Below are 72,089 nucleotides of genomic sequence, written 5' to 3' on the forward strand. Positions count from 1 at the left end.
GTCGACAGTGGCTATTAAGTGTGTGGTGGGTGGGGAATGAATCTCTTCGTCGTCCGCTTCCCACTCAAGCCGGACATAGTTCAGCCAAGGGTCTCCTGACAAGGAGAGAGACCTCAATGAATTTAGCACGTCGCCCAAGGGCGAGTGCTGAAATATATCCGCGGAGGTAAACTCCATGATCGGTGCCCAATTAGATTCGATAGGCACGGACGTAGGCGGTTCGGAGCCTGTGGCCGGGGACGAATCCAAGGGTCCGGCAACACAGGCCTCGTAGGAGGTGAAGTCAGTATTCGGCTCTATTGCCGCTGAGTGTGCGGCCTCCGTGGCGGGGTCCATCCACCCGTCCTCGGACGGCACGATCTGCTCCGGATTGAGGGCCAGAGTAGCCACAGGTGTGATCTCCCAAACACCGTCCGACGGCAGAGCTAAGTCACGCTCGTCGTGACTGTGCGGCGCACCTATCATGGGCTCGAATCCGTCGAAGATCAAGTCTCCGCGGATGTCGGCAGTATAGTTCAAGCTTCCAAACCTGACCTGATGGCCAGGGGCGTAGCTCTTGATCTGCTCCAGATGGCCAAGCGAGTTGGCCCGCAGTACGAAGCCGCCGAATACGAAGATCTGTCCCGGGAGAAAAACCTCACCCTGAATCGCATCGTTGCCGATGATCGAAGGAGCCATCAAATCTTACGGTGACGACACAATGGAACTCTCAATGAAAGCACCAATGTCGGTGTCAAAACTGGTGGAACTCGGGTAGGGGGTCCCGAATAGTGCGTCTAAGGCGGATGGTAACAGGAGGCAGGGGACACAACGTTTACCCAAGTTCGGGCCCTCTTGATGGAGGTAATACCCTACTTCCTGCTTGATTGATCTTGATGATATGAGTATTACAAGAGTTGATCTACCACGAGATCGTAGAGGCTAAACCCTAGAAGCTAGCCTATGATTATGATTGTTGTTGTCCTACAGACTAAACCCTCCGGTTTATATAGACACCGGAGGGGGGCTAGGGTTACACAGAGTCGGTTACAAGGGAGGAGATCTACATATCCGAATTGCCAAGCTTGCCTTCCACGCAAAGGAGAGTCCCACCCGGACACTGGACGAAGTCTTCAATCTTGTATCTTCATAATCCAACAGTCCGACCGAAGGATATAGTCCGGATGTCCGAGGACCCCCTAATCCAGGACTCTCTCACCCTCCATCCTCCACTTTAAAGCCTATGGTTGTTGCGTCGAGCCTAGCGATTAGTGTCAGTCGTCGCATGATGCCTCCCGTTGCTCCTCTACCTCCCACCAGACCCTCCAACCGCTCCATCTACTCCCTCCTCTCCATCCTGATGGGTCGGCGCTAGATCGTCTTCACACCTACGCTGTATTCCTAACTCTACGGCACCCTCCCGCCGTATGTGACATCGTCGACGATGCCAAGGTCGGCCAACCCTCACAACCCCACCTACCCATGGTGGTCGTGGTCTTGTATTGTTGGGTCGTCGACGTTGGTGTGCGGTGCCGTAGTTCTAGCATTTCCACCAACATCTTTGGTCACGGCAGTGGCCACACTGGTGAGCTCCTTTCCCTCTTATCGATGAGAAATATAGTATAGTTTTGTTCCAAACATAATCTTGTATGTCATGTGTGTTAGGAGTTTGCTATAGTATTATGGTATGAGAGTAGTATAAATAGTTTGTTAGGGAAGTTTGAAGTAGTATGTTAGGATATACTCCCTCGGTCCTCAAATAAGTGGATGTTTAGCATTTCAAATTTGTCCACAAAAGAGTGTATTTATTTCTTCTCAATGCATTTTAAAGTAGAAAAAAATGTTTCTTTCTCATCACACAGAAATCAAGACCAATAGCATTCAATACATGGTCCACTTATTTGAGGACAGAGGGAGTATGTTGTAGCGACATATACAGATCTATAGAAAGTTGTGATCTATTATGATTAGAAAGTAAGACAATGCTAGTGTGCAAAGTAAATAGTAATGCATGGATATGTTTCATTCCCACATTTCATGTGTATGCATGTTATTTCTCATTTGCCATTAACTTAGCAAAGCCTATATATGTATGATATTATATACAGAAAATTAATATATTGTTTATTTTATATGGACAACGGACAGACACAAATAGTTGCAGTTGTGACCTTTTAGTGTACTGCATAATACACATTTTCTGTAAGAGTGTTTTGTGCAATGCACCTAAAATGATACATTGGTGATGTTACTCTATTTTAGATGCACTACACAAAATAAGGTAGTTGTATGTATCATTTCGACCGCTAATCTGAAAAATCGAGGGGCATTTCCAGTGTGTTGAAGGACTCATTCAAATGTCAGATTAGCACTTGCGGTATTGCTGATTCTTCGACAAGACTCATCTACTCGTAGATCAATACATTAACACTTACTTGAATTTATAGCCCTAAACATTTGGACATGTATGTGTGAAATGAAATGCAATTTCGTTGTATGTGCCTATGTATTGTGCATGTGTATAACTTTCTACCTTAGTGCATCTTGGGGCTTCACCGCTAGCAGATTGCTAATCGTGGAGACCCAATTTGCTTAAACCAAATTTCATTATCAAGGATCTTGGGGCTTTTAGAATGTCAAAATAATGGAGGAGTGAGAGTGGACTAGTCTAGTTCGCAGTTAGGAAGAAGGATCCTTTACAAGATACCTCCAAAATCTGACCTTTATGTCGCATAATGTACAGCCTGGAGGGTCCGAGCTGACCTAGAGGTTCAGGAGCAAGCTTTGGGAGAGGTTTCGGGCAAGTCTAGAGTGATTCTGGACAGGTCCGGAGGCCCATCCAGCAGTCTACCTGGAGGTGTCGGGCTGCACTACGTCCAAATTCTAGGCGACATCAAATGTGTACTGACCTCAGCCGAAGGCTCCGGGCTAGGTTGGGGGGCAACTAGAGGCAGCACACATAGAGTTTTAGAGGGGCTCTCTCATGCTTTTGCATAGGTTTTGGGGTGATATGTTCTGCATAAGTATTGTTGATTCCCAAGATCGTCCAAAGCATCCCATGTATGTTTTTCTTCCATTGCACTAAACCGTTGTGTATACACCTAAGCACATGGTTAGACTACTAACCATCTTGTCATTAACACAAAAACTCTCAAGGGGGGCATATATGTCCTTACAGATAGAAAGTCACTGGAGTGAGAGGAAGAGGCTCCATACAGTGTGCAGGTCAAAAAAATGTATTGTGTTATGAAGCGAAGCCAGGTCTAGAGCACAGTGGTTGCCAAGGAAGATGGTCATGAATGCACTACCGACAGTTGTGACATGAGATAACAATCATGCCAGCACGTCCTAAAGTTGAAGTAGATGTTATGTGTACTGTTTGGGGGCCAAGAAAGCACATGCGGCAAAATGGGAAGAAGCATAGGAAAATTGTCAAAGAAACAAAGGTAAAGAAAGATGTTGAATATTGTTGAATGAAACCATCATGAGGTAATGAGAAATTAGAAGATGTTGAACACTATACCAATGTGATGACAATCATGCTAGGAAGTCATCGGAGTTGGACAAAGATAGCAGATCATGTTGGTCATCAAGAGAGGAAGGTGCATGAAGATCACAATATTTCGCATGACAATATCTAAAGCCACATCCATGCCTCACTTGACAAGTATATTCGTGTGATGCAAGCTTCTTTATCCCGTGTATGACCATTTTGTTGTTCCATAGCGACATGCGGGTATCTTGCTAATCACAATAACCAATATGCATGGTCGCAATGAAAAGTATAAAACCATGCGACGATGGAAAACTTATAATGAGCTTATGCAACAAAAATCATAGGTGATACCAACAAGATCGGACTATCAACATAGCAAAAAGAAAGTTCATTGTGGCAAATCAAAGATGTACTCCCACAACATCAACAAATGCAAGAAAAATCTTGCATGGCGGTAACAATTAAATTACATGTGCAACAACTATGAACCACCATGTGTTCAAACATCACTGGCACAAAATAAACCCTAAAAATTGATGGGTAAAAAAATGCTCATACATAATATCATTGTCCACTCGGCTCAACACAGAATTCCAAGGGAGTCATGTGTCAACCACTTTCCTAACGGCCTAAACATCTTGGCTGAGCCATCGCAATCAAGAGCTTGAACCATATCGGTTGTCGAGGGGAGACTTGGCGGCAGGAAAGGAAGGCAAATATTTTCAGCATGCGTTTTGGTGTGAACGCACTATGAACATGTCGATTAGTCATATCTCCTACATTCCTGACCACGGCTCGTGCAGAGATTTTGTTTCTTTGACTCTATAAGAACTTAGTTGTAGTTTTCTTGTTTTTTAAGATGTATTGTACCATTAGAAGTTTGACAGTATCAATCCAGGGCCTCATTCGAAAATCCCCCAAAAAAAAACCTCTTGTATGTGCATCGTCCAGCAAAGACTACCATTCTCCTGCGACGAAAAGTTTTGGAGTGAATTTTGTATTTCATTTCAAAAACCGCCTAAAGCACCATTCTACAAACCTATACGTTGATAATGTGCTACTACCTCCATTTCTAAATATAGATCTTTTTAGATATTTTTCTAAGGACTACATACGGATGTATATAGACATATTTTAGATTATAGATTCCCTCATTTTGCTCCGTACAAGTCCATATTGAAATCTCTAAATGGGCGTATACTTAGGAACAAGTCCATATTGAAATCTCTAAATGGGCGTATACTTAGGAACGGAGGCAGTACTTTGGAAATCCAAAGAGATGCGGCTTTGCTTGAAAATGTTGTTCTCAAATGGTTTATCCTCGGGTGTAAATTTTAAACTATTGCTACTGGGATGTTTTTACAACAGTTTATCCCAGTTGAAAACCACATACAGTCAGACACCCGCAAAAAAGAACATTCTAGATTGTGGCCATATACAATGTCAGACAGTTTCAGTAAGGTGCTTGAAATGACAGTTGGATTACAAAAGGGATATTTGAATGGAAATCAATAGTGAAGAATTTCTCAACAACACAGTAGACTGTAAGGCTAACTAGATTGTTACAGAACAGCTCCACGCACCATTGAAGTCCCTTCCGTTTCTGCATTTGCAGAAGAATGGTGACATACATTTGTACAACCAGGGCCTGTTCCATCTCTTCTTTTGCAAAGAGATTTCATGCTAAGCCCGTCCCTGAATGGAGACAATGAAGATCCCCTTCACGGCCCACCAAAGGCAAAAAGAAAGAAAACTAAAATCTATAACCTGGAATAAAATTGCAACATAACGTGTCAGACAAGCAGTGTCCCCAAGCAACTAAACAGTGGTTTCTTCAGACGAAGTGGATTGAAAGATGTACCATTAAAATTGTCAGGAATTATCCCTCTTCTGGAAACCATTGTACTGTTAATCTGCCATGATAACACAGCTTGAGCATGAAACCAGGAACGTGCAGAAAACAGATGCAGTGGGGGCTGCTATCATTTCATTCTTATCATAAAAAAAGTGTGAGGAGTACCGCAGATGAGGCTCAGCATGGTCGAGACACAAAGCTTCTGCGGCCCTTCATCTATGGAATCTATCATTATTGTGTCTTCCATGCCTCCTCCAACCTGATTTTGCAATGAAGATTAACACATTCGTCTTGCAATGTTGCTACAACCAAAATAATACTCCCTCCGTCCCACAATATAAGACGTTTTTGCAAGCTATGTGCAAAAACGTCTTATATTATGGGACAGAGGGAGTAGAACACATGGCAAAAACAGTTGTCTTCTCTCATGTTTTGATGAGGCACAAAAATATTCACTTTTGACAAGACGCAATCTGAAGAACATGGGAAGTGCGCAAAGCACTGCTGGAGCAAACAAGAAGGTATCAAGTGGAAAACCATACTATGCTGAAAATTTAGAGAAGTATGATGTTAGAAACATATTTGTTGTAGGGGGTATGCAAAAAACAAATTCAGCAATGAATAATAGTGCCTACCGTTTTCTACTACTATGTTTTTTATACCACCTAAATGATTGAGGTTGAACATGAAATTTTACGTGTTTATAGACTGACCTCCACCTCTATGCATAGTGTATTTTTCTTTTAAACTTTTGGGCATGATATTTACATGGTTTTCACCAGTTTTGACCACAAGTTGGTTTCCACCAGGTATTTTCTCAAAGCAAACAGATACAACTCCTAAGAGCAAAGCGCAACATGAAAGCATACCTCCTTCATGGGACATTGGAGGCTCCATTGAATGTCTGGAGCCAGGAGGATACTTGGATCTCCTAGGCGGCATCGACCAGTCGGTGCATGGACCAGGTGGACCGTCCGATGGTCGCCCATGGTGGGAGGATGAAGCTTCAAAATGGTCAGGGTACGGGGGATCTGAACAATTGTAAAGATATTTCAGTCAATAAAAGGATATTTAATGGAACCAACTTGCTCAGTACCGAAGCCTAACACTGATTGTAACTGTCAATGGATCTGATATTCAAAAGAGAAGATAAATATGCAGGCATGCAGTTAGATGCAAAACTTCAAAATGCTGATAGCTAAACAAGAAATATACCTGGTCCAAAATGTGGAGGAAACCTTCCTCTATCCATAGATTCATGGTGCATTTGTCCTCTGTCATTGAAGTGATGCCCTCTATCATCATAGCGATATGCTCCATCGTCAAAGTGAGGACCTCCGGCATTGAAATGATGCCCTCCATCATCAAAGCGTTGCCCTCTATCGTCGAAGTGATGCCATCTATCATCAAAGTGATGTCTCCTATCGTATGGAGGGTGTCCTCTGTCATGTCCATTGTACTGATATCCCTCAGGATAGGGAGGATTACAATTCCAAGGTTGTGCTCTTTGTTGGTGTTCAGGTGGCATATATGGGAACTGATTCGGACCTGGTGGATGCGGTGGTGGTGGATGCGGTGGTGGTGGTGGCTGCAAATGGTATGCATTATTCGGAGGTGGTGGTGCTGGTGGACGGTGATAGTTATTTCCATGGGGCGGTACTGGGGGCCCAGAAAAATTTCCATGGGGTCCAGGAGGATGGAAAGGTGCGACAGGTGGTGGAGGCGGCGGTGGAGGCAGCGGTGGCGGCGGATGCATCTGGTTTGGATGCCCTGCACACCCAGAAGTATAGGGCGGTGGAGGCTGGAATGGAACCGCACAAGGATCCATGTTGCCTCGATTATTTGCAATAGAATGAGGGTGCTGATCTTGAACATTCTGCAAAGAATCATTAAGGACTCATTAGATTCACAATAATAAAAAATGCATAGTGGTCATATTATAAAAACAACAGAACTACATACTCTTAAAGTATCTGGCTCGACTCGATCAGGTGCCACATGCAATGCTCCTTGAACCTGTGAACCTTGAATGACAGGACACTGAGGGCGTGGTAGAGGTGGTGGAGATGATGGCAACGGGGGAGGAGTTGGAGGTTTGTCTTCAGGTAGTGGAGGAACAGAATTAACATTTTGACTAGTCGGTGTACACCTCGCAGCTGTTAGATCTGGTTGGCATGCAGAGCTAGCTTCCGCTTCAGATGATGGGGCTACATCTTCCATCTCAAGATCACCATTCACTTCTTCAAAGACAAGTCGATGCTTCGCCCCATCCAATTGAGAACCCTCCCCTTGCTCAGCACCAGTAGATTCATGTTCAGGAGTGACAGCTTCAAAGCTCCTATCCTCAGAGGAGCTTCCTTCCTCATCCAGCAGTTTCACGCAGATCAAATTTGGAAGATGGAAACCAGTATTGCTGCGAAGAATAATCTAATCAAGTAACCATACGAGGATAACACTAAACATATTCTTTAGTATAAAAAGATAATATAGCAGAGCTCAGCTTGCACATCGGCACTTGTCACACATACAGTGTTCCAAATTATGACCGATGTAAATATTTTTGCATGTTTTGAGTCTTCTAAACACCTTATAGTTCCATACTGCAGCCATACACCAATCAATGCCCCCGTTTTTTACTAAATATGCTTGAGGATTTTTATATTTGCCTCAGCTGTACACCCACCGACCCACGGGACCTTAGAAATGCAAAACGAGAGCTATACCTTCCATATTCATCTACAAGCATTCCTTCATTATCCCGTAAAGGGTCATTCAGAGCTCTCTCTGTCCCTGAATGACGACGAGAGGTCCCAAATGATGCTTCATTAAGAGCTTCAAGCTCCTTAATATGATGACGAATGATGTATTCTGAAAGCGTTTTCCTCTCAAGCCAGAGTTTCAAAACCTAATCAAAGACACACAGCCATGTGAAAAAAAGTAAAACAACACTACATTATGGTCTCCCATAATTAGGGCACTGAACAAAAAACTTGCCTTAAGACATTGTCTTCGATTCTCCCATGCAGAATTTCCAGGAGGTGCAGAAGCATATAGTATTCGTGGCAGGACTGCTTGGATAAGAGAAGGATAGGCATCTCCAACTCCACCTAGAAGATGTATGAAAGTAGCTTGAAAAGGTGTATCCAAAAAATGCTGAGAACACAGAAAACTATGCGAGTACCTTTCTGATTGCGACAGCACTGGATTATTGAATCAACAAGGAAGAACAGGTCCACCCTTTTGTATAAATTTGATTCTTTTTCCAGGCGTTCGATGATGACATCCATTACCTAGATTCTCAAACCAAAACAAAGGTTCAACCGCATTGATTGGCCCAATGGCCATAAAACAGTATAATCTTTCACATGTAAAACTGAAACTGGCCATGGACAGGGGTGTGTGGAAATTAGCTATCCACGTGCCAAAACCATGAGTTGGTGTCGAGATCTTTTGGGTTTCAACTCTAGCCTACCCCAGCTTGTTTGGGACTAAAAGGCTTTGTTGTTGTTGTTCTTGTTGTATAAAACTGAAGGCTACAAGTGTCGTTCTGTACTCCCAATTTTAGGAGAAGTGTATTCATTACTAATTTCTAACTTATGTCGTGTGCATATCATTTTGTGTCACATTAGAGGTATGTACTAAGGAAATGGCTCCCCATACCAACGGTTTGTTTCTCAAAATAGAAGCAAAACCTACTTCATCTTTGTTCCTCTAAATAGAAGCAAAATCTGCATTCATCGGTGTAGAAAGCTAACAACCAAAAGATACATCTATATTCCTCATTGTAGAAAGCTAACAACAAAAAGATACATCCACATTTCTCATTGCAGAAAGCTAACAACAAGAAGATACCGCAATCAGGCTAAGTAATTAATCAAAAGATGGACAAACCATAGACCAAAGAAAAGCTACCAAATCTACAACTACAAGCATTCAAGCAAGTACATGTTTTTTATCGCAGCTAAGTAAGCAACACACTGTCCAACATAACTATGCTTGTAAATTAGAAGTGCAGACTGAAAGAGAATGAATGATCTAACCTCCCCAGCAATGCCATGCTTAGCACAATCCAGAGCGAGACGTGTTGCACGGGCTATACATTCTTTTGTTCTTGTTAATGTACCTAGGAAATTTTCAAAGGCCCTCCGTGCTGACCTGGCTTCATCATGACCTGCTGGTTTGTTCAAGCTCTTCTGTTGTATGTTATCAGAAAGAATCTTACCACTAGTCTGCTGAGTATGAATCCTATCTGATGCAGGCCTTATTATAGTATTTGAAGGTGAACACCGGCCACCTGATCCTTCCTTAACTGAAGGTATATTCACGGAAGGTTCAGAAATAACATTGGAATCTAAAAAACTGTCTATGAAAGAAGTTGGTTGAGAGAATTTCTGAGCATGTGCAGCAGCAATAAGTCCTTTCATAGGCATCGGGTCAGGAGATAAACCAATATCCTTCATGTTAATTTTGTGGTCCGGTTCTCTCAGTGCCGTTGCTGAAGAACCATGCCTACAAGATGAACCAATGAAACTGATGTGAAGCCTATTCAAGTGATCGACATAAGACTTCAATAGATACAAGTAAGAAATAACAAAAAAATGATCTATTTGATCCTTCATACAATAGTCCCATATATCACTGTTTCAGAAGCCACCTGGACTAAATAAAGACTTTTCACATCAGCAAGAATAGCTTCTTTAGCATGTTCCCCACAAATTTTAAACTGCTTGCAGAAGAATGATTTACACACACATATTATAAGAAGTCACCTAGACTTAAGAAAGATGTTTTATATCAGCAAAGAGTAGCTTGATTAGCATATTCCATGCAAATTTTAAACTGCTTGCAGAAGAATGAATTACACACATAAATTGTACTCCCTCTGTCCCATAATATAAGAACGTTTTTGACACTACACTAGTGTCAAAAACATTCTTATATTATGGGACGGAGGGAGTATTACTTATACAGATGAATATGTTCATTTGAGATAAGATAGGAAGACTGAACCAACAATCCATAATATCACCCATAGATGCCAAATATTAGAAGAGGCCAGCGTTCCCACATTTGGATAGTAAACTTTGGCATCCATGTGCTTCAAACTAAACGCCCCCCACACAGACTTGTGTGTATTATTCTAACCCAATGAAGCAGCTCCCACTTATACTTCTATACTACTGGATACTGTTGAACATATACTCCCTCCAGTCACAAACAAGTGACATTTTGGAAACTGAAAGTTCTCAAACATATATTTAACCCTTAATTTCTATTGCTATATGCTTATAGGATCAAGTAAAATTATGATGTTCGATTGCACATATCGAACACCATTGTTTAATTTCACTGGATCAGTGTGGTACTGAATTAGTGTGGTGACTGAACTGGCACAATAAATCAAGTTTAAGGTATATAATCAGCATCCATCTTTATCTACACAAGACCTTCAATCATGTTTGCATAATTCGCTTGCAAAAAGGTGCAGAAAAAAGAATACATGCAATATGTACTATTGCATTATAACATATTTACATGTGCACAATAAACTGAGTGATTCTTTGAAGTGAATAATAGCAGACTACATGGAAGGGGCTATGCTGGAACACATAATTTTGGGGGCAGGAACAATGTTAAAATGGAAAACACAAGATACCCAAGATTGCTGGAATTAGTTAATTAAGGTAAAGACGTACAATATACTACCTAGGCAGAAAATAGTGTGTATGTATCTAAGAAAAAGAAAATAGAAGGCTTACGCTTCAAATGCTCGGGCGCCTGCAACATTCTGGCTGCATGTAACTTTAGTAACCAACGAAGAGGCACTTGTCCTGTCACCCACACTGACTGTTGGTTCAGCCAAAACTGTCTTATTTTGTGGCTCGGAATTGGAATCGTGATTAGCACCTGGCACAACAGTCTTTGCATGGCTAAGTGGATAAGCAGATCCATCAATATTTTTACTAAAATCTCGACTAGAATTACCAATTGGATCCGGGAGCTCATTTGTACTTACTTTCCCCATAGGCAACTGATCAAACTTAGATACAAAGGCAGCCTCTTTCGACTCCAAGGAGCAGGCTGGAGAATTTCCACAGATATCATCATCGTCCCTGGTGCTAACTTTGTCTTTTGGAAGATCATGATTGCCACCGTTTGTCAATTCCAGTGAAACAGAAGACGGGGAGTCCTTGTTTAATATGAATGGTTGTGACATACACTTTAGGCCAGTTGGGGTATCTAAAGAAAGTACTGGTGAACATATTTCCGGGCCTTTAGTTGTTGCAGATCTTGGACTTCTGACAAGTGCATCTGCAGAGTTATTAAAAGGAGAGCTTCCTATCGACGCTGTGCAAGGCTTCAGGATACACTCTGGCTTATTCACTTCAGGCAGATTACCAGTAGTTTCAGCAGCATTAGCAGACATAGCCTCTAAGGCACGATGGAGACGTTTAGATGGAGGTAAAGCAGCTTCTCCATCTAACGTCAAAACCTTTGATTGATACTCTTTGTCCTTGCAAGCAGTCTGAACCTCTCCTGATGCAGACGGGTCTACTTTGAGTGAAGGATCTATGCCAGGAAGCACCTCCTCAGCTAAATGGTCATTTCCCGATGCCAGCAGTGGGTCTACTTTGGGTGAAGGATCTATACCAGGAAGCACCTCCTCAGCTAAATAATCATTTCCTGATGCCAGCAATGGGTCTACTTTGGGTGAAGGATCTATGCCAGGAAGCACCTCCTCAGCTGAATGATCATTTCCCGATGCCAGCGATGGGTCTACTGTGGGTGAAGGATCTATGCGATAGGGGACATCATCAGCTGGATGATCCTTTCCCACTGTTGAAGACAGGTCATGTTTATAACATTCATCTACAGGTATAGCCAACTCTATTTTGTTATCAGAAATATCAAGCTCATCAACCATGGAGTCCTCCAGCTGGGGTCTTCCCATTCGAACCCGTGCCCTTTTCACTAATGGCAAGTGGTCATCTCCGTCTGACTTATTGACTTCATTCCCTGAATTTGGAGAATCTGGCAGGTTTCCACATGAATTAGGCTGCAATTCTTCATCCATATTTGGTACCACACTGCTGATAGAATTATTAACATCATTGGTGTCCAGGCTTCGCTTTCTTTTAAAAGTAACTGTTGTACTCGTGGAAAGATCTTGTGTCCCATCCAGATTATCTTCTTTACCCATGACAGTTTGACATACTTCAACATTAAGATCACTTTCTATATTTGCAGCAGAACTCAAATTGTTCTCATAATTACCATTCAGAGAAGCTCCAGATTGACTTGAGGTGCCTCGACCGCAATTGAACAGCATAACATCCTTCGTAGCTGAAAGGAGATCCGATTTAGGTTTGTCATCACCTATACATTTAAGCCGAGAAGAGCCTTCCTGCCTATCATCAGTGGTCATATCAACAGGAGGCAGATTGAGACCATTCGGCCCACAAGAATCCCGAGTCCTATGATCAGCACCTAATGAACTTCTTGGCCTCCGTGGGGAAGTAAGATTACGGTGAGTGCAAGAACCTAGTTGCAGAGCATTACTTCTCCTCTTCTTTGAAAATGAAGTAGCAGGCTCATCAGGTGCAGAGTTCACAACACAGTGTTCACTCTCCAATGCAGCAATATTAGACCCAGGGGCACTGGCCATGCTGTGATCCATGGAAGAGGCAGGATTAGCCTCGAGCTTGTTATCATTGGCCAAATCAGAACCTTCTTCGGGACCTCCAGTGTCCAAACTGCTGCTATTGTTGGCAGGGGCCAACCCGCTCTTATTATTGTCCTCGTTCTTCATAGAATCAAAAATTTCCACTATTTCCTTAACTGCTTTGACAAAATCTGCTCCTTTCCCATGTCGTTTAACAAGTAGAGATTTCTTTTTCTCTTCAGTGAACGCCTCAAGATCAGCATAATTGCAGAAAGCACTACAACATTAAAAAATAATGTCAGAGCGAACATTTAAACATCTGGAATCAAGAATACTGGATTGAGAGTAAAACGTGCAAACATGATAGCCATCATGGCGCGACTGATGTGAGTTACAAACATCTCAGGTTGAGATCGCTCATTACCAACAATTCCTACCATTACATAATTAGATTTTAAGATGGCAGTGGAGGTGTCTTTGGCCTAGTGGTGGGAGCAAAGGTGTTTGTTGCAATCAACTTAACTTCAATCCCTAGCACCAACAAGGTGTGCCGCATTTAACAGGAGTACACATGTGTGTGCTTCAAGAGTGTGTTCCCACTTTGAGTGGGGGTGTGAAATCTAATATATTAAGCGTCGCGTGAAGGGCGGCCAACCAGCTATGCCACATGGCACAAGCTGGTTGGCCGCGGTGAAAAAGCTATTGGGATATTATTTTTAGATGGAGGTGAGGGATTTTTATAAATGTTTTTTTTTCCTTTTTAGATGGAGGTGATGACCCCACACATTTTTTTAAATGAAGAGCTACGCAAAGTGGTGCTCGCTGGTAGGCTGCGTTGATGATTTTTCTTTTCTTTTCTTTTTTACTTCTTTTTCAAGACGGATGTGAGGATTTGTTTTTAATAATGTTTTTCTAGCTGGAGGTGAGGACTCCGTCTATTTTTTAAATGAAAACGTGCGCACAACTTTCTCTCAAGCAGCGCCACAGGGTGGCGCCCCAACCACTAGTCTAATATATTCATAGCATGTGTAGAAGATGTGCATGCATGTGTGTGCATAGGAGTGGTGTGATAGAATGATGATTCCTCCCCTTACAGTGCTTCCGTGCTATGCCACCTACGTACATAAACGCAAGCAGAAGGCTACAGAAGATGACAAAATTGACAAATGACAATTTTGTGGCATGGTACATGCATCTTATAACAATTTTTTGAATTGTTTTCATGACTTCTTGATGGTGGTTCATCCGTGTGTGGGTTGTCTGTGTGCACCTTGTACTCTACAGAAAGATTTTTAGGGCTCTTTTGATTCAAAGAAATTCTCCATAGAGCTTTTTGAGGATTTGAATGCTTAGAAATTTTTCTACGTAGCCTGTTTGATTTGTAGGATTAGAATCCTTAGGGAAAATTCCACTCTAGTTGGGAGGAAAATTTCCATCCACTCCAACCTCTTTGTACAATTAAACACTCTTTGATTCGCAGGAATTTCAAAACATAGAAATAGGAAACTGGAGTGGCATGGCCTTGTCCCTGGGTTATGGTGGAGCAAGTGTGCACATGACTTGTTTCTGTGCCAAAAACAAAAAAAATAAATAGTGCTAAAAACAAAAAAATAAATAGTGCCAAAAACAAAACAAAATAAAGAGTGCCAACAACCCTGATTCTAATGCCAGATTTATTTCCAAGAAAAGATTTTACACCATTACATTTCCATGACAATGATTAAAACACAGTGCATAAATGGGAACTATTATGCCGGCCCTGATTATATCTACATACGAAGTTGCCATTTCAATCCTTTTGCGTTGCCCCAAAAGCAACATAATTTTGATTATGAGCGTGTATTACCTTCCAACCTATGAGACAGACCATGCCAGCACCAACACATCCCAAAATAGGAAAATTCGACAGAACTTAACCAGTGTCACATCCGCTAGCCTCAAGTTCTTTACTGCACTGTACTTATATCATCGTATAACTATTTATCATTTGGGACACCCTTTATGTTAACAAATTATCATTAGTCTCTCTTGGAACTTGGAAGTTCCTGTGTTCTTAGCATTTCGACTAAAACTGTGCATCTATTAAAAATCATAGGGATCAAGTACTTCAGAGATATCGTCCCCTTGATTTTACTGAATTGCAATTTACTGATTCTAACTTGCCCGTTAACTCATTAAGTTTTTCAGGCTCCTCATGTAAGCTACTGTAAGATTGTGTGGCAACCAAAGAGATGCTTTATCAAGATAACACAAACAGGTACATGATTAGAACTTACAACAACTAAACTTGAGTGCTGCAAGGAAAATACTTGTACCCATCCCAGGAACTCCTAAAAGTCTATGCTAAAAAAAACATAAAGTGTATGATAGTACACTGTCCTTATCATAAATAAGTTCCCCAGATTTACACTGGTATGCCCACAGCATATTGCTGAATCAAAAAATAATGTTTATAGTTCTCCATAATAGCTAGAACAAGCTTTTGATTACGTAAACAAACACAGTCCAAAAGCAGACACCTTGAATGACCAAAAAGCCCAAAACCCATCATGCGGTCATCGTGACAGGAACCATCTACTGGGCACTTACACAAATAACAGATTCATGTAGAAACAACGCATGGCTTACATGTAAATAGACAAAAGCTAACATAGACATACTCATTGTGTTCATCGTCACAAAAGAAAATAGATGAATTATCAAAATAAAAATATATACCATGTCTTCTCATATCTCATGCAGTAAGTAGTAACTAGTAACAAGAGGACAAAGAGCTAAACTATTGTAAAAATAATCGAAAACTAACATGAGAAGCTATTTGATAGTTTGGCACGAGCAAATGGTGCATATAGTAAAATATGCATCAACCAATAATTGTCAATTCGTAAGGACAATCTTAAATACAAAGTAGAACTTACATCTCTTTAGTTCCATAAAAGTAGACCAGCAACTTCTTTTTAGTTGAAGGAAGCCCCCATTTCTGCGGCTCGCTAATCTGTAACAGTATGGATATCCGTAAATCAAGTGCTCATTATGATTCCTGTGATCTTTCAGTTTCAATTCAAGCAAATATCAGTGCCCCAAAACACAGCTTTTCAGACTAAACAAGCCAGACCAAGGAATGGAACATCACAGCTCCACATAGGCTGCCTATGGCATTAAGGCCCGAATCACCAAGGAGCTAAATTAGTATATGCGCAACTTCAACATAGATAACGAGAGCCGTGCTAGGTTGTGGCACATTCATACGTGAAGAGGGTCCAAGGATCTCCCAGTTGTCTTTATACTATATTCTCATGGTCAGGACTCAGGACAGAGAACATGAACAATCGCTGCCAAACCTTCATGGACCTATATAACAATCACATCCAGCTGCTGAGGAGGCCAATTTAAGGAGATCAACCATTCAGGAAGCATATCGGAGCTAATGACATAAATTACCCAATAGCGAAGAACCATTTGAAACATCATATAGTTAATCTGGCACATGTAAAAACTAACAGCATCAGTTAGCTGCACCTATTCTAGTTGCAGAAACATCATAACAACTCGATCTAAACAACAGGTTCTCGTTTACTCATACAAATTAATCCGGAAAAAAGATGGCATTCTCCTTTACCAACCAGGTTACCGCCATCTTCCACCCAGCTACCAAAACAGTTGGATAATCACATTAATAGACTATAGTGATTCCATCATAAAGGCAGTACACTTACACGTGATCTCGCAAAATGGAGCGCTAAGATTAATCCCAAGAGAACTATTTATCAACCTCACCATCATGTCCCGAAACAAAAACAAAAACTAACCAAGCTCGGCTGCCTGACTCCAAACAGATCGAGACTCCATGAAGCCCCCAACTGCCAGATGGGTGAAATCTGAACTGCAACAACCATTCGCTAAACCTCACTAGAATCAAGACTTGGGAAACGCATGAACTCACAGTACCAGATCGTAGTTTGGTGCATCGATTTAGCAGGAACCTCAGGCAAAGAACAAAAGGATCTGCATACGGCTAACCACCAACTGCCTCCATGGTCTCAGAACCCTAGACATGCCAGGCCTCGCTAGGATCGGCACTATTATAGCCACGAAAACAGAAAGGGTCACGAAATCAGCGTTAGCAGCTACCTGTAGACCTCGTTTGTTACTGCGAGTCATGGCGGTACAGTGCAAAGAAACTACTATCTGACCGAACCCTAAGCAAGCTCCCCAACCCACAGCATGATTCGTCGAACCCTAGGTCATCCAGACCACTTGGGGAGCCCCAGATCAGAGAGAAGGAGCGAGGGGGCGCACAACTCACCATGGCCGGCCACGCCGGGTAGCCCTTGAGCTTGGCGAGCACGAGGTCGCCGACCTTCCACTGGGCCGCGGCGGCGGCGGCCGCGGCCGCGGAGGAGGCGCGCTTCTTCCGGGTCGGCGCCATCGCCGACGCCGCTCCCGCCCGCCCAGAACCGGCGGCCAGAGGGCGCGTCCGCTGCGGCTAGCGGGCCAGGGGGCGGAGCTGCCGCCGGGCGCTGGGGCGCGCGGAGGGCCCTCGTATGGGCTCGGTGGCGGGGGGGGGGGGGGGGGGGGGGAGGGGGGGGGGGGGGCCGGGGGGCATGGAGCGCGGCCGGAGGGGGGGGGATGGGGGAGGCGGCTTGGGCTCGGAGATTTTTCTCTTTTTTAATTTGTTTTTCCCTTTTCTGTGTTTCTTTCCCCGTTTCGCTGCTGCCTGCTCTGGTTTCGTGTCTCTGCGGGGTTTGTTTGGTCTGGTTCGGTTTGGTGGTAGGAAGGAGGGCTCGAACACGTGAAAGGGCTTGGTCGGCGATGGGCCTGGGCTCACTGGGCTTTCGTGGGCTTATGAGGTTCTGCACGAATGGTGTGTCGGCAAAGTCATGTCAAAGTCAGATCACTCGCTTGTTCTAAAGTAAAAAAACTTGATCACTCGCCGTAATGACAAAACCTATAGCCGTAAATAAGTAAAGTTTGGAAATAACCCATTTCAATTCCACAGACGCGTACGCAATGTTACAACATGCTACACATACCGCATACACATAATAAATTGCACTCATGAAGTGTGAAATTGACCGGGGCAGCTCGAAAATTCTTCGATGCAAAAATAAAAACCAAAAGAACTCGAAGAAATCTTACTTACGTATGTGTTGGACATGAGGGTCTGAATCCGAGTAGGTGAGCTGGGGCTGGTAGTTCCCATACAAGTGTTTCTCTTTCTTATCTTATGGAAAATAAACTTTATTATTTTACCACACTCAGTAGCATTATGTCATTTACCAATCACTACCAATTTAACTCACCACAACACCTTCTAAGACCGCCATCGGTCATCTCGCACTCGCGGCAATCATAATTCAAGCAGATAGAATCAAACGGATCGACAAACAAACCAATGCGGCAACTCATTCATGCTCAAGGAAAGCCTCTGGCTGGGCCTCAAAAATGAAAAGCGAAAAACTCTCAGCAGTCAGTGCGCGGCTAAATTGTGCTAACAAACATGATGCTATCATTGCACAGTTCGGCATATGGTTCCCTAAATCAGTAAAATCACACATTCTCGCATCACCACCTCCCCTAGAAGCACTTACAGATGGATATAAACTAGGGAATAGAAAGAGCTCGCGGCCGAACCAACGATGCTCCCTTGTCCTCCAGACAACGTCACTTGGGTAACGCAGCACCGGGAATTCACAACATTTGGCAGGTCGTCTTTGTAGAAGGCTCAAACTTTGTCGGATGCGTCAAGAGACGTGCTCTCTGTACTCTTGACCGCGGCCAGCTTCTCAGCCAATCTTTGCTCCAGTGCCCTTTGACCCCTTTCCCTGCAGTGAGATCAACACAACCAAGTGAGATCGAGTACACTACTAGCACATATGCACATATGCATTTCTTGTGACTTGTTCTCGAGTACACTACTACTCCCTCCGTTCCAAAATATAAGTCTTTTTAGATATTCCAATATGGAATACATACGAAGCAAAATGAGTGAATCTACACTCTAGAATATGTCTATATACATCCGTATGTAGTCCATATTGAAATCTCTAGAAAGACTTCTATTTACAAACAGAGGGAGTGGCATATATGCATTTCTTGCAGCAACCGAAGCACCAAATAGGGCTATTAGTTACTGAACCGAAAGACCCAAAACTAAGAATATCGCAATCAGTTCAAACGGGATGGCGTAACAACATAGATTCCACAAGCTCACAAACTGCATGCACAAAGTATAAATAATCCTAAAGGAGTGACTGTCTCAAAACATAAATCCAATATTCACTTGAGCATTGCCTATGTGTGATAATTAACAAAGATACAGAGGGGAAGTACTGAAGGGTTGCAAAGACTAGTTTGTGTGAGCAAGGGTTACTTGAGAACAAGTCACAAAAACTAACCTCCTCCTGTTTGCCTCAGTAGAATCTGAACCCGGCAATGATGACGTTTCCAATGTCTGACCCCGGTCTGCCCTATCAGATCTTCCACAAAGAAGCCTATGGAATATTGTGGCTATTGGATCCAGAACTGGTCTGCATATTTTTAATAAATTAATCAAAATATGAAGGCTATCAAATCCAGAATTTGGCTATGTTTTTATAAATTAGTCAGGAAATTCAACCGTAAACTATCTTAGTATTATATAAAGGGGAAGCCGTAATACCTCAGAATTGCAGGGAAGAAACTTGAGAAAGAGAACTCCTCGCTTGGATCCCCTTTCAGGCCTGTCTCTAGCCTCTTTTGGAAGTAACGCAGGTAAATCCAACTCATATAAATGCCAAACAGTATAACTGGGAGGTAAGATACCAAGTCCTTCATGAAGAAGCTTACAACAACGGAGATCAGTGCAATAAGTGATGGGATCCACTGAGTAGGGACAAAAATAAACATGTCAAGTCAGACGATAACATCAAACAGAGTTATTTTATTAACAGTACCAGTTACAGACCTTTCCCTTAATCTTCAGCACGAAAAGATTAAGCTCCATCTCTGGCATAAGTTGCTTGATGCCCACCAGCAATCCTGACAGAACCCCATAGAAACCAGAAAGAGGAGTGTAGCTGAGAAATGAAACATTAAGAAAAACTCGTCAGTTTACCCAATACAGAACATCGAATCAGACGTGCTCGGACACTTCTATAGAAGTAGAATACTTACAGGTAGCTCTCTTGTTGTGTTACGTAGTACACAGCAATAGCAGTTACGAAGACACACATTGAAGTTGAGAAGTTGACAATAAAAACGAACTTTGATAACTCCTTTGTGCCCCATAAAGGCTCTAATAATTTCCCAAATAAAAGAAGACCAATGATGCTGATAATCACCTGTAAGCACATTAACCATGTGAATTTGAGGGGGCTCGATTAAATATGAATGGTTTAAGTCTTATTAAAATAGTGCACTTGGCAGCTGGGGAGCAAGGAAAGGCGAATCTACAGATATGATAGTATATTTTATTTAATATATAGACACCAATATGAAATCTGATCACATGGTCCAGAGCAAACAAAGATAAAGGAGAGCGCTACTCGCTGTCACTCCCAAACAAGCTCAACATGATCCTGAAGTTAAGGCGCATCTGCAGAAAGTATCTCAGGCAAGTACTATAGATAGCTCACTGTACATCCGTGCCATACACTGCATATGTGTTATCATCACTTCTCACAGATATTTCCACTCAATTGATTTTACGACTGTTGCTCAGCATAAATGAAGATTAAACTATGATTTAATTCATGAGAAAAACTTCCCAATCTATAACCAGAGACATTGCAACCATACCCTGATTCACTCCCTATCCAAATTTCACCAAATTAATTACTAGTTTGAGTAAGCGCATTCCTTTTCATAGCTAACCATCTAAAAGCTTTGCCACCTCGTCTACATATTTTGGAGAAGGCAATCTCTCACACGGTGGTAAATAGATCTTTACTTCACATACAGTTACTTTAGTTGCCGTAGTTCTTACTTATTTTCATTTCAGGGAGATTTAATTTCAGTAATCTTCCATAAAATTAATTAGAGGACACATACCAAGTGCTAAGATGATTACAAAGCATACAAAAGAACAAATAAAAACTCTGTGCCTTGACAAAGATGAGAGGAAGAACTTACCCCTGGAATGGTTTGCTCGACATAGCCAGCAGTTATCAAGTTCCAGGCGAAAGGGATTGTCCTGAAGAAAAAATAAATTAATCAAACAATTCCAAAGAAAATAGAAGCATGATCAAGTATGCCAAACATCTAACATGTTCAAGTTATACAGGGTAACACCTCAAAGGCATGCTTAACATTCATTGCCTTCTTAAGGAAAAACTACGGGTAACTTCATTTCAGAACAAGCAAGATAGGTAGCTTTAATTTTGTGTGCACCAGATGTAATAATGAATACAATGATGCAATCTAGAGGTTAGAAAATATACGACTTAATTACTGACTAGAATGCATGGCACCGCACTCACAAACTATCACCACTGTGCCAAAATTGCATTTAAAACTGGCACTCTAGATGGGCGTGCTGACTAGCTGTACTAAAGTGCAACAAAGATCAGTTTGCGTTGGCTACCTTGCAGGGATAAGCGCGAGATAGTTGACGGCCGATGGGAACAGCTGGACCAAGAGGTGCACGAGAAGCAATATGACGGCGAGGCCCTTGCAGAGCTTCGTGTACCCTCTGAAGAAGCTTCCACCCTGCATTGTGATAAACGCGGCATCTGTCAGGACGGCTCAAGATGTACAGTGACAAGTGTTTCACGTGTAATTCAGCTACCAGGCCTTTCCTCAATACAAAACCAAACAAAAATCAGCTACCAGGCCACATCCGAGGCATACAAATCTGTTAAAACTCCGGGCAAGAGCAAACAAATCCACATGAGACCACCAAAGGTGGCTTGGAAACAGCATGATGCAGGTATTTCTTTCTCTGGCATTGGTGCGGACAGGGAGCTGGTGAACGGATTCAGCTATCCAACTCTAGAACCGTTGCCGAGATCCGCGCACCCCAACTCAGCCACGCGTTTACAAACGAAGCGCGTCACAGGCTCGACAAACGCATCGCCCCCGGAATTCCACGGCCAGCATCTCGGCGACGTGCTCCGGGGGAACACGAAAGGGGCGTCGACGGGTGCTAGGGACGCGCCCCGTGCCACACGGCAGGCACGAGAGGCGCCCGGGCCGAAGGATCTAGAGGCGTTCGCCGCACCAGATCTGGAGAGAGGGGGGGGAGGAGGTACGTACCCCGGAGGGGAGCGACGGCGCCGGAGGGGAGACGCTGCTCATCATCGTGGCGGCCGCCGCCCGACGAGATCCGCCGATCCGGAGCGCGCTGCGGCCGCAGTGCGCACGCAGTGAGGGGAGGGGGGGGGGGAGTGGAGCGGGGGGCACGCAAAGGTTTGATGGGTTTGGGGATCGATCGTTAGGTCCGTGGGGTCGACTGGCTTTCGGGGTACTCTCCCTGCTGCCTCCTCTGGCTTGGCTTGGCTTGGCTCGAACACACTAGTTCGACACGAGATAAATGAGGTTTTTTATGTCAAGACAAGAGAATATCACATGAAAATCAAATTTGAAAAAACTTCATGAAAACCATGTTTGAAAAGTTTTGAAAAAATCTCAAAAGAAAAATCAAGATGTTAAGGCAGTGATGTTTGGTGAGTTTGGAGGTTGATATAGTGCATTCGGTGGTGGCAGTCCTGCATTCAAATACTTCCACCCCTCTTGTTATGATCTGACTCAGCACGGTACTTACAAAGTTGCGATGTATAATATCACCATGCCTCGTGATTTTCTTCTGTGATCAACCTCTCCAGATGCTTGCCTTTCAGTAGTCGATGGTCCTCCTACATGCTTCTGGTACAAAGGTGGTTCATTTGAGGGCTCACACATGACCTCCCGTTCAGACTAGTGCTTCCAAGGATAGGTAATGTTTACATGTAACGTTTACTTTGAGAAGCATGGATCAATCACCTGCATAGGATGATTTCTGTCATTCCTATAACATCACACTACATGTAGCGTTTACTTTGAGCAGCATGGATCAATCACCTGCATAGAATGATTTCTGCTATTCCTATAACATCACACTACATGTAGCTTTACGTTGAGCAGCATGGATCAATCACCTGCATAGGATGATTTCTGCCATTCCTATAACATCACACTACATGTAGGTGTGGAATGCCTGATTTCTGAATTCTTTTGCATGTATATGTTTGTTTGTGTGTGCCTACTACTACGTCACCTACTAGAAATAGTCCATAGTTTTGATTCCTTCTTGACCTCCTTTCTGATCTTCGGGTAGATGTTAACTGGCCATCCATCTAACTTAGTTTATTTGTTATAGTACTTCTTTTTGTTGTAGTAACTTATCATGATACGCCTATGTGTCAACCATCGTTAGAATTGGCAACTCTGCAACCTTCAATATGTATTTCCTGATGTCATAGGAGTCTGGTTAAACCTCAAATTGGAATATAATCAATCTACTAAGCAAAAAATAACACAACAAGAATACCTTACCTGTTGAGCACCTCACAAATGTTGTTTAGAAGTTCATGTCAACGGTCTCATACTGCACAACTTCCCTCTCTACAGCTTCGCAGTCGCGCCGCTCCCCTTCGACGATGGTCTTCGGGTTGCTCGCGACTATCGGGACTCCCACGGACTCTGTCAAGCCGTCGTCCATGGCTATGGAGGTCGGGGTAGTGGACGTCGACATCTATGATAATGACGTGGATGCGAAGCAAGGGTGACGACTCGAAGGCGGTTAAGGAAGAACCGGCGTAGGAGCAGGGTAGTTGATTTGGTGAAGTTGGTCCATTTGGAGGGATTTGAGATTTTTTTTGGGGGGGGGGGGGGGGGGGGGGGGGGGGGGGGGGGGTGCCTGATTAGGTGGCATTTGTTAGTTCAGGCTGTCCACCCGGACGTTTAGACTAGCCACAGTGAAGAGTAACTTAGGTGTGGTGTCATGCAAAGCTTCATTTATTAGATTATAGACTTATATTGCAGTGAGAGATGTGATGTTACAGTAACTAGCTAAGTTACTAGAACTATCTCTCTCTTCATTAATTCATTGCCACATAGACAAATTTGCTAAGTTGGACTCGAAGTTACTGCTGAAGTTACTCCCACTGTGGCTAGTCTTAAGAGCAACCAGCGGTCTAGTTGTACATGCTTTTTTTACATCACTCTTATTTCATAAATAATCCCCTTTATTAAACCACAATCAACGTTGCATCTTGAAATGAGCTCACCAGTAAGCTCGTCTAAGAAAATATTTCAATGATTTCCATTTTTGCTTTCTCATGAGCAATCACATTAGATTCTCTAAAGCAATGAACAAAAGAGGTAGACAGGAATTCACAAGCTAAATGTTAACAGTCATCCACAATAGCCTCTGCAGGTCCATTGTTCAACAAGTTGAGTAGCTCCAAGCTGTCCAAATTCACAATAAGCTTGTTGCAGCCCGCCCCAAGTAGTAAACCATGCCTGAGAACTATTGCTTCATCTGTAGATGCTCTCAATGGCAAATACTGCAAATTAAGTGAGGATCTACAAAAATTGAACTTTGTGAGAAAACAGTTCAATTCCTAAGTTGAATGCTTAAAACCATTAGCATTCTCACGTAGCAGCAAAACCACACCAAACCACTCGCAAATTTCAGGACTCGTAGGACAAAAGCAAACACAAGAACTTTAAACATACGGATTCAATTCAAATAGATCTCATTGGGTTACATCATTTCAATTCAATACAACTAGTCATGCAGACGACTAGGAATCAACAAGGCTGACCTAGCACAAACCAATTTCTGTGAACACATCCTGCGGTTTTATTTCTGCTTGATCAAACCTTGTACCGGTCAGGTCAGTCAACCCTCGCCGCGCCACCTGTGTGTGTGTGCACTTATGACCACAGGCTGCAAAGTAACAGAGCTTCGCAGCAAATGCAATTGTAGGCCAGTCAGTTGAATATATATCAGCAACAACGAGCTCCAGACTAGCATCACGGCTGAGGATGAAGATGAAGATCAGAATCACAAGACAAACACCGATACACACTACAGCATGCCACATGCATGCTGTTATAGGAACACTTTACAGCACAACAGCCATGGAACTCCTAGGCTGACCTGGGGAGCAGTTAAAGTCTTGGTTTCACACGTCTTCCATTGGCATCGCCACCATCCAGCACTTCGTTGGAATATAAGCAGGGGGGCACGGCGTGGTCTCCTACCTTCGCAACATACTCCAGAAGCTCGGTCAGGAGAGAAGGGCAGCTTTGCTGCAAATAATCGAATCCTTCGGTTTGCATGACAGCTGCACAAGAAAGAACGGTGTGACAGATTAGGATTTCAGATCACATGCTATGGTTCCAAAACCAAGGGTATCAGTTTGCATAGAAAAAGAAAAATACTCATCGCTTTTTCATATATTCAAGATGCTTGTGGCTTGGTTGGTAGTAAATACATACTGCAAGGTCAAGGGTACAACTAATAGGTCAGACACTAGCAAAAGGTTCACGCAGCATACCATTGACCAATAAGCAGCGGCAAAGAGTTCATAGCCTGACAGACTCTCGAAAAATTTAAGTACTACTCCCTCCGTTCCTAAATATAATAAGTCTTTCTAGAGATTCCAATATGGACGTTTAGATCACTAAAGTAGTGATCTAATGTAAGATCGTTTAGAGTAAACGATCTTATATTGGTTCACGGAGGGAGTATATTGGAACTTGTTTTGCATCAGCGGAACTCATGTTCACAACTTCACATGGAAGACCATAAAAGCCATAGCCTTGTGGTATACCACTAAATTAATCAAAGAGCAAATCTAGGCTACTCGTGTCAAAAGCCTCAACAAATTCATGTTGCAGCTTATGTGATCCTGAGTACACTGATGGATGTTTACTGACACTCCCATTTCAGTGTTCATGCAGTATGTATGCCGGAGTGGTCATGGGATCTGATAGGCAACTCAGTTGTAGTACTTAGAATTGTAGTACTCCCTCCATCCCATAATATAAGAGCGTTTTTTACACTAGTGTAGTGTCAAAAACGCTCTTATATCATGGGACGGAGGGAGTACTTCTTGGCATTGTAGTTCAACATATATGCTAACAAATTCTATAGCAACAAGTCGGATATTGCCAAATTCTATAGCAAAACATATTCTCAGGCTTAAATTCAGAAGAATGCTGGCTACCTTTCAAATTTTCCGGCGAGGCCACGAATTTCAAGCAAACAGTTTTTAGCTGGTGGCAATGGTGCTGTTCAGCCAGCGCCAAAGTATTTGCAACTGTGTTTATCGCAACGTCTTCACATAGCTTGAGTTCAGAAAGCAGCTTTAGTCTCTCCAATGCATACCGATCAGCAGCTGCAAGCAAATGCTGAGCCATCAAAGTGGAAACCCAAGTCGTATTTAGACCAGTAAGCTCTTCTATATTGGGCAACTCATCCCAATACATAAAATGGAGCAAGGCCTGCAAAGTAGAATATGATGCTTACCAAGTCAGCTCAAGTGATAGAAGGTTTCAAAAGGCAAAGAAAATGGATGAACCATATTTCTGCACAGCTAAGAGAATGCAAGTGTTTATAGTAAAAAGATAGAAGACCAAGTTAAACTTGATGAACTAGAGCCTCGAACTACGCTGATTACAGCTTAGAGTGCAGCTAGTAGCTCAAGACTATTATAGTTCCTAGCAGCATATTCCATCAAACTGATTGCCCTAAAAATTATGGAGCAAAAACAGCATATCTGCACTGCGTTATCCTTTACCGGATTTGTCAGGTACTATAAATAGTTCACAGAACAAAGGAAAAACCTTTAACTTGCTTGAAATCCAAAAATGAAATCGTGACAGTTATACTGAAACTCCCATTTCCAGATGTTACGGTATAATATTATGCACCAAGGCACTAAAGTTATGTTTCGACCAGGTTGTTTTTACAAAAAGTAACTAACTTACTTCCAATTCAATAATAATGAGATAAAAAAAAGGTTGCAAGGTGTAAGTGTCAATACTTTATGGCAGTAAAAGACGACATGGTAGTAGTTAATTATGCAGGAACAGACAGCATGGAAGATAAATAAAATGAAAAGAAGAAGCCATGTAAAACCTTGAACACTGGAGCCTCCATGTCTTCAATCTTTATGCACTTCATGTTTTTATCCTTCATGGGACCAAAGAGCTGTGCCCTAAAAACTGGTGATCGGGCTGCAAGAACCACCTTGTGAGCAGGAAACATCTCTTCATCAACTTCAAATGTTATGTCAGTTCTCTTTCCACTGGTCAACAAATGCCCAATATGCTGAGACATGTCAGATTGTGGCACTGGTATGCTGTATATCTCTGGCCCTTCAGTATGTGACTGAACAACACCAACGGTGCAGTTTACCAGAAGGCAATCATCTTTGAGATAATCTGATGTTTCCAGGCCAGAGCGTTTGAAGAAACGTTTGTAACCCCTGCAAGATGTGCAGAAATAAGTTAGGAAGTTACTTGTGAAGTTGCTTTAGTTACTGCACGGCAAGCAAAATCAGGGTTCAATGCATACAGTAATATCAAACAGCTAAACCAAGAAGCTATTCAAACAGGATGGACAGATACACGTGGTCAAACAAGCGAAGTGAGAACACGGATAAATCATACATGTTTACATGAACCGCTTGCTCTACACTGTATTCTATCAATTTACATAACATCCAGAAACACGACTACAAGCAAGAATGACAAATAAAAGATAGGAAGTGGAACCAAACACAATAAAATACTCATCATTAGATGACATGCATCTCTAATCCTATAGAGAAAGAGTTGTCATTTGATGCATAGGATAGGAATTTTTCCATCGAGTCTAGGCTAATGTTTTTTTCCCTCTGAAATGTGAAGAATTGATTCCTATCCTACATAGGAATAGGAATTCATTCCTACAAACCAAAGGGCTCCAAAGGAATTTTTCCTACAAAGTTCCTATCCTTTAAGATTCCTATACAATATTCCTATGAACCAAAGGAGGCCATATCCTATGATTTTCCTATTCCTATATCATTGCTACCCTATGAACCAAAGGAGGCCTATGATGTCATCCAACAAGGAACTACAACCACACCTAGATGGTCACACTACTAACTTATACGAGACACAACTGTCTAAGATTTGCGAAGGAACTACAATCTCATCCAACAAGAAAGTGCAATCTGATCCTAGGTATTTATTTAATCAGCAATTAGTTGGCAGGGCTGGGATCAACTCAAATACTTCCTCCATCCCAAAATAAGTGACTCAAGTTTGTACTAAAGTTAGTACAAAGTTGAGTCACTTATTTTGGGACGGAGGGAGTATATGCTTTCGCAAACACGAATGAGCTGGTAAATAATTTCCGTTACATCCACTGTAAGTCTATAAGCATACATTATCATATCAAAGTATCTTTGCTTCTGGAGAATACCATAGCGCCATAAATGTGCCAGACATATTAGGGCAACATAGCCTACAATACTCTTACCACAAAAAAATACAGAAACAACATATATATTAATGTCCCAGCACCATATAAATAGTAGTCCTATGCAATCCCAGATGACAAAAGGGCAATTCTCAACCTCACCAGATACTTATGTGAATCAACATATGGATCTCCAAGGAAACTTGAACATGATTGCTTCAATCAACTTTTGTGCTGCAACACTACCGGAGGAAGAGTGGTAGGCATATCAAGCTTAATGTGCCCATGTCTTATTCTGTGGTTATCAAATCGACAGATATAACCCAATCGGTAACAATGACCAACCATGCCTACAACAGAACTCCATACCATCATGGACTAACTTACTGGCCTAAAAACTAGCAAGGTAAATTTTCTAGTGCAGAACTGCAGATTTTTGAAAATAAACATCAAAACTACTTAACTTTACATTCCCAAAACAAAAACAATAGCATTCAGCCCCAATGAATTGACACCCAGTTAAGACATAATACGAAACAGAAGACAGCATAACAATTCTTATTATAAAGCATGAACAGACATGCAGCAGAGCAGCTAAGTAGCCAACTCCAGCAAACTAAGCTATATAAACTGAATCCCTAGGACATATACAGAACGAACCAAGCTACACATGTATACATATGGGGGGTGATTACCATGACAAGTAATTTGGAACGGAGGGAGTAGATGAGATCTAACAAAGTCACATCTAACTTTATACCATTTGATTTTACGCGGAGATTCATGGGATTTTTTTTGTTTGATTAATTATATGGTGTAGGAGCTAGATGTGACCTAGTTAATTCTCATCTAGATGAGAATTAGCAAATCCGGCTTTGAAGGATGCGGTGTAGCCTGTGCGGAGTAGAGTATATGTAGATCTGCCTGTGGGGAGAAGGCAGCCCCTCTGCCATCTTGTCTCTTCCTCCTGGCCCCCTCGTTAAGAAATTCCCCGGGTCACGACATAACACCGCCGAGGGGGGGGGGGGTGCGCACGCGCTGCCCCAGTGAGCAGGGGAGTTCTCCGGCCCGGAGCAGCGCTGCCCACTTGTGGTTTGATTCGACGACCATGAGGGCGACGCTGGGGCACCGGTGTGTGCATGCATGCCACGACAGCGCCTCCTAATACCATGCAATATACTACGGCTCACTTCTAACGCATTTGCATTAGAAACGCCCTAAACGCAAACCGACTACTAAACCTAAAGCAGCTCACATCTGCATATAAATCTCCTAAATTGCCGCAGACCTAATTGCCAGCACGAAACCTAAGAAATTGCACATTCCTACTCGAGAATACTGTCCAATGTTATCCATTCCAACTGGAATAAACGACTTAGTTCTCTAAACAGCAATGAAAAGCACAGTGTATGCATCTAATGACCTATGGAGTCCGATAATAAAAGTTTTATAGCGCAAGCAAAGGGAACTGACCACATGCTGCCCCGGTACTTGAGCGTGTAGGGCCCGCCCTCGAGCGACCTCCCGAAGTGAGTGTGCACCTTGTCCTGGCCCTTGCCGCTCTGGTCGACGAGCGTGAGCTCGAAGAGCGCGCGCACGTCGGTGCCCTCGCTGGCGAGCGCGATGAAGAGCGAGACGTAGGCGGCGCCGTCCTCGGCGCTCTTGCCGTCGGGGTAGAAGTAGATGGCCCACTCGAAGCCGCCGACGGTGAAGGACTCGGAGGCGATGTACTTGCCGACGCCGATCCCCTTGGCGAGCGAGTATCCGGCGATCTTGAAGTGGTGCGACCCGTTGACGGTCTTGGTGACGGACGTGGAGGCCGTCTCGACGGGGGGCGCCGGCGGGGACGGCGGGGAGGGGGAGGACGCGGCGGCCGGCGCGGAGATCGGCGGGAAGTAGGGCCGGCCCGCGGTGGAGGGCCCGCCGCGGCTGGTGCGGCCGACGCCCATCTGAGGTAGGGTGCGGCGCCCGCGGTGGGGGGAGGAGGGGATCCGGCGCGGATCGGGCGGATCGGGGCGTGGGGGCGCCGGATTTGCGGTGCGGCGGCCGCGGGGGGCGGGGCCGGCGGTGGTGGATTGGGGGGGGGGGGGGGGGGGAGCGCGGGAGGGGAGGGATGACGGAGGAGATGGGGGAGGTGGTGGTGGTGTTTGGTTTTGGGTTGTGGTCTGGTCTTCTTGGTTGGGGTTGGGTGGGCGATGATAAATCGGGTGGGGGGCAGCCGGTCAGACGGGTCAGGCGGCAGGGGTGCCTTGTGGGGCTTGCCGACTGGGCGGGCTTGGTGGCTGGTGGCCCCGGCCCGAGCCGGCTGGCGAGGGGTGTGGACCCGTGCGTGGTGCGCGGAGGACTTTTCAGGCTGCGTCGGGGCGTTCATTCACTCGGGAAAAAAAGGGCTGGGTCGTGGCGTCAGTTATTGCTGCCGCATGGGGGGTGGATAGGGGTAACCGTTGGTAAAAGTTGAGTGTTCTGAACTGGGGTTGCATGCGCCTGGCATTGAAAAGCAAATCTAGTTCGAATTGGATGCGTGTGCCGTGTGGAAAAAAAGCCATGGACTCGTCACAGTACCTTCGGTCATCTGTGCAGGGTCGCCGTGTCGTCGATTCGCCCGTGCTTGCAAATAGTAGTAGCGTGCATGTTGTTGCTGGAGCAAACAATGGTTTTTTTTTTTTTGGTTTTTTGAGGTGAATGAAGGGGTAGACCCATGGTGACACAAAACCCAATAAAGACGGTAATAAGAGCAACTCTAATGGGGCGACCCATTTCGTCCGTCCGCGTCCGTTTGGGTCGGCGCGGACAAAAGTGGCGACTCAACGCGCCGACCCAAACTCAAATCGTGTCCGCCCGACTCCGTGCCGACCCATTTCCGGCCTAAAATTGCGTCTGGAATGTGTCGGCGCGGACGCGCCGCGTCTCCTCGCCGTCCGCCGCGTCCCCACCTGACGGCCGTCTAACTACAACGGTCAACATAATTTATGACGACCGCCCACCTTGGGCCCACGCGTCAGCGACAGTGGTCGTCCTTTTTTAAGCCGGGCGTGCGGCGGGCCCGTCCTCATGCACTATCACTCGCCCCCCGTCCCCATCTGGCCACCCCTGCCCCCACGCCGGCGACAACCCTAGCCACCACCAGCATGGGTTTCTTCTCCGGCATCGGCAGCAGCCGCAAGGGCAAAACGCCCGCCCGCCATTCTCCCTCCCTTCCCGCCCTCCCCGCGCCGGCGCGCGCTCCCCGGCAGAGGCAGCGCATCAACGTGCCGTTGCACCAGGCCGAGTGGCACTGACACCACCGCATGCCTCTGCCGTACCCGGACGTGACGCTGCCGCATGACTGGCATTTGGATCCGGAGAAGATCCCAGTGCCGGCGGCGCCGCGGATGGCGAGGGCCCATGCGGAGGAGGTGCGGCGCCGGCGGGCGTTGCTGACGTCGGAGCAGCGCGTCGACCCGCACTTCACCATCGACTCGCCCAACTGGGCTCGATGGTTCGCCTTCGAGTACGAGGAGGCGTCCGCGGCGTCGACCACAGCCTGCCGCCGCCCCGCGCTCGTCGTCCACGACGAGGACCAGGAGGCCGAGGCGGCCATCAAGGAGAGCGAGGAAGAGGAGCGGTGGAGGGAGACGGATGAGGCGGCTTTCGAGGCTGCCATGGCGGAGGCCATGACCCTCTCCGCGGCGGGCGACTGCGTCGTGCCGCTGGTGGCCCCGCCGTCCCTGCCCAAAACCGAGCCGGAGGAGCCGGCCTACCGCGAGCGCTACTCCTAGACCGAAGCAGTGCGCGAGTAGGTCAGCGCTCCGCCGATCTGGCTCGGGGCGACGAAGAAGCAGGAGGCGGCCTACTTCTAGTATCTTATGACGGGTTCAAAAACCCTTGTATTCGCAAAACCGTACGCGAGAACACCTATAGGGTTTTTTTACCTCCATCCGCACAAGGGCCTGGACCTGTATACATCTTCTGTCACCCACCTGCCTCTTGTTAGATCAAGCCTCGTTCTCATACATCTTTTACTGTCAGATTTTACCCCACGACAGTTATGGCCTACCATGGGATTGGCCGTATTTCGATCCATGGCGCAGGTCATTTCTTCACTATTTTTCGGCGTTTAGATGATCCCGAGGAACGTCGTCCTCTTTAGTGCGGTTAGTTTCGTCGACGACGACTCGGCGTGGCGTCCTGACGCTTTGCTGACCCGCGGCGCGTTGCCTGGTAGCAGCAGTACACACTTCCGCGTCAACAACTCCGACGTGCTCGTCCTCCATGAGCTGGTTCCATACCGCGTTGTGGGCCGCTCGCCGTCTTTCGTCGTCGGAAGCGCTACGACAAACTGTGTCCCCATTATCGTTCTGCGCATCGTGCGACAACATAGCAGGTAGCTATGATCCAGCCTACCGAGTCCATTCATGGTTTATTTGCATCCATCACAAATGGCAAGGAGAGTCGTGGGAACCCTGATTCCGTAGTGGAGGGTTTCATGGCGAATCTACCGGCAAGATCGCCTCGAGTCGATATGTTGGCTGCGAGTGATGATGATGCACAGAAAAACCAGGACGCCAATGGCAGCGATGATGCTGGCCGCAGTGCCGATGAAGCTCGTGGCAGCCAGAGCTCTCACTAGGGAAAGCTGAGCAGGCGCTGCAGACACCGTTTGACTTACCTACTCCAGAAGGTATACGGCTTGATGCTACCCGATTGGCCATTTTGGCTGGAAGGGAGAGCTTGAGTGGAATGGAGCGAAACCTGATGGCGTGGGCAAAGTATATCATGAGCAACAGTCAGCCTTGAAGGCAACTTTTTCCTGAATGCTTATGCACGTGTTTATACGTTTTTGCGTACCTTGATGTAAATTTTGGCGGCCGCTATACGTATTGCAGACTCGATCCAACCATCAGGCTCAACATTAGAAAAAATTCACTATGTGCAAGTGTTGCTAAAGGCAGCTGTTAGAAAAAAAAATTGATTCATGGAACATAGTTTTGATATCCTTTGTTTGGCTTCAAACGCCAGGAATATGATGAACCGACGGTATGACCAAAAATATCGCAGGTATGATATTTCGTTATAATTATATAAAGGTTATGATTAAACCGGCCCTGGTTATAGACAGAGTAAGTCCCCAGTGGTTTTTATTTGAGGTGTTATGACCCGTCCTGAGGTGAACCGCCAGGGCACTTGTGATATGTTTATGTGCAGGAAAAATAATAGCTCTGATCTATATATTTTATGAGGTCATGACCATAAGTGGCAGACCTTCAATTGGCGGATCGGCAATATTGTGCGAAACAAAATATGCACGATGGCATGGCAGATCAAAGTTTAACTAGTCTATTACATGGCTCCCCGAGCCCAATTGATTAAGTGTTTTCAAAGGTAATGCTTGATGATGAACATTGTGAGCCGTCCGGCGGTTCAACTCCCCTGGTCTTGGCGGTTCGAGGCTTCCGGGTCATCCCGCGCCAGTTCTTCTTCTCCATCCGCCGTCTGGAAGTCAGGTGATGACCAATCGATGCCAGACAAGGCTTGGAATTCAGCTTTATCACCGATAAGCTCAGACGGGTCGATTTCAGGGGCAAAAGTATGCTTACGAATTGGAGGGATAAGATCTGTAATTTTGTTGCCGACGTGGGCATCTCCTGGTTCTCTGCAGTATAAGCCGCCTGATATTTGGTCAAATCTGTTTCTTCAACAAGCAGGCTCGCCAAGGGACGCATCTCCTTCACACATGCAGCAAAATCTTTCTTATCGAAAATAGACTCGTCCCCTTTGAAACTAGGACAGCCAGTGGCAAGCTCGGCCGGGTCTAATTCCGACTGACATGCCTTCGCCCGGCTTAAAGCCGTAATGGCACCGGGTCTCGCAGCCGACCATTTGTTTTCTTGGATACGGGCAGGCAGAACAGAAAGTTGGCTTAAAACGTTGCTGAGCAAAGTTGGAGCTTGATTACTTGGGGAGATGGTGGCTATCGTACACTGAACTCCGGTGTATAGTTGTTCCACCAACGTGTAAACCGCCTTCAGCTTTATCCGCATTTCCTTCCCAAGATTGTTGCTTCTGGGACCTACATATGGCATATAAGGATTAACTCACCTGACGGTTTATAACATGGAGGGTGGAAAATCATTACAAGATAACAGGTCTTACCAAAGATAGCAAAAGTCATCTGATTGATATGATGCTTCAACCTCGTAAGTTCGATGTTGACCTCTTCTAATGAGGCCTCAGCCTTTTCAGCTCTCTTGATCAGGGAAGCTTTTTCTTCAACCCAAGCAGATTTTTCAACATTAAACTTAGTCTTGAGTTTCTCATTTTCTTCCAAGCTAAATTTGAATTTGGAGTCAGCCTTCCGGGTCTCAGATTCTTGTGCTTCAAGCCGGGTTTTTAAACCAGTTAGCTGAGATTGAAATTGACCGGATGCTTCCTGAAAATAGTAGATTCAAACAAGTATGCACAGTTATGAAATAGCACTGTTCAAGATATCTTCCGATATTCTGATAAATCGACCGATTTATCGCTTACCCTTGTCTGACCGATAAGATAAATCAGCCGATAAATTAGCCGATATGGCGATAAATTGGCCGATATGCCGATAAACTGACCGATTTACCCCTTATCTTGGGTCGACCGATAAGTTCCTGATAAGCGATATCCCCAACATTGTGAAATAGTATATTTTGATAAGTCCCAAGCCCTTTGCAAGCAATAGCACTTGGCACTTGGGGGCTAATGCGTGCAGAAAGTTTTCTTGTATCACATTTACATATTGCTAAGTCCCAAGCCCATTGCAAGCAATAGCACTTGGCACTTGGGGGCTAATGCATGCACATTTTTTCCTTTATGATATGATGACAGATGACCCCGGTTCATACTTTGTAACAAAGTTCACCCGGTTGCAAGAGGGATTAAAGATTATCTGACAATGATAAATTCCGGTTTAATCATGTGGATTCAACTAGCTTTTGGTGGCTGCTGCTGGGAAATTGATCATTATTACCGAAGACCCGGTTCAATTCTTTAAGCCGGCCCTTGGGGGCTACAGGTGCAAAGTTGATCATTACAAGTCCCGGGTTATCTTTACAAGTGTAAGCCGACCCTTGGGGGCTACACGTTTGGCTTAAGGCTATCTAACAAGTCTACAGTATATTAAATTCTATCATATTCAGTACACTTGGGGGCTAAAGGAATATAACTTATGTGAAAGCAAGAAATAATACATCATGCTTCTGATGCATGTGCTTGACCATGTCAATTTCCAGATCACGATTGCTTGCTGTGTATTTGATTCAAATAACCGGAGGAGGGTTTCACTCATACTCAGATGAGAATAGTTGGCCATGTCAAATTTGACCTTGCGCCTTTCAACCATTTCTTCCTTGGCAGAATGCTTTGCTAGAGCAATAGGATTCCCCGGTTCTTGGAAACCAGTGCCAGTGATCAATACCTCCTCAGTGTCTGGCTTCAAAGATTTGACTGGAATCGGCGGTTCAGTGCTTAAGGGGTCAACAGTTATATGATCAGCAGAGGTACCACGATCCTCTGGTGGCGGGTCATCGGCAGGTTCCTCCGGTTGTTCTACGGAAGCTTCAGAAATGGGTGCTTGCTTTTCAGGTTCATGAGTCTTGGGATCCTCTGTTGGCTTGTTTATCTTACCCTTTTTGCTAGGCTTTGCTTTCCCACTACAAAAGGGTTACAAAGTCAGTATGAGTTTATAGATGTTGAAAAGGTCAGACTAAGTTGGTACCCAGGGGCAGTCTTGAAAGCTGGAAGCGGGGTCTGAGATGAATCGCCAGATGAAGAGTGAGAGGTCCCCTGGTAATTTGAGTCAGGAGTGATAAGCATTTGACAAATAAAATCTGCTTGAGAATAAAGAAGAGTTGGAATTGTTTGGAAGTACCTCATTCCGTCGCTTGCGTGGGGCTGGCGTGTTGGGCAAGCCGGCGGAAAGTTCTCCACCTCCACTAGCCCGGGTTCTGCGCCGGTTCTCATGTTGTCGCTACTTCAAAATAAAGTTGGGATCCAAGTGAGCTAAAGGGTTAGAAAACCTTACTTTCCGGATCACTTGTCGAGTTTTCTGGCTTGGCAATGGCTTTGAGTCAGAGGAAATACTAGTTACCTCGTCATCACTCGCCTGGATGGTTTCCGCATCATCCTGATAGTAATCAGTGTCAATAAGATGGATGAAAAAAGAGCCAAGAGAATCAAGGTCTACCTCCAACTCATCATCATCTTTGTCCAAATTGAGTAGATCAGAAGCAGTGGATTTCTTCTTGTTCTTCTTGACGGCTTTGGTCTTAGTCCTGGCGTTTTGGTGGCTTTTTCATCATATTGTTTATCCCAAAAGGCCGATTTAGCCTGTAACAAATTACAACGAAGGTTAGAAAATTTCCAGATTTTATGAACAACAAAGTAAGGTATATAAACCGGACATACTTACATACGGTGCAGGGTTGAGTGTGCAGAAGGGATTCAGACCCACTTGACTGCAGCTCTCCAAACTCTCATTGAGAAGAGTCTTGGTCATCTCATTGATAGCTTTATCAGATAAACATTTTGAACTGTAATGCAGTGAATCTTTGGTGTCGCCGGTATACGTACACATTAAACCGGACCGACGGCTTAAGGGTATGACCCTCCAGGCTACCCAGCATCGAACCAGGTCAATTCCGGTCAATCCATTGCCCAGTAGAGCTCTGACCTTTGACAAGGTAGGCGCAAGTTTGGCCCGCTCGGCAGTGGTAAGCCGGTCGGGAGAGGATGCTTCGGATTAAGTCGTTGGTCACAAAAGCCGGGCATGGGATTCTCATCAGCCGGAGATGTATCCTTGCAGTAGAACCATGTCTTATTCCAATCCTTAGGATGGCTTGGAAGTTTGGCATAAGGAAAGACGGCGTCTCTGCGTCGTTGAATCGAGATCCCTCCAAGTTCCTGAATGGGCCCATCAGTGAATTCATTTTGGCGATTCAAGTAAAAATACTCTCTAAAAAGTTCAACACTTGGTTCCTCTTAAAGATATACTTCACAGAAGACTTGGAAGTTGCAGATGTTTGACACGGAATTAGGACCGATGTCTTGAGGATGAAGTTGAAAAAAGTGCAGAACATCACAGAAAAACTTTGACCCGGGCGGTGAGAAGCCCCGGCTCATGTGGTCAGTAAAAACGATTACTTCATTGTCTTAGGGATGAGGCCTGACTTCATCCGGTTTGGGAGCACACCAATGAATGACATTCTTTGCCGGTAAGAAGCCAGTCTTGACATAGTTGAAGGAAATATGCCCTAGAGCCAATAATAAAGTTATTATTTATTTCCTTATATCATGATAAATGTTTATTATTCATGCTAGAATTGTATTAACCGGAAACATGATACATGTGTGAATAGACAAACGGAGTGTCACTAGCTACTTGACTAGCTCGTTGATCAAAGATGGTTATGTTTCCTAGCCATAGACATGAGTTGTCATTTGATTAAACGGGATCACATCGTTAGAAGAATGATGTGATTGACTTGATCCATTCCGTTAGCTTAGCACTTGATTGTTTAGTATGTTGCTATTGCTTTCTTCATGACTTATACATGTTCCTATGACTATGAGATTATGCAACTCCCGTTTGTCGGAGGAACACTTTGTGTGCTACCAAACGTCATAATGTAACTGGGTGATTATAAAGGTGCTCTACAGGTGTCTCCGAAGGTACTTGTTGAGTTGGCGTATATCGAGATTAGGATTTGTCACTCTCCTTTGTCGGAGAGGTATCTCTGGGCCCACTCCGTAATACACATCACTATAAGCCTTGCAAGCATTACAACTAATGAGTTAGTTGCGGGATGATGTATTACGGAACGAGTAAAGAGACTTGTCGGTAACGAGATTGAACTAGGTATTGAGATACCGACGATCGAATCTCGGGCAAGTAACATACCGATGACAAAGGGAACAACGTATGTTGTTATGCGGTTTGGCCGATAAAGATCTTCGTCGAATATGTGGGAGCCAATATGAGCATCCAGTTTCCGCTATTGGTTATTGACCGGAGACGTGTCTCGGTCATGTCTACATAGTTCTCGAACCCGTAGGGTCCGCACGCTTAAAGTTCAGTGACAATCGGTATTATGATTTTATGTAATTTGATGTACTGAAGGTAGTTCGGAGTCCCGGATGAGATCGGGGACATGACGAGGAGTCTCGAAATGGTCGAGACGTAAAGATCGATATATTGGAAGGCTATATTCGGACATCGGAAAGGTTCCGAGTGATTCGAGTATTTTTCGGAGTACCGGGGAGTTACGGGAATTCGTCCGGGGAGTCAATGGGCCTTAATGGGCCTTAGTAGGAAGGAGAGGCAGCAGCCAGGAGGTGGCGCGTGCCCCTCCCAAGCCCAGTCCGAATTGGACAAGGGGTTTGGGGCGCGGCCCCCCTCCCCCTTCCTTCCCCCCCCCCCCCCCCCCCCCCCCTTCTCCTAGTTGGACTAGGAAAGGAGGAAACCTACTCCTACTAGGAGTAGGAATCCTACTCCCTTGGCGCCCCCCTCCTAGGGCCGGCCTCCTCCTCCCTCCCTCCTTTATATACGGGGGCAGGGGGCACCCCAAGAGACACACAAGTTGATCATTGATCCCTTAGCCGTGTGCGGTGCCCCCCTCCACCATAATCCACCTCGATTATATCGTAGCGGTGCTTAGGCGAAGCCATGCATCGGTAGCATCATCATCACCATCACCACGCCGTCATGCTGACGAAACTCTCTTGTGAAGCTTTGCTGGATCGGAGCTCGCGGGACGTCATCGAGTTGAACGTGTGCAGAACTCGAGGTGCCGTGCGTTCGGTACTTGGATCGGTCGGATCGTGAAGACGTATGACTACATCAGCGTTGTGCTAACGCTTCCGCATCCGGTCTACGAGGGTACGTGGACACACTCTCCCCTCTCGTTGCTATACATCACCATGATCCTGTGTGTGCGTAGGATTTTTTTTGAAATTACTATGTTCCCCAATAGTGGCATCCGAGCCAGTTTTATGCGTAGATGTTATATGCACGAGTAGAACACAAGTGAGTTGTGGGAGATACAAGTCATACTGCTTACCAGCATGTCATACTTTGGTTCGGCGGTATTGTTGGATGAAGCAGTCCGGACCGACATTATGCGTACGCTTACGCGAGATTGGTTCTACCGATGTGCTTTCCACACAGGTGGCTGGCGGGTGTCAGTTTCTCCAACTTTAGTTGAACCGAGTGTGGCTACGTCCTGTCCTTGTGAAGGTTAAAACAACACTAACTTAACGAACTATCGTTGTGGTTTTGATGCGTAGGTAAGAACGGTTCTTGTTCAGCCCGTAGCAACCACGTAAAACTTGCAAGAACAAAGTAGAGGACGTCTAACTTGTTTTTGCAGGGCATGTTGTGATGTGATGTGGTCAAGACGTGATGAGATATAAATTGTTGTATGAGATGATCATGTTTTGTTAAAGTTATCGGCAACTGGCAGGAGCCTGATGGTTGTCTCTTTATTTGCATAAGATGCAAGTGCCATGTAATTGCTTTACTTTCTCGCTATACGATAGCAATAGTTGCAAAAGCAATAGCTGGTGAGACGACCATGTGACGACACGTTGATAAAAGATCAAGATGGTGGAGATCATAGTGTCATGCCGGTAACAATGAAGAGCATGACAGTACTTTGGAGATGGAGATCAAAAGCACAAGATGATGATGGCCATATCATGTCACATATATTTGATTGCATGTGATGTTTATCTTTTATACATCTTATTTTGCTTAGTTCGACGGTAGCTTTATAAGATGATCTCTCACTAAATTTGAAGGTATAAGTTTTCTCCCTGAGTATGCACCGTTGCGAAAGTTCTTCGTGCTGAGACACCACGTGATGAACGGGTGTGATAAGCTCTACGTTCAAATACAACGGGTGCAAGACAGTTTTTGCACACGCGGAATACTCAGGTTAAACTTGACGATCCTAGCATATGCAGATATGGCATCGGAACACTGGAGACCGAAAGGTCAAGCATGAATCATATAGTAGATATGATCAACATAGTGATATTCACCATTGAAAACTACTCCATCTCACGTGATGATCAGACATGGTTTAGTTGATTTGGATCACGTGATCACTTAGATGATTAGAGGGATGTCTATCTAAGTGGGAGTTCTTAAGTAATATGATTAATTGAACTTTAATTTATCATGAACTTAGTCCTGATAGTATTTTGCAAATAATGTTGTAGATCAATAGCTCGCGTTGTTGCTTCCCTATGTTTTATATGTGTTCCTAGAGAAAACTAAGTTGAAAGATGATAGTAGCAATGATGCCGACAGGGTTCGTGATCTGAGGTTTATCCTCATTGCTGCACAGAAGAATTATGTTCTTGATGCACCTCTAGGTGACAGGCCTATTGCAGGAGCAGATGCAGATGTTATGAACGTTTGGCTAGCTCAATATGATGACTACTTGATAGTTTAGTGCACCATGCTTAACGGCTTAGAATCAGGACTTCAAAGACGTTTTGAACGTCATGGACCATATGAGATGTTCCAGGAGTTGAAGTTAATATTTCAAGCAAATACCCGAGTTGAGAGATATGAAGTCTGCAACACGTTCTATAGCTAAAAGATGGAGGAGAATAGCTCAAGCAGTGAGCATGTGCTCAGATTGTCTGGGTACTATAATCGCTTGAATCAAGTGGGAATTAATCTTCCAGATAAGATAGTGATCGACAGAATTCTCTAGTCACCATCACCAAGGTAGTAGAACTTCGTGATGAACTATAGTATGCAAGGGATGACGAAAACGATTCCCGAGCTTTTCATGATGATGAAATCGGTGAAGGTAGAAATCAAGAAAGAGCATCAAGTGTTGATGATTAACAAGACCACTAGTTTCAAGAAAAGGGCAAAGGGAAAGAAAGGGAACTTCATGTAGAATGGAAAGCAAGTTGTCACTTCCGTAAAGAAGCCCAAATCTAGACTAAATCCTGAAACTGAGTGCTTCTACTGTAAAGGAAATGGTCACTGGAAGCGGAGATGCCCTGAATATTTGGTGGATAAGAAGGATGGCAAAGTGAACAAGGGTATATTTGATATACAGGTTATTGATGTGTACCTTACTAGTGTTTATAGTAGCCCCTGGGTATTTAATACTTGTTCGGTTGCTAAAAATTAGTAACTCAAAACAGGAGTTACAGAATAAACAGAGACTAGTTGAGGGTGAAGTGACGATGTGTGTTGGAAGTGGTTCCAAGATTGATATAATCATCATCGCACACTCCCTATACTTTCGGGATTAGTGTTAAACCTAAATAAATGTTATTTGGCGTTTGCGTTGAGCATGAATATGATTTGATCATGTTTATTGCAATACAGTTATTCATTTAAAATCAGAGAATAATTGTTGTTATGTTTACATGAATAAAACCTTCGATGGTCATACACCCAATGAAAATAGTTTGTTGGATCTCGATCGTAGTGATACACATATTCATAATATTGATGCCAAAATATGCAAATTTGATAATGATAGTGCCACTTATTTGTGGCACTGCCGTTTATGTCATATCGGTATAAAGCGCATGAAGAAAATCCATGCTGATGGGCTTTTGGAATCACTTGATTATGAATCAGTTGATGCTTGCGAACCATGCCTCATGGGCAAGATGACTAAGACTCCGTTCTCCAGAACAATGGAGCGAGCAACAGACTTGTTGGAAATAATACATATTGATGTATGCAGTCCGATGAGTGTTGAGGCCCGCGGCAGGTATCGTTATTTGCTGACCTTCACACATGATTTGAGCAGATATGGGTATATCTACTTAATGAAGCACAAATCTGAAACTTCGAAAATTTCAAAGAATTTCAGAGTGAAGTGGAGAATCATCGTAACAAGAAAATAAAAGTTTCTACGATATGATCGCAGAGGTAAAATATTTGAGTTACGAGTTTGGCCTTCAGTTAAAACAATGTGAAATAGTTTCACTACTCACGCCACCTGGAACACCACCGTTGAATGGTGTGTCCGAACATCGTAACCGTACTTTATTAGATATGGTGCAATCTATGATGTCTCTTACCGATCTACCACTATCGTTTTGGGGTTATGTATTAGAGACAGCTGCATTCACGTTAAATAGGGCACCATCTAAATCCGTTGAGACGACACTATGTGAATTGTGGTTTGACAAGAAACCAAAGTTGTCGTTTCTTAAAGTTTGGGGTTGCGATGCTTATGTGAAAAAGTTTCATCCTGATAAGCTCAAACCCAAATCGGAGAAATGTGTCTTCATAGGATACCCAAAGGAGACTGTTGGGTACACCTTCTAATCACATATCCAAAGGCAAAAATTCGTTGCTAAGAATGAATCTTTCTAGAGAAGGAGTTTCTCTCGAAAGAAGTGAGTGGGAGGATAGTAGAACTTGATGAGGTAATTGTACCTTCTCCCTTATTGGAAAGTAGTTCATCACAAAAACCGGTTTCTGTGACACTTACACCAATTAGTGAGGAAGCTAATGATGATGATCATGAAACTTTAGATCAAGTTACTACCGAACCTCGTAGGTCAACCAGAGTAAGATCTGCACCAGAGTGGTACGGTAATCCTGTTCTGGAGGTCATGTTATATTACTAGACCATGACGAACCTACGAACTATGAGGAAGCGATGATGAGCCCAGATTCCGCGAAATGGCTTGAGGCCATAAAATCTGAGATGGGATCCATGTATGAGAACAAAGTATGGACTTTGATTGACTTGCCCGATGATCAGTGAGTCATTAAGAATAAATGGATCTTCAAGAGGAAGACGAACGCTAATAGTAGTGTTACTATCTACAAAGCTCGAATTGTCGCGGAATGTTTTCGACAAGTTCAAGGTGTTGACTACGATGAGATTTTCTCACTCGTATTGATGCTTAAATGTCTGTCCGAATCATATTAGCAGTTGCCGTATTTTATGAAATCTGGCAAATGGATGTCAAAACTGTATTCCTTCATGGATTTCTTAAAGAAGAGTTGTATATGATGCAACCAGAAGGTTTTGTCGATCCTAATGGTGCTAACAAAGTGAGCAAGCTCCAGCGATCCATCTATGGACTGGTGCAAGCATCTCGGAGTTGGAATATATGCTTTGATAAAGTGATCAAAGCGTATGGTTTTGTACAGACTTGTGGTGAAGCTTGTATTTACAAGAAAGTGAGTGGGAGCACTACAACATTTCTGATAAGTATATGTGAATAACATATTGTTGATCAGAAATAATGTAGAATTTTCTGGAAAGCATAAAGGAATGTTTGAAAAGAGTTTTTTTTTAAGAAAGACCTCGATGAAGCTGCTTACTGTAACACCCACAATGCGGCTATATCTCCCACGTGTCGGGGCACGACTTAGAGGCAAAGCCACATGGTAGGTTTATCACAAGAGGGGTAATCTTCACACAATCCCATGTACTGAATAAGAAAGGGATAAAGAGTTGGCTTACAACCACTGCTTCACACAAATACAAGTTAAACATACATCATCCAGAATACAATCAAGGTCCGACTACGGAACCAAAATAAAAGAAGACAACCCCAAATGCTAGATCCCCGATCGTCCCAACTGGGCACCACTACTGATAAAAAGGAAACGAAACAAAACAATGACCAAGATCTTCATCAAGCTCCCACTTGAGCTGGATTGCGTCACTTGCACTGGTATCGTCGACACCTGCAAATGTTTGGAAGTATCTGTGAGTCACGAGGACTCAGCAATCTCACACCCACGAGATCAGGACTATTTAAGCTTATAGGTAGGAGGGAAATGAGGTGGAGCTGCAACACTAAGCATATATGGTGGCTAACATACGCAAATAAGAGCAAGAAGAGAAGCAACGCACAGACGAGAAGCTAAAAGTGATCAAGAAGTGATCCTGAAACTACTTACGTTCAAGTATAACACCAAAACCGTGTTCACTTCCCGGACTCCGCCGGAAAGAGACCATCACGGCTACACACGCGGTTGATGCATTTTAATTAAGGTAAGTGTCAAGTTCTCTACAACCGGATATTAACAAATTCCCATCTACCACATAACCGCGGGCACGACTCTCGAAAGTTTATACCCTGCAGGGGTGTCCCAACTTAGCCCATCATAAGCTCTCACGGTCAATGAAGGATATTCCTTCTCCCGGAAAGACCCGATCAGTCTCGGAATCCCGGTTACAAGACATTTCGACAATGGTAAAATAAGACCAGCCAAGCCGCCCGGATGTGCCGACAAATCCCGATAGGAGCTGCACATATCTCGTTCTCAGGGCACACCAGATTGTCCAAACTTCCGGTAGGCCAACCTAGAGTTGCCCCTGGTGGCCACCGGCGGCTGACAGGTTGGACCAACACTCAGAGGAGCACTGGCCCGGGGGTTTAAAATAAAGATGACCCTTGAGTCTGCAGAACCCAAGGGAAAAGGCTTAGGTGGCAAATGTTAAAACCAAGGTTGGGCCTTGCTGGAGGAGTTTTATTCAAAGCAAACTGTCAAGGGGTTCCCATAACACCCAACCGCGTAAGGAGCGCAAAATCAAGGAACATAACACCGGTATGACGAAAACTAGGGCGGCAAGAGTGGAACAAAACACCAGGCATAAGGCCGAGCCTTCCACCCTTTACCAAGTATATAGATGCATTAATTAAATAAGAGATATCGTGATATCCCAACATATCCATGTTCCAACATGGAAAAGTCTTCAACTTCACCTGCAACTAGCAACGCTATAAGAGGGGCTGAGCAAAAGCGGTAACATAACCAAACAATGGTTTGCTAGGAAAGGTGGGTTAGAGGCTTGACATGGCAATATGAGAGGCATGATATAACAAGTGGTAGGTAGCGCGACATAGCAATAGAGCGAACAACTAGCAAGCAAAGATAGAAGTGATTACGAGGGTATGGTCATCTTGCCTGAGATCCCGCAAGGAAGAAGAACGAGTCCATGAAGAAGACAAACGGACGTAGTCGAACGAATCCTCAGAAACGCGACGTTAACGGAACTAATCCGAAGAAGCAACACCGGAAAGAAGCAAACAACATGGTAAACCAACAAGCATAAACATGGCATGATGCACAATCAAGTATGATGCATGTCCGGTTTAAATATGCATGGCATGGCAAAGTGCACAAACAAAACTACAAGTTAAGTGGAGCTCAATATGCAACGAGTTGCATATTGACGGAACACCACATGACTTATTTAGTTCTCTCTCGTTTATGTACCCAACAATATTAAATGTTGTTAAACATGGCAAGAGATGAAGCATAAGTAAAATACACAGTTAGGCATTTTAAATGAGGCCGGAAACATCAAACAACAATTCCGGTAAATCCTCATGTGCATTTAGCAATTTAATGCAAACAACAATTTTAACCATTTTAAATGTTGTTATCATGATGCGAATGACATGTTCAAGTTTATGCAATTTTTATGAAAATGTTGACATGAGCATGTTAGAGCATTTGTCGCCATGCGGAACAAAAGGGTGCCACGGCGGCGAAATGGGAATGGTGCCACGGCGGTGAAAATGGACATGGCGCCACGGCAACATATCGGTTCCGGTAGCTCATGGAATACTGGTGCAAAAGGAAAAGTGACGGGAGCGTGTCATGCAAGGATGGTGGGGTGCTCCCGGATACCGGGTTCCCACATGTCGGTGCCAAGACAAAAGAGGGGCAACGTGCACCGACAATTCGGACTCGAGGCGAACAAGGGTGCATCTCATACAACATGCATTCATTCATTCACGGGCGTCGTCTCAGGGTTATACCTTCGAAGCGTGCAAACGGGACGGTTCTCGTTCGGTGCAAAGTAGAGGAAGTAGGCGTTCTCGGGACGTTCGTAGCGGAAGTAGTCGTACACGGCGACGGTAGTTGTACACGGGTCTTCGACCACGGAAGTAGTCGTACAACGTTTTCGTAGATGTTCGGGGTCACGACACGGAACTTGACGTCCACGGAGTCTTCGTGATTCGACGGTAGTGGCACACGTTTTGTAGCCGTTAGAGTCATCGGTGGAGGAACTTGGCGGTCCATGTAGTCGCACTTGGCGCATCCGAATGGTACTTGGTGAATCCCCGTAGTCGTACCCGGGTCGTAGGGGAACTTGACAGACCCAAGGTCTCCGGGCGTAGTGGTATTTGGTGAATCCCGAACGGTTTTGACGATCCGGCGAGACGACATGGTTCGGGGTAGTCTCAAACTTGATGGTCTCGGTGAATCCTCGTGGTGATCATTGGACTTGAGTCATGGCACGTTACAGGGGGCAGCAAGGCATGGCCGACTTGGTGTGCAACAACAACAAAAAATGGAGTCCGGGCGTCCGGGTGGTCTTGGCCACGATAGAGGCAGCAGGGCCAAAAGGGCAGCCAGGAGACGAGCGCAGGCTTGCAGGTCGGAGCAGAGGCGGCAGGGCGGAGCAGCAACACAAGACGCAGACAGAGGAGGTGCTGCCAGGCACTTATGGTGGTGGAGCAGGGGCTCCACGCGAACAGGGCCGCGGTGGAGGTCGTCGTCGGGCGCACAAGCACACCGAGCAGGAGCGCCCTCGGGTCGTGCAGAAGAGGGGGCTAGAGCAAGGGAAGGAGGGCTACGCAGAGGAGAGGCATGGCCTCCCTAGAGCAGCTGGCAACGTCGGGATAGCCTGGACGAGGCCGGAGTTGGAGAGGAGCTTGGGGGTCGCGACGTGAAGGAGAGGAAGCAGGGCATGGTGATGGCCCCGTGGGCGCCAATGGCGGCGTCGATCATCGGACAGCGAGGCGGGATCGCGGGGGAAGGAGAGGCCGACGAAGGTGGCAGAGGCAAGGAGGAGGCGGGTCGACGGGTTGATGTAGGAGGAGGTCGGGCGTAGAGAGGGAGAGCGGGAGAAAGATGGGGACGAGCGGGATCGAGAGGAAGATGGGGACAAGTCGAGGCTCTCTGGCGGCGGGGTGGAGACGAGGGAGAGGGAGAGATGGGATCGGGCAGGGGAGAGGGTTAGGTTAGGATTAGGTGGGCCTAGGAGGACAAATGGGCCGGCTGCGGGAATGGATGACCTCGGGTGGGCCGGCGTGAGAGGTTGGGAGGCCCAGGAGGCCGGCGGCGCAAGCTCTCCCTCCCTCCCTTATAATCTTCTATTTATTGCATAAACAGAAAGAGAGAGAAAAGTACAGGGGGTTAGGTGTTGAAGTAGGGATGGAGGAACATATTTCTGGAAAACATGAAATATGCCCGATTTAATCAAATTAGTTTGGGAATTTTTACAGACTATAAATTTAAACATGGTCGAATTTAATTCAAACTTGCATGAATTTATAATGTAACCAAACTGAAGCCAAATGGGCTTAAATTTTATAGGATGACCCTACATAATAAATATGATTTATGGGCAAAAGATGAACATTTATTTGAGCAATTCTATTTGCAACTCAAATAATAGAGAAAAGGGAAAGAAGGAAGTGGCATAGGGATTTGAAACTTGGGTGAAACCAAGTTGGAAGTGAGCATGGGGTTGATGGAAGGATCAAGAGAAGAAAAGAAGTTGCAATGCACATGAGCAACTAAATTAAACACACACAACAATGGTATGGAGAAGATGCATGGTGCAAAATAAAATAAAACAAACATCACAAGTGAGCAAGCACGCATGAACATGATGGATGCAAATGCACATGATGCAAAGATGAATGCAACGAACCTAACAAAATACACGAGAATCTCGGAAAAACATGGAAGGCATCTGGAGTGCCGGTCTTGGGGCGTCACACTTACATATTGAGCATCAAGATCTATAGAGATAGATCAAGACGCTTGATATATTTTCAATGAGTACATACCTTGACAAGATTTTGAAGCAGTTCAAAATGAAAAAGTAAAAGAAGGAGTTCTTGCCTGTGTTGCAAGGTGTGAAGTTGAGTAAAGACTCAAAACCCGACCATAGCAAAAAATAGAAAGAGAATGAAAAGTCATTCCATATGCCTCAGTCATAGGTTCTATAAAGTATGCTATGCTGTTTACCAGTCCTATTGTATACCTTAGCATCTTTATGGCAAGGGAGTACAATACTGATCTAGAATTAGATCACTGGAGAGCGGTCAAAATTATCCTTAGAGGACTAAGGAAATATTTCTCGGTTATGGAGGTGATAAAAAGAGTTCGTCATAAAGAGTTACGTCGATGCAAGCTTTTTACATCGATCTAGATGACTCTAAGTCTCGATCTAGATACATATTGAAAGTGGGAGCAATTAGCTAAAGTAGCTCCGTGCAAAGCATTGTAGACATAGAAGTTTGCAAGATACATACGGATCTGAATTTGGCAGACCCATTGACTAAACTTGTCTCACAAGAAAAACATGATCACACCTTAGTACTCTTTGGGTGTTAATCACATAGTGATGTGAACTAGGTTATTGACTCTAGTAAACCCTTTGGGTGTTGGTCACATGACGATGTGAACTATGGGTGTTCATCACATGGTGATGTGAACTATTGGTGTTGAATCACATGGCGATGTGAACTAGATTATTGACTCTAGTGCAAGTGGGAGACTGAAGGAAATATGCCCTAGAGGCAATAATAAAGTTATTATTTATTTCCTTATATCATGATAAATGTTTATTATTCATGCTAGAATTGTATTAACCGGAAACATGATACATGTGTGAATACATAGACAAACAGAGTGTCACTAGTATGCCTCTACTTGACTAGCTCGTTGATCATAGATGGTTATGTTTCCTAGCCATAGACACGAGTTGCCATTTGATTAAACAGGGTGACATCGTTAGAAGAATGATGTGATTGACTTGACCCATTCCGTTAGCTTAGCACTTGATCGTTTAGTATGTTGCTATTGCTTTCTTCATGACTTATACATGTTCCTATGACTATGAGATTATGCAACTCCCGTTTACCGTAGGAACACTTTGTGTGCTACCAAACGTCACAACGTAATTGGGTGATTATAAAGGTGCTCTACAGGTGTCTCTGAAGGTACTTGTTGAGTTGGCGTATATCGAGATTAGGATTTGTCACTCCGATTGTCGGAGAGGTATCTCTGGGCCCACAACTAATGAGTTAGTTGCGTGATGATGTATTACGGAACGAGTAAAGAGACTTGACGGTAACGAGATTGAACTAGGTATTGAGATACCGACGATTGAATCTCGGGCTAGTAACATACCGATGACAAAGGGAACAACGTATGTTCTTATGCGGTTTGACCTATAAAGATCTTCGTAGAATATGTGGGAGCCAATATGAGCATCCAGGTTCCGCTATTGGTTATTGACCGGAGACGTGTCTCGGTCATGTCTACATAGTTCTTGAACCCGTAGGGTCCGCATTCTTAAAGTTCAGTGACGATCGATATTATGAGTTTATGCGATTTGATGTACCGAAGGTAGTTTGGAGTCCCGGCTGAGATCGGGGACATGACGAGGAGTCTCGAAATGGTCGAGACGTAAAGATCGATATATTGGAAGGCTATATTCGGACACCGGAAAGGTTCCGAGTGATTCGGGTATTTTTTGGAGTACCAGGAAGTTACGGGGAGTCGTGCGGGGAGTCAATGGGCCTGAATGGGCCTTAGTGGGAAGGAGAGGCAACATCGAGGAGGTGGCGTGCACCCTGCCCAAGCCCAGTCCGAATTGGACAAGGGGTTTGGGGCGTGGCCCCCCTCTCCCTTCCTTCTCCCCTCCCCCTGCTCTCCCCCTTCTCCTAGTTGGACTAGGAAAGGAGGAAACCTACTCCTACTAGGAGTAGGAATCCTACTCCCTTGGCGCCCCCCTCCTAGGGCCGGCCTCCTCCTCCCTCCCTCCTTTATATACGGGGGCAGGGGCACCCCAAGAGACACACAAGTTGATCATTGATCCCTTAGCCGTGTGCGGTGCCCCCCTCCACCATAATCCGCCTCGATTATATCGTAGCGGTGCTTAGGAGAAGCCCTGCGTCGGTAGCATCATCATCACCGTCACCATGCCGTCGTGCTGACGAAACTCTCCTGTGAAGCTTTGCTGGATCGGAGCTCGCGGGACGTCATCGAGTTGAACGTGTGCAGAACTCGGAGGTGCCGTGCGTTCGGTACTTGGATCGGTCGGATCATGAAGACGTATGTCGGTGTCAGAACCGGCGGATCTCAGGTAGGGGTCCCGAACTGTGCGTCTAAGGCGGATGGTAACAGGAGGCAGGGGACACGATGTTTTACCCAGGTTTGGGCCCTCTTGATGGAGGTAAAACCCTACGTCCTGCTTGATTAATATTGATGATATGGGTAGTACAAGAGTAGATCTACCACGAGATCAGAGAGGCTAAACCCTAGAAGCTAGCCTATGGTATGATTGTATGTTGTTAGCTACCCTAAACCGGAGAGGGTTAGGGTTACACAAGGTCGGTTACAAAGGAGGAGATATCCATATCCGCACTGCCTAGCTTGCCTTCCACGCCAAGTAGAGTCCCATCCAGACACGAGACGAAGTCTTCAATCTTGTATCTTCATAGTCTAATAGTTCGGCCAATGGAAATAGTCCGGCTGTCCGGAGACCCCCTAATCCAGAACTCCCTCAGTAGCCCCTGAACCAGGCTTCTATGATGATGAGTCCGGCGCGCAGTATTGTCTTCGGCATTGCAAGGCGGGTTCCTCCTCCGAATACACCACGGAAGAATTTGAATACAAGGATAGTTTCCGACCCTGCAAAATAAGTTCCACATACCACCGTAGAGAGAATAATATTTTCGCAAATCTAATTTGCTTACTCGTTTTGGCAACACGACATTATATCATGGCCTGGTGATTATTCGAACCGTTTCCTTTAACTAGCCCCGCACATAACGCGAGGCAGTTTTTTGACACGTCTTGTCAAAGCAGAGATCGTGTCCCCTTATTACGGGATTCTCATCAATACGGGCGTGGGTAACCCAACCGCGCCATCGATTATGGTGCTTGGGGGATAAGCGATTTTTACTAGGCTAGTGGGGGGCGCATAGTTTCGTCCGCCCATATAAAGGGATAAGGATTCACCTTTTCATCCACGCCTTGTTCCTCCTTTGCTCATCCGTTTTCGCATACTCGAGCTCTAGCGCCCAAGTCCGCACCTCCCACCTCAACCTTCCCCAACCATGTCTGGAGCGGGAGGCAGGTGGATGGTCTCCTCCATCACAGAGGGAGACATCAAGAAGCTGAGGAGAGCCGGATACCTGCCCGACGACATCGCGCACCGGCTCCCAGATGAGGGGCAGCTCATCCCCACCCCCGGGCCCCATGAGAGGGTAGTGTTCCTTACCCATTTCCTCCGCGGACTGGGATTCCCTCTCCACACATTCGTCCGGGGGCTCATGTTCTACTAAGGCCTGGATATCCACGATCTGGCCCCGAACTTCGTCCTCAACATCTCAGCGTTTATCGTCGCGTGCGAGGCCTTCCTACGCATCAAGCCCCACTTCGGCTTATGGCTGAAGACCTTCAATGTCAAGCCGAAGGTTGTGGGCGGCCGCCAGGCGGAGTGCGGAGGCGCCATGGTGGGAAAGATGCCCAACATTACATGGCTCGAGGGCTCCTTTGTGGAAACCATAAAGGGGTGGCAATCGGGGTGGTTCTACATCACCGAGCCGCGTGACCCTACATGGGCAGCGGCCCCCGAGTTCCGATCTGGCATCCCCATGCAGCTCACCTCCTGGAAAGAGAAGGGCCTGTCCTGGGGTAGTTCGGGAGAGCTGACCGGACTCCAAACATGTATTCAAAACATGGTGAACAAGAAGCTCAAACTCGTCAACGTAGTCCAGGTCATGCTCCACCGCCGGATCCTCCTGTGCCAACAACGGGACTTCAACTTGTGGGAGTTCGACCCGGCGCAGCACCGAACTGAACATGCTCTTCGACACAACTCACGAAGATGCCTGGAGGGTGCTGTTCAAAAGCGCCAAGGTCCCCCCTCCCATTACTGAGGACCACGGATTTAGCGCGAAGCGCCAAGCCAGTGCGGTAAGCTGCTTTACCTTTCACAGGATACTTATTTTTTATAGATTGACTCCATGCGGGATCTAAACTCCCGTACCTTTGACAGGACTGGCAGGAGACGGCCGGACAGATCGACTGTCCGACTCCTTTGCCCGAAGGCCCAGCAGACGCTCTTCTGGCGAAGATGCTGACTCCGGCTTCTTATATGGTGCCGGAGAAGACCAAGAAGGCCAAGGGAACCCGAAAGAGTTCCCAATGCCAGGCGTCGTCGGACTCACCGTCCGAGGACTCTACGGCGCAATCCTCCCCCGAAGACGAGGAGGAGGAAGAGGACGCTCCCCCTCCAGACGGGGGAGACAAGAAAAGTAAGGCCGCCCCAACTGGGGAGGCCGAAGGGTCCAAGAAGGGGAGAACTCTCCTTCCGGACTACTCTACCACCGCCGCCGACGGCGAAGACAAGTGGCTGCCTAGGGCCAAGCCCCTGGGGAAGTCATAAGTATTCGGATACCAGAGTAAGTCATAGTATTTCTTTGCCGCACTACTTCACCTAACGCCGAAATATGATTATGCAGGCCGCCCCGAGCCCGTATCGATGTATCATCGGACGGCTCCCTGGGCTCGTCGGACATGGATAGCGATCCAGTCCCGACCGCCACCTCCCCCTATCCTGTGGATGATGCCGAGGTGCTGTCTCACGAGGCACTGGGTTGAGGGGAGACAGTCCCGGAGGCGCCTCAAGGCGGCCTCCCGGACTCCGGGAGCCGAGGGGACAAGGCCCCTGAGAGCTCCGAGTTCGGCCCTCAGCCGAACACCGCGCCAGAACCTCCAGTGGTTTCGGGCTTGGGCGGGCGGCCTCCTTCTAAGAGGGGCAAGACGCTTGTGCCGGTGACCTCTGTCCATCGAGAGGCGCCGGACAATCTGCTGGAAGCGCTTCGCAGCGCTTCCATCGATGAGGAGCACCGTACTATTATGAGTGCGGTGGTCCAGAAGGTTCAGTCCGACAAGAGCGGATTGACTGAAGCCTGTGCCAGCCTTCTAACAGGATTTGAGGTAAGTGTTAAAATATAGGAAAAATATTACCGCATAGACAGTAACCCTTGATGCTCTGTTCGGTGCTCAAAAAGAAAAGCCGAACAGAGGATCAAATAATATCGCAGGAGTCTAATATAAGTATGTCAATATGCATATGCAGGCTTCGCTGCTGGCGTCCGCCGCACTGACTGCGGAGGTCGCCATACTGAAGCAGTACCTTAAAGGGTCCCGGGACGAGCTCGGCCTTGCCAAGAGGCAACTCGAGGAGAACAAAGGTAAGTAGTACCTAGTCTGTGGATATGTATGAGAAGAGTGCGATTGCAAAATGACAGGATCATCGTGAATTTGCCAGGGGCCACGACCGAAGTGGCGACCCTAAAGCAAGCGCTATTCGAGGCTGAAGATAAAGCGGCCAAGGAGCGCACCGAGCGAGAAGAGCAAGAGGCTCGGGTGGGCGAGGTGCAGCAAGAGCTCCAGGCTCTCGTGACGAAGCACGAGGCGTTGGAGCTTGACTCGAAGACGCGAGACTCTGAGCTTGCCGCGGCCCTCGAGAGCGCAAAAAGTGACAAGGCCGAAGCCCAAAAGGCCCTCCAAGAGATCGACGCAATGAAGAAGATAGCGGCGGGTAAGGCATTCTATATGCAGAGCAAGCATGTAAAAGTAAATTACCGATTACTTACCCGAATTCGGAGCTCTCCAGGAGCATTCGCAGATTTGCCCCGCAGCGTGTCGGATGCCGCACAGTTTTACCAGGCCGAGGAGGGAAGCTCAACGAAGAAGCTGTTCTGGTCTCAGTATACTGGGACCGAACACCCGATGCCTCTGAGCGACTAGCTAAAGCAGCTGGTCGAGCTGCACAAGGCGGCCGAACAGGCCATGAAGGGCCTTATAGTCCGGCTGTGGCCTGGCGATGCCCTTTGAACAACTACTTCGGCCTGGTGAGGCGGCTTGTGGATGCCTGCCCACGACTGGAGGTCGTCAAGCGGTCCGTCTGCATCGAAGGTGCACGCCGGGCTTTCGCCCATGTGAAGGTGCAGTTGGCCAAGCTAGACGCTGTGAAGCTGATCAAGGAAGGGCCACCACAGGGCAAGGAGCATCGCACCCCTGAGATTTATTATGAGGGTGTCCTAAAGGGTGCCCGTCTTGTAGCGGACGAATGTTCAAAGGATGTAATATTTGAGTAAACTTGCTCGTGTGATCCTGTATGATGAAAACTTGTTTCATATGCGCTATGCAACGCTTGTGTGAATTTAAAATATTACCTTCTGTTTGGCCGTTTATCCAATCTGAGAGATGGCTAGTCCTCGGCTTCTGCCCCCATGCCACGAGTGCTGGGGTGTTCGGGATAAACCTGAGCACTCTTGTTCCCATGTTTGGGTCCTTCGAGGGAGGTGCTCAGCACAACGAACAAGGCAACCGGACTAATAATGCTTTATCACTCTCACTTAGCCATAGAATTCTATAATTTTAAATTTCGGTGAAGCCCCTGGTATTCGGAACGCCGAATTCGGGGCGCGACACACGCCTTTAAGCCGGACAGGGCCGGCCCCTCGCCCTAAGCGGCATAAGTCTTTAGGGACTCGAAAACCTCGCCGAACAGCGACCAGTCTCTTGCCTTATCATGACAGTCAGTTTTAGCTTTCTCTATTGAGGTGCTAAGCCCGGCAGAACCGGGGCACAATCGCAGTAGTTCTCCTAGCGCTACCTTAGCCGATAGAGCGGAACGTAAGGTACCAAAACATAGGAGCCGGGCAAACCCAACATTTGACCAAAGACATGATTCAGAGCTGATGCATATAATGCTATAAGTTCGGGGTGCCGCACTTGTGAAAGTGTTCGGACTTTTCACACCATATTGTGGGGTACGTAAGCCCCTGGTGTATTGGCCGTACCAAAGTGTACGGGTGCAAGGCGTCATTAATGAACACACACACACACACATATATATATAAAATAAGAATGCAACAAAAGTCGTAATGTTATGCATTGTTTATTCAAAAAGGTGCGTTGAAGCAGAATGATACAGATAGTGCGAGAAGCAAAGAGTGGGACTATGTCCCTTCCAAGGGCAAGCTGAGGAATAGTATTAAATCAAATATTTCGCTCGTTATTATAATCCACCTGGGAATTCTGTGGTGTGACGTAGCTTTCTGCCTCCTTGGTTGCTGCATCATGTGTTCGGCAATAGTGCTGCCGGACAGGGTTTCCAGAGATTAAGGTCCTGAAAAAGAGAAAAATAACCAAACGGGAAGCCCCTAGTGCGGTTTAAGCCGTGTCTTGGGGCGTGCCGCAGTTGTGCCCCCCTCCCCACCTGTGCCCATGGTATTTTTAATGCGTAATTATGTACGCGTGGCACGAGTTTCACCATTTGGCTAGGACTGGGGTGGGGGCCGCATTGCTACGTGAGCTCAGATCGCGATAGGTGGTCTATTTGCCGATTGCTCCGAGTGCGCTTGAAGGTGTCCGGGTCTTGAAACGCCGAACTGGTGGATTTCCTTGAGAGGCTGTTTTGCGCTTCTGTTGCGAGGGCCGCAGTGTGCTCCTCTGTTCGGAGAGAGCGCTCTGTGTTTCCATTGACTGTAATAACCCCGCGAGGTCCTGGCATCTTGAGCTTGAGGTATGCATAATGCGGTACCGCATTGAATCTTGCAAATGCGGTTCGCCCGAGCAGTGCATGATAACCACTACGGAACGGGACTATATCGAAGATTAACTCTTCGCTTCGGAAGTTATCCGGGGATCCGAAGACCACTTCCAGTGTAATTGAGCCTGTGCAATGGGCCTCTACACCTGGAATGACGCCTTTGAAGGTCGTTTTTGTGGGCTTGATCTTTGAGGGGTCTATACCCATTTTGCGCACCGTGTCCTGATAAAGCAGGTTCAGGCTGCCGCCGCCGTCCATAAGGACTCGAGTGAGGTGAAATCCGTCAATGATTGGGTCCAGAACTAGTGCGGCGAATCCGCCATGACGGATACTAGTGGGATGGTCCCTGCGATCGAAAGTGATTGGATAGGAGGACCATGGGTTGAACTTTGGGGCGACTGGCTCCAACGCATATACGTCCCTGAGCGCACGCTTCCGCTCCCTCTTGGGGATATGGGTTGCGTATATCATGTTCACCGTCCGCACTTGTGGGGGAAACCTCTTCTGTCCTCCGGTGTGTGGCTGCCGGGCTCCTCCTCGTCATCGCTATGTGTCCCCTTATCCTTGTTTTCGGCAATTAACTTGCCGGCCTGCTTGAACACCCAACAATCCTTGTTGGTGTGATTGACTGGCTTGTCCGGGTTGCCGTGTATTTGACACGAGCGATCGAGTATACGGTCCAAACTGGACAGGCCCGGCGTACTTTGTTTGAATGGCTTTTTCCGCTGACCGGGTTTAGAGCCTTTGAATCCGGCATTGACTGCCGTATCCTCGGTATTATCGCTGTTAATGCAGCGCTTATGTTTGTTGCGATGTGACCTGCTATTGCCGTCCTTGGTATTCGAAGTACCATGGTTCTTTGATATGTTATTACTGCGAGCCAGCCAGCTGTCTTCTCCCGCACAAAAGCGGGTCATGAGTGTCGTGAGGGCTGCCATAGATTTCGGCTTTTCCTGAACAAGGTGCCGGGCTAGCCATTCGTCGCGGATGTTGTGTTTGAAAGCCGCTAGGGCCTCTGCAACCGGACAGTCGACAATTTTATTTTTCTTTGTTAGGAACCGAATCCAGAATTGCCTGGCCGATTCTTCTGGCTGCTGAATTATGTGGCTCAAGTCATCGGCATTTGGTGGCCGCACATAAGTGCCCTGAAAGTTGTCAAGGAATGTGGCTTCCAGATCTTCCCAACAGCTGATGGACTCTGCTGGCAAGCTGTTAAGCCAATGCCGCGCTGGTCCCTTGAGCTTTAGTGGGAGGTATTTGATGGCGTGTAAGTCATCACCGCGGGTCATGTGGATGTGGAGGAGGAAATCCTCGATCCATACCGCGGGATTTGTTGTGCCGTTGTATGATTCAATATTTATAGGTTTGAAACCTTCTGGGATTTGATGATCCATTACTTCGTTTGTGAAGCATAAGGGGTGTGCGGCGCCTCTGTATTGGGCTATATCGCGACGCAGCTCGAATGGGTCTTGCCCGCTGTGTTCGGCCCAGTCGGATTTACTTTTACTGTATCCGGTGTGACGTTTATCGTCTCGCATAGTGGCGCGCCCCCGTGATCCGTAGATTGATCTTGCATGCTTTGCTTTGTCCTCCAATATGTCTCGCGGGTCTGGCGTATCTCCCCATGCCTTTTTATTTGAATGGCGTCGGGGTGCGGGCTGAGTTTTTGGCTGGAATGCCTCTCTATCACGGCCACGAGGTGGCCGATTAGCCGCGTCATACGCTTCTTCCTCCAGTCGGGGTAGCAACCTGCATTCTGGGTAACTCTTGGAGGGGCGCTCGAGTTTATATTCCTCAGCGCGAGGACTTTAGTCCATCTGTCAGCTAGCAGATCTTGATCAGCTTGAAGCTGCTGCTGCTTTTTCTTAAGGCTATTTGCCATGGCTATAAGCCGGCGTTTGAAGTGCTCTTGTTCGACGGGATCCTCTGGAACGGCGAATTCGTCGTCGCCGAGGCTTGCCTCGTCTTCGGAGGGGGGCATGTAATTATCATCCTCCGCCTCTCCATCTGCCGCTCTCTTAGGAGGGCTGGCTCTTCCATCCTCCTGCTCTAAATCTTGCTGGAGGGGATTGTTCTTGTCTTTGGCACTATCTGGAGTGTTATTATCTCCTGTGCCGGTATCACCACTTTTGCTTTGGCGGGACTTAGAGCGGCGCCGCTGATGTCGGCGCTTGGGTTGCTTCTTGGAGGGGTCATCCTCCGCGATCTCATCGCCATTGCCTTCTTTGGGTGTATCCACCATGTATATATCGTATGATGAGGTGGCTGTCCAGTGCCCTGTGGGCAGTGGTTCCTCTTCGTCTCCCGCATCGTCGTCCATACCGTCGATGTCTTCGGAGTCGAAGTCGAGCATGTTGGTTAAATCATCGACAGTGGCTACTAAGTGGGTGGTGGGTGGGCCGCAAATTTCTTCGCCGTCCGCATCCTAGTCCTGCCGGGCATAGTTCGGCCAGGATTCTCCTGACAAGGAGAGGGACCTTAATGGGTTTAGTATGTCGCCAAAGGGCGAGTGCTGAAAAATATCCATGGAGGTAAACTCCATGATCGGCGCCCAATCGGATTCGATAGGAACGGGCGCAGGCAGCTCGGAGTCCGTGGCCGAAGAAGGATCCGATAGTTTAACAACATGGCTCTCTTGTAAGGTAAGGTCGATGTTTGGCTCGATCGCCGCTGAGGGTAAGGCCTCCGTGGCGGGGTCCATCCACCCGTCCATGGGACGGCTCAACTGGCTCCGAGTTGAGGATCGGAGCGGCTGCCTGTGCGATCTCCTGAACACTGTCTGATGGTAGAGCTAAATCGTACTCATCGCGACCACGTGACGCACAAGGCAGAGGCTCAAATCCGTCGAAGATCAAGTCTCCACGGATATCGGCAGTGTAGTTTAAGCTTCCAAACCTGACCTGGTGGCCAGGGGCGTAACTTTCAATCTGCTCCAGATGGCCAAGCGAATTGGCTCGTAGTGCAAAGCCGCCGAACACGAAGATCTGTCCCGGGAGAAAAGTCTCACCCTGGACTGCATCGCTGTCGATGATAGTAGGAGCCATCAAGCCTAACGGCGACGACACAGAGGAACTCTCAATGAAAGCACCAATGTCGGTGTCAAAACCGGCGGATCTCGGGTAGTGGGTCCCGAACTGTGCGTCTAAGGAGGATGGTAACAGGAGGCAGGGGACACGATGTTTTACCCAGGTTCGGGCCCTCTTGATGGAGGTAAAACCCTACGTCCTGCTTGATTAATATTGATGATATGGGTAGTACAAGAGTAGATCTACCACGAGATCAGAGAGGCTAAACCCTAGAAGCTAGCCTATGGTATGATTGTATGTTGTAGTTGTTGTGTCCTACGGACTAAAACCCTCCGGTTTATATAGACACCGAAGAGGGTTAGGGTTACACAAGGTCGGTTACAAAGGAGGAGATATCCATATCCGCACTTCCTAGCTTGACTTCCACGCCAAGTAGGGTCCCATCCGGACATGAGACGAAGTCTTCAATCTTGTATCTTCATAGTAACAGTCCGGCCAATGGAAATAGTCCGGCTGTCCGGAGACCCCCTAATCCAGGACTCCCTCAACGTACGACTACATCAACAGCGTTGTGCTAACGCTTCTGCATTCGGTCTATGAAGGTATGTGGACACACTCTCCCCTCTCATTGCTATGCATCACCATGATCATGTGTGTGCGTAGGAATTTTTTTGAAATTACCACGTTCCCCAACAATAGTCTTGGAGCATTGTATCAGTAACGATGGACGGAACCCAATCACAGGATGTGACAGTCTTAGTCATTGTTGGATGTATAGCCTGCACAAGGCGGTTCAAGATGTCATTAAACTAAAAGATATATGGCGACTTACAAATTATTGTTCTCTGTACAAGGCTAATAGTTATGGAGATACAGTTCAAAACATGCAGTTGTTAAACCGGAAGGATGTTACAGAGTTAGTAATTATGAAGTAAAGGATGGCGGCTTAACGGGGCCTAATGATATATAGTGGGTTACGATCTGTGTCATAAGCCGCCATGGCAGTGTTGGTGCTTCAGATCTGTCAAATGAAAGATTTGCTAAGTGGTGCACAAACAGACTTCGTAAGCTAAAGCTATAGTTTTGGATCTATGGCAGTTCAGAAAAGGCAGTGAAATTCTAAACCTAAGGTGGCGGCAGCGGCAAGTTTTGATGCTCTGATAAGGTTTTTCTATGGAAAGATGCTACTTTGACGATGCGCACGAATGCTAAACTACTACCGCACAAAGTCTATGACCTAGTCAGATTGAACACTGTTTGGAGTTGAGGAATACGAAGAACAACAGGTGTTAGGGAATGCAGTATTTCAAAAAAAAAAAATCCCGCGATCACGCAAGATCTATCTAGGAGATGCATAGCAACGAGAGGGGAGAGTGTGTCTACGTACCCTCGTAGACCAAAAGCGTAAGCGTTTAGTAACGCGGTTGATGTAGTCGAACGTCTTCGCGATCCAACCGATCAAGTACCGAACGCACGACACCTCTACGATCTGCACACGTTCAACTCGGTGACGTCCCTCGTACTCTTGATCCAGTTGAGGCTGAGGGTGAGTTGCCTCAGCACGATGGCGTGTTGACGGTGATGATGAAGTTACCGACGCAGGGCTTCGCCTAAGCACTACGACAATATGACCAAGGTGGAAAACTATGGAGGGGGACACCGCACACGCCTAAAGATCAACTTGTGTGTCTATGGGGTGCCCCCTCCCCCATATATAAAGGAGGGGAGGAGTAGGGGTGGGCGTTCGGTTCCCCCGAATCGAACGGTTCGGTGTTTTGGTGTCTCACTTTTCTCGGTTCCTAGAAAACACCAACCGATCGGTCTCTAGCTATAAACAAAACCGAGCCTTCGGTGCACCGATTGATCGGTTTGGTATTCGGTTTTGCACCGAATACACTGAACAACTGGGGCCTCGCCGCATGGGCACTACCACACTAGGCTGGTTTGGGCTGGCCAGATGGTATAGCTTCTAGTACTTGTATGTCTCGGTTGGGCTAAGAGCTTTGGTCTGTGTGAGCTACATAGCCACTCAAAGAATAAAAAAAGATGACAGGAGCTGAGCGAGACCGCAGGCAGCAACAAACACCACCTAGGTTCACTATAAAAATGAAAGCAGACCGGCATCCAGTACACGTGGACGAGAATCAGGCATCACATCAAGGCGCCAGCACTTCAATTGATTTTCGTTTCGCTGGCAGCAGAGAGCCAGAGCGTACGAATGGAAATTAATTTATGGAGGACACGTGATTAGCTACCAAAACTTCTCGAGTTAGTAGTGGGCCTCGGTGCTTCGGTTAATTCGGTGCAGCGAGCGCGCAGACCAAAATCACCGAAGTAAATTCGGTTTCTCAAAATCACTAACTGAGCATGGTACCGAATAAATCAGTTTCGGTTAATTCGGCTTTGGCTCATGTTAATTCGGTTCGGCCATCTGGTTTTCGGGTTATATGCCCACCCTTAGGGAGGAGGAGGAGGGCCGGCCTCGAGGGGGGGGGGGATTCCTACCCCTAGTAGGGGTAGGTTTCCCCCTTTCCTAGTCCAAGTAGGATAAGAAGGAAGGAAAGGAGGAAGAGAAGGAAAGGGGGTGCTACCTCTTGAGCTTGCGTTGGATTTCCCCAAAGAGGAAAGGATGATGCAGCAGAGTAGCATAAGTATTTCCCTCAGTTTTTGAGAACCAAGGTATCAATCCAATAGGAGGCCACGCTCAAGTCCCTCATACCTGCACAAAACGATAGCTACTCACAACCAACGCAATTAGGGGTTGTCAATCCCTTCACGGTCACTTACGAGAGTGAGATCTGATAGATATAATATTTTTGGTATTTTTGGTATAGAGATGCAAAGTGAAAATTAAAAGGCAAAGTAAAAAGTAAAGCAAGAATAAAGTGATGGAGATTGATATGATGAGAACAGACCTGGGGGCCATAGGTTTCACTAGTGGCTTCTCTCAAGAGCATAAGTATTCTACGGTGGGTGAACAAATTACTGTTGAGCAATTGACAGAATTGAGCATAGTTATGAGAATATCTAGGCATGATCATGTATATAGGCATCACGTCCGTGACAAGTAGACCAAAACGATTCTGCATCTACTACTATTACTCCACTCATCGACCGCTATCCAGCATGCATCTAGAGTATTAAGTTAAAAATAGAGTAACGCTTTAAGCAAGATGACATGATGTAGAGAGATAAATTCATGCAATATGAAATAAACCCCATTTTGTTATCCTCGATGGCAATGATGCAATACGTGCCTTGCTGCCCCTTTTGTCACTGGGAAAGGACACCGCAAGATCGAACCCAAAGCTAAGCACTTCTCCCATGGCAAGAAAAACCAATCTAGTAGGCCAAACCAAACTGATAATTCGAAGAGACTTGCAAAGATAACTAATCATACATAAAAGAATTCAGAGAAGATTCAAATATTATTCATAGATAGACTTGATCATAAACCCACAATTCATCGGCCTCAACAAACACACAGCAAAAAAGAAGAAGATTACATCAAATAGATCTTCACAAGAGAGGGGGAGAACTTTGCATTGAGATCCAAAAAGAGAGAAGAAGCCATCTAGCTAATAACTATGGACCCGAAGGTCTGAGGTAAACTACTCACACTTCATCGGAGAGGCTTTGATGATGTAGAAGCCCTCCATGATGACGGCCCTCTCCGGCGGAGCTCCGGAACAGGCCCCAAGATGGGATCTCGTGGATACAGAAAGTTGCGGCAGTGGAATTAGGTTTTTGGCTCCGTCTCTGTTCGTTTGGGGGTATGTAGGTATATATAGGAGGAAGAAGTACGTCGGTGGAGCTTTGGTGGGCCCACGAGGGTGGGGGGCACGCCTGGGGGTATAGGGCGCGCCCCCTACCTCGTGCCCACCTCGAAGCTTCCTTGGCGTAGGGTCCAAGTCTCCTGGGTCATATTCAGGAAGAAAATCACGTTCCAGAAAGGTTTATTCCGTTTGGACTCCATTTGATATTCCGTTTCTTCGAAACACTAAAATAGGCAAAAAAACAGCAATTCTGGGCTGGGCCTCCGGTTAATCGGTTAGTCCCAAAAATAATATAAAAGTGGAAAATAAAGCCCAATATAGTCCAAAACAGTAGATAATATAGCATGGAGCAATCAAAAATTATAGATACGTTGGAGACGTATCAGGCATCCCCAAGCTTAATTCCTGCTCGTCCTCGAGTAGGTAAATGATAAAAAGAGAATTTTTGATGCGGAGTGCTACTTGGCATAATTTCAATGCAAATCTTCTTAATTGTGGCATGAATATTCAGATTAGGAAGATTCGAGACAAAAGTTCTTATTGACATAGAGAATAATAATACTTTAAGCAAACCAACAAGGCAATTATGTTTTCTTAAAGTAACATGGCCAAAGAAAGTTCATCCCTACAAAATCATATAGTTTAGTCATGCTCCATTTTCGTCACACAAGAATGCTCTCATCATGCACAACCCCGATGACAAGCCAAGCAATTGTTTCATACCTTAATAATTTCAAACCCGTAAACTTTCACGCAATACATGAGCGTTAGCCATGGATATAGCACTATGGGTGGAATAGAATATAATGATGGGGGTTATGTGGAGAAGACAAAAATGAGAAAGTCTCACATCAACGAGGCTAATCAATGGGCTATGGAGATGCCCATCGATTGATGTTAATGCAAGGAGTAGGGATTGCCATGCAACAGATGCACTAGAGCTGTAAATGTATGAAAGCTCAACAAAAGAAACTGAGTGGGTGTGCATCCAACTTGCTTGCTCACGAAGACCTAGGGCACTTGAGGAGGCCCATTGTTGGAATATACAAGCCAAGTTCTATAATGAAAATTCCCACTAGTATATGAAAGTGATAACTCAAGAGACTCTCTATATGAAGAACATGGTGTTACTTTGAAGCACAAGTGTGGAAAAAAGGATAGTAGCATTGCCCCTTTTTTTGGGGCCTTCTTTTTTTTCTTTGGCCTTTCTCTTTTTTTGGGACAATGCTCTATTGAATGATGATCATCACACTTCTATTTATTTACAACTCAATGATTACAACTCGATACTAGAACAAAGTATGACTCTATATGGATGCCTCCGGTGGTGTACCGGAATATGCAATGAATCAAGAGTGACAAGTATGAAAAAATTGTGAACGGTGGCTTTGCCACAAATACTATGTCAACTACATGATCATTCTAAGCAATATGGCAATGATGAATGTGTCATGATAAACTGGATGGTGGAAAGTTGCATGGCAATATATCTCGGAATGGCTATGGAAATGCCATAATAGGTAGGTATGGTGGCTGTTTTGAGGAAGATATAAGGAGGTTTATGTGTGAAAGAGCGTATCATATCATGGGGTTTGGATGCACCGGCGAAGTTTGCACCAACTCTCGATGTGAGAAAGGGCAATGCACGGTACCGTAGAGGCTAGCAATGATGGAAGGGTGAGAGTGCGTATAATCCATGGACTCAACATTAGTCATAAAGAACTCATATACTTATTGCAAAAATCTACAAGACATCAAAAACCAAAGTATTACACGCATGCTCCTAGGGGGATAGATTGGTAGGAAAAGACCATCGCTCGTCCCCGACCGCCACTCACAAGGAGGACAATCAAATAACACCTCATGTTTCAAATTTGTTGCATAACGTTTACCATACGTGCATGCTACGGGACTTACAAACTTTAACTCAAGAACTTCTCAAATTCACAATTACTCTACTAGCATGACTTTGATATTACTACCTCCATATCTCAAAACAATTATCAAGCATCCAACTTTTCTTAGTATTCAACACACTCAAAAGAAAGTTTCACAAATCTTGAATACCAAGCATGTTATTATTAAGCAAATTACCATGCTATTAAGACTCTCAAAATAATTAAAGTGAAGCATGAGAGATCAATAGTTTCTTTAAAACAAATCCACCACCGTTCTCTAAAAGATCTAAGTGAAGCAGATAGAACAAAATTATAGCGCTCAAAAGATATAAGTGAAGCACGTAGAGCAAAACTACTTAGCTCAAAAAGATATAAGTGAAGCACATAGAGTATTCTATCAAATTCTAATTCATGTATGGCTCTCTCAAAAGGTGTGTACAGCAAGGATGATTGTGGCACACTAACAACCAAAGACACAAATAATACAAGACGCTCCAAGCAAAACACATATCATGTTGGTGAATAAAAATATAGCTCCAAGTAAATTACCGATGGAAGTGGACGAAAGAGGGGATGCCTTCTGGGGCATCCCCAAGCTTTGACTTTTTGGTGTCCTTGGATTATCTTGGGGGTGCCATGGGCATACCCAAGCTTAGGCTCTTTCCACTCCTTGTTCCATAATCCATCACAAGAATTCACCCAAAACTTGAAAACTTCACAACACAAAACTCAATAGAGATCTCGTGAGCTCCGTTAGAGAAAGAAAACAAAAGACCACTTCAAGGTACTGTAATGAACTCATTCTTTATTTATATTGGTGTTAAACCTACTGTATTCCAACTTCTATATGGATTATAAACTATTTTACTAACCATAGATTCATCAAAATAAGCAAACAACACACGAAAAACAGAATCTGTCAAAAACAGAACAGTCTGTAGTAATCTGTAACTAACACAAGATATGGAACCCCAAAAATTCTAAAATAAATTGATGGACGTGAGGAATTTATCTATTAATCATCTGCAAAAATAATTAACTAAATAGCACTCTCCAAATAAAAATGACAGCAGTTCTCGTGAGCGCTAAAGTTTCTGTTTTTTACAGGAAGTTCAACAAGACTTTCCCCAAGTCTTCCCAACGGTTCTACTTGGCACAAACACTAATTAAAACACAAAACCACATCCAAACAGAAGGTAGATGGGTTATTTATTTCCTAACAGAAGAAAAACACAAAAACTAAAAATAAAATTGGGTTGCCTCCCAACAAGCGCTATCGTTTAACGCCCCTAGCTAGGCATAAAAGCGAGGATAGATCTAGGTATTGCCATCTTTGGTAGGCAATCCATAAGTGGCTCTCATAATAGTTTCATATGACAATTTTATTTTCTTTCTTGGAAAGTGTTCCATGCCCTTTTTTAATGGAAATTGAAATCTAATATTCCCTTCCTTCATATCAATAATCGCACCAACCGTTCTAAGGAAGGTCTACCAAGAATAATAGGGCAAGAAGGATTGCAATCTATATCAAGAACAATGAAATTTACGGGCACATAATTCCTATTTGAAACAATAAGAACATCATTAATCCTTCCCATAGTTTTCTTAATAGTAGAATCCACAAGATGCAAGTTTAGAGAGCAATCATCAAAATCGCGGAAATCTAGCAAATCACACAAAGTTTTGGGGATAGTGGAGACACTAGCACCCAAATCACACAAAGCATAAAACTCATGATCTTTAATTTTAATTTTAATAGTTGGTTCCCACTCATCATAGAGTTTTCTAGGGATAGAAACTTTCAACTCAAGTTTTTCTTCATAAGATTGCATCAAGGCATCAACAATATGTTCGGTGAAGGCTTTCTTTTGACTATAAGCATGTGGAGAATTTAGCATGGATTGCAACAAGGAAATACAATCAATTAAAGAGAAACTTTAATAATTAAATTCCTTTAAATCCAATATAGTGGGTTTAGCAACATCTAGATTTTTATTTCTTTCAATCCCACTTTCATCAATTTCATCATAAAGATCTAAATACTCCGAATTTTTAGAACGCCTTCTAGGTAAAGGAAGATCATATTCAGTTTCACCAAGATTAATATTGCAAAACAAAGATTTGATAGGAGACACATCAATAACTTTTAGATCTTCATCCTGATTTTCATTGGAATAGGAAGAACACGCTTTAATAAAGGCATCTTTGGAAGCACGCATCCTAGCGGTTCTTTCCTTGCACTCATCAATGGAAATTCTCATGGCTTTGAGAGACTCATTGATATCATGCTTAGGAGGAATAAATCTAAGCTTTAAAGAATCAACCTCAAGAGAAATTCTATCAACGTTCCTAGCCAAATCATCAACTCTAAGCAATTTCTCTTCAAGCAAAGCATTAAAATTCTTTTGTGAATTCATAAACTCTTTAACACTATTCTCAAATTCAGAGGGCATCTTATTATAATTTCCATAAGAGTTGTTGTAGGAATTCCCATAATTATTAGAAGGATTACTAGGATATGGCCTAGGATTAAAATTCCCTCTATAAGCGTTGTTACCAAAATTATTCTTACCAACAAGATTCACATCCATAGATTCATTGTTATTCTCAATCAAAGTAGACAAAGGCATATCATTAGGATCAGAAGAAACACTCTTAGTAGCAAATAATTTCATAAGTTCATCCATCTTTCCACTCAAAACATTGATTTCTTCTATCGCATGCACTTTTTTATTAGAAGACCTTTCAGTATGCCATTGAGAATAATTAACCATAATATTATCTAGGAGTTTAGTAGCATCTCCTAAAGTGATTTCCATAAAAGTGCCTCCCGCGGCCGAATCTAAAAGATTTCTAGAAGCAAAATTCAATCTGGCATAAATTTTTTGTATAATCATCCACAAATTCAAACCATGAGTAGGGCAATTACGTATCGTTAATTTCATTCTCTCCCAAGCTTGTGCAACATGTTCATGATCAAGTTGCTTAAAGTTCATAATATCGTTTCTAAGAGAGATGATCTTAGCGGGAGGGAAATACTTAGAGATAAAAGCATCTTTGCACTTGTTCCAAGAATCAATACTATTTTTAGGCAAAGACGAAAACCAAGCTTTAGCACGATCTCTAAGCGAAAAAGGAAATAGCTTCAATTTAACGACATCTTTTTTCTTTTGCATATCACATAAATCAACGAAGCTATTCAGATGAGTAGCGGCATCTTCACTAGGAAGGCCGGCGAATTGATCTTTCATAACAACATTCAACAAAGCAGTATTGATTTCACAAGATTCAGTATTGGCAAGAGGAGCAATCGGAGTGCTAAGGAAATAATTATTATTTGTATTGGTGAATTCACACAATTTGGTAGTATCTTGAGCCATCGCGACAAACAAGCAATCCAACACATGGGCAAAGGCAAGCGAGAAAAAGGCAAACGGAGAAAGAGAAGGAGAAGGAGATTGAGAAAGAGAGGGCGAATAAAAAGGCAAGGGTGAAGTGGGGGAGAGGAAAACGAGAGGCAAATGGCAACTAATGTAATGCGAGAGATAGGGATTGTGATGGGTACTTGGTATGCTGACTTTTTTCGTAGACTCCCCGGCAATGGCGCCAGAAATTCTTCTTGCTACCTCTTGAGCTTGTGTTGGATTTTCCCGAAGAGGAAAGGATGATGCAGCAGAGTAGCGTAAGTATTTCCCTCAGTTTTTGAGAACCAAGGTATCAATCCAGTAGGAGGCCACACTCAAGTCCCTCGTACCTGCACAAAACGATAGCTACTCGCAACCAACGTTATTAGGGGTTGTCAATCCCTTCACGGTCACTTACGAGAGTGAGATCTGATAGATATAATATTTTTGGTATTTTTGGTATAGAGATGCAAAGTGAAAAGTAAAAGGCAAAGTAAAAAGTAAAGCAAGATTAAAGTGATGGAGATTGATATGATGAGAACAGACCCGGGGGCCATAGGTTTCACTAGTGGCTTCTCTCAAGAGCATAAGTATTCTACGGCGGGTGAACAAATTACTATTGAGCAATTGACAGAATTGAGCATAGTTATGAGAATATCTAGGCATGATCATGTATATAGGCATCACGTCCGTGACAAGTAGACCGAAACGATTCTGCATCTACTACTATTACTCCACTCATCGACCGCTATCCAGCATGCATCTAGAGTATTAAGTTAAAAATAGGGTAACTCTTTAAGCAAGATGACATGATGTAGAGAGATAAATTCATGCAATATGAAATAAACCCCATCTTGTTATCCTCGATGGCAACGATGCAATACGTGCCTTGCTGCCCCTTCTGTCACTGGGAAAGGACACCGCAAGATCGAACCCAAAGCTAAGCACTTCTCCCATGGCAAGAAAAACCAATCTAGTAGGCCAAACCAAACTGATAATTCGAAGAGACTTGCAAAGATAACTAATCATACATAAAAGAATTCAGAGAAGATTCAAATATTATTCATAGATACACTTGATCATAAACCCACAATTCATCGGTCTCAACAAACACACCGCAAAAAAGAAGAAGATTACATCGAATAGATCTCCACAAGAGAGGGGGAGAACTTTGTATTGAGATCCAAAAAGAGAGAAGAAGCCATCTAGCTAATAACTATGGACCCGAAGGTCTGAGGTAAACTACTCACACTTCATCGGAGAGGCTATGATGATGTAGAAGCCCTCCGTGATGACGACCCTCTCCGGAGGAGCTCCGGAACAGGCCCCAAGATGGGATCTCGTGGATACAGAAAGTTGCGGCAGTGGAATTAGGTTTTTGGCTCCGTCTCTGTTCGTTTGGGGGTACGTAGGTATATATAGGAGGAAGAAGTGCGTCGGTGGAGCTTTGGTGGGCCCACGAGGGTGGGGGGCACGCCTGGGGGTATAGGGCGCGCCCCCTACCTCGTTCCCACCTCGAAGCTTCCTTGGCATAGGGTCCAAGTCTCCTGGGTCATATTCGGGAAGAAAATCACGTTCCAGAAAGGTTTATTCCGTTTGGACTCCGTTTGATATTTCGTTTCTTCGAAACACTGAAATAGGCAAAAAAAACAGCAATTTTGGGCTGGGCCTCCGGTTAATAGGTTAGTCCCAAAAATAATATAAAAGTGGAAAATAAAGCCCAATATAGTCCAAAACAGTAGATAATATAGCATGGAGCAATCAAAAATTATAGATACGTTGGAGACATATCAGGGGGCCGACCCCCCTAGCTCTAGTCCAATTCAGTTTGGGCTAGGGGGGTGCACGCCACCTATTGGCATGCCTCCTCTCTTCCACCACTAGGCCCATAAGGCCCAATAACTTCTCGGAGGGGGTTCTGGTAACCCCCGGTACTCCGAAACTTATCCGAAATGACCCGAACCATTCCGGTGTCCGAATGTAACCTTCTAATATACAAATCTTTATGTCTCAACCATTTCAAGACTCCTCGTCATGTCCGTGATCTCATCCGGGACTCCGAACAACCTTCGTTACATCAAATCACATAACTCATAATACATATCGTCATCGAACGTTGAGCGTGCAGACCATACGGGTTCGAGGACTATGTAGACATGACCGAGACACATCTCCGGTCAATAACCAATAGCGGAACCTGGATGCTCATATTAGTTCCTACATATTCTATGAAGATCTCATCATAGTCAACTCCTTGAACTTGTCGAAAACCTTTCACAACAAGTCGAGCTTTATAGACAGTAATATTATCGTCAGCGTCAGTCTTCTTCTTGAAGATCCATTTATTCTCTATGGCTTGCCGATCATCGGGCAAGTCAACCAAAGTCCACACTTTGTTCTCATACATGGATCCCATCTCAGATTTCATGGCCTCAAGCCATTTCACGGAATCTGGGCTCATCATTGCTTCCTCATAGTTCCTAGGTTCATTATGGTCAAGTAACATGACCTCCAGAACAGGATTACCGTACCACTCTGGTGCAGATCTTACTCTGGTTGACCTACGAGGTTCGGTAGTAACTTGATCAAAAGTTTCATGATCATCATCATTAGCTTCCTCACTAATTGGTGTAGGAATCACTGGAACTGATTTATGTGATGAACTACTTTCCAATAAGGGAGCAGGTACAATTACCTCATCAAGTTCTACTTCCCCCCGCTCACTTCTTTTGAGAGAAACTCCTTATCTAGAAAGGATCCATTCTTAGCAACAAATATCTTGCCTTCGGATCTATGATAGAAGGTGTTCCCAACAGTTTCCTTTGGGTATCCTATGAAGACACATTTCTCCGATTTGGGTTCGAGCTTATCAGGTTGAAGCCTTTTCACATAAGCATCGCAGCCCCAAACTTTAAGAAATGACAACTTGGGTTTCTTGCCAAACCACAGTTCATATGGTGTCGTCTCAATGGATTTCGATGGTGCCCTATTTAACGTGAATGCAGCCGTCTCTAAAGCATGACCCCAAAATGATAGTGGTAAATCAGTAAGAGACATCATAGATCGCACCATATCTAGTAAAGTGCAGTTACGACGTTCGGACACACCATTAAGCTGTGGTGTTCCAGGTGGCCTGAGTTGCGAAACTATTCCGCATTGTTTCAAATGAAGACCAAACTCATAACTCAAATATTCACCTCCACGATCAGATCATAGAAACTCAATTTTCTTGTTACAATGATTTTCCTCTTCACTCTGAAATTGTTTGAACTTTTCAAATGTTTTAGACTTATGTTTCATCAAGTAGATATACCCATATCTGCTCAAATCATATGTGAAGGTCAGAAAATAACGATACCCGCCATGAGTATCAACACCCATCGGACCGCATACATCAGTATGTATTATTTCCAATAAGTCTGTTGCCTGTTCCATTGTTCCGGAGAACGGAGTCTTAGTCATCTTGCCCATGAGGCATGGTTCGCAATCATCAAGTGATTCCAAAAGCCCATCAGCATGGAGTTTCTTCATGTGCTTTACACCAATATGACCTAAACGGCAGTGCCACAAATAAGTTGCACTATCATTATTAAACTTATATCTTTTGGCTTCAATATTATGAATATGTGTATCACTACTATCGAGATTAAATAAAAATAGACCACTCATCAAGGGTGCATGACCATAAAATATATTGCTCATATAAATAGAACAACCATTATTCTCTGATTTAAATGAATAACCATCTCGCACCAAACAAGATCCAGATATAATGTTCATGCTTAACGCTGGCACCAAATAACAATTATTCAGGTCTAATACTAATCCTGAAGGTAGATGTAGAGGTAGCATGCCGACCGCGATCACATCGACTTTGGAACCATTTCCCACACGCATCGTCACCTCGTCCTTAGCCAATCTTCG

General features: G+C 45.1%; 3 protein-coding genes across 4 annotated transcripts; all 3 read right to left on the reverse strand.

Moving 5' to 3' along the window:
* Nucleotides 1–4,883: 4,883 nt before the first annotated feature.
* Nucleotides 4,884–17,594, reverse strand: LOC125535920 (protein HUA2-LIKE 3-like). Its single transcript, XM_048698989.1, has 13 exons — nt 17,300–17,594; nt 15,912–15,988; nt 11,090–13,270; nt 9,371–9,839; nt 8,512–8,620; nt 8,325–8,437; nt 8,054–8,235; nt 7,293–7,743; nt 6,546–7,206; nt 6,200–6,361; nt 5,496–5,589; nt 5,337–5,388; nt 4,884–5,242 (listed from the first exon to the last, which is right to left on the reverse strand). Exons 1-11 carry the CDS (start codon nt 17,420–17,422, stop codon nt 5,543–5,545), a joined length of 4,575 nt encoding a protein of 1,524 aa, XP_048554946.1. The 5' UTR covers nt 17,423–17,594; the 3' UTR covers nt 4,884–5,242; nt 5,337–5,388; nt 5,496–5,542.
* Nucleotides 17,595–18,389: 795 nt separating this feature from the next.
* On the reverse strand, nt 18,390–22,400 carry LOC125535921 (rhomboid-like protein 19). The gene is made up of 8 exons (XM_048698990.1): nt 22,228–22,400; nt 21,557–21,681; nt 21,106–21,166; nt 20,149–20,315; nt 19,940–20,051; nt 19,655–19,857; nt 19,392–19,523; nt 18,390–18,818 (listed from the first exon to the last, which is right to left on the reverse strand). The coding sequence occupies exons 1-8, from the start codon at nt 22,270–22,272 to the stop codon at nt 18,719–18,721; spliced, it is 945 nt and encodes a 314-aa protein (XP_048554947.1). The 5' UTR covers nt 22,273–22,400; the 3' UTR covers nt 18,390–18,718.
* A 2,262-nt stretch (nt 22,401–24,662) lies between these two features.
* On the reverse strand, nt 24,663–30,492 carry LOC125535922 (BTB/POZ and MATH domain-containing protein 1-like). Of its 2 annotated transcripts, XM_048698992.1 has the most exons (5): nt 29,906–30,492; nt 27,104–27,452; nt 26,190–26,466; nt 25,118–25,304; nt 24,663–24,996 (listed from the first exon to the last, which is right to left on the reverse strand). In XM_048698992.1, the coding sequence occupies exons 1-4, from the start codon at nt 30,379–30,381 to the stop codon at nt 25,129–25,131; spliced, it is 1,278 nt and encodes a 425-aa protein (XP_048554949.1). In that variant the 5' UTR covers nt 30,382–30,492; the 3' UTR covers nt 24,663–24,996; nt 25,118–25,128. The 2 variants fall into 2 exon arrangements, with proteins under 2 accessions (XP_048554949.1, XP_048554948.1); XM_048698991.1 differs by having other exon boundaries at nt 24,663–25,304.
* Nucleotides 30,493–72,089: the final 41,597 nt, after the last annotated feature.

This window comes from Triticum urartu, chromosome 2 (assembly GCF_003073215.2).
Source record: "Triticum urartu cultivar G1812 chromosome 2, Tu2.1, whole genome shotgun sequence".
NCBI lineage: Eukaryota > Viridiplantae > Streptophyta > Magnoliopsida > Poales > Poaceae > Triticum > Triticum urartu.

Coding starts and splice junctions, on each gene's coding strand:
- LOC125535920 (XM_048698989.1), bottom strand. CDS start 17,422: ATGGCGCCGACCCGGAAGAAGCGCGCCTCCTCCGCGGCCGCGGCCGCC. Junction 13,271..15,911: donor TTTTATGGAACTAAAGAGAT/GTAAGTTCTACT, acceptor TTAATGTTGTAG/TGCTTTCTGCAATTATGCTG. Junction 8,236..8,324: donor ATCGAAGACAATGTCTTAAG/GCAAGTTTTTTG, acceptor GTCTTTGATTAG/GTTTTGAAACTCTGGCTTGA.
- LOC125535921 (XM_048698990.1), bottom strand. CDS start 22,272: ATGATGAGCAGCGTCTCCCCTCCGGCGCCGTCGCTCCCCTCCGGG. Junction 21,682..22,227: donor CGCCGTCGCTCCCCTCCGGG/GTACGTACCTCC, acceptor ATCACAATGCAG/GGTGGAAGCTTCTTCAGAGG. Junction 19,858..19,939: donor TGCTGAAGATTAAGGGAAAG/GTCTGTAACTGG, acceptor GTCCCTACTCAG/TGGATCCCATCACTTATTGC.
- LOC125535922 (XM_048698992.1), bottom strand. CDS start 30,381: ATGGGCGTCGGCCGCACCAGCCGCGGCGGGCCCTCCACCGCGGGCCGG. Junction 27,453..29,905: donor AAGTACCGGGGCAGCATGTG/GTCAGTTCCCTT, acceptor CACATCTTGCAG/GGGTTACAAACGTTTCTTCA. Junction 25,305..26,189: donor CTCGCCGGAAAATTTGAAAG/GTAGCCAGCATT, acceptor TTTCTTGTGCAG/CTGTCATGCAAACCGAAGGA.